The following is a 68,698-nucleotide window of genomic DNA, read 5'->3' on the forward strand; positions in this document are numbered from 1 at the left end:
TGGGGCACAAGGTGCCCCCAGGGACCAGCCCTGGGGGATGCTTGTGATCCTGTACCTCCCATTTCTCTGCTCTGCCTGCTGCTTGTGATGCTCTTCAAGAACACTGAGGCTCACTGTGCTGAAACCCTTTCTCTCTCAGAGAGAAACAAACGTGGCACACACCGGGGAGCAGAATTACCGGTGTGTCTGGGGAGCAGGGAGCTGGAACCAGACAGGCTCTGACAGCTGCTTTCAGCTCTGGGAGAGACCAAGCAGCGTGTCAGCCACGCACAGCTCGTCCTGCACAGCATCAGCCCCTCTTTGCCTGGCTGCTTTTGGCATGATCAGCCTGCCCAGGTACCAGGAGCTGCCTGGCTTTACCTGTCCTGGCTGTGAATTGCATTCGGGGCGAGTGCTGGGGTGGCAGCCATGGGCTGGTTCCTTGTGGGATGAGTGGTGGGGATGTGCCAGTCCTGGCAGTGGGACTGGGAAGCAGCATGTGTTTCCAGGCTGAGTCATGCTGAGGATTGTGTCTTGTTCCTTGTTACGAGTCCAGTTGCAATATTCACTTGGCAGAATCAGCTCATCCTCCCTCTCTCCCCAATTGTGTGTCTGTCTGTCCGTCCCTCCCACCTTCTTCATGTAGCAGCAGAGTAGCACTTGAAGGGAAAAACAGAAAAGTAAAATCTCTACCTGGAAGCTCTGCAGGGCTGTAAGGTCAGGACAGCAAACCAGTGCTTGCTATGCAAAGCACGGAGCCAGCGTGCTGGGCAGGCAGGTACTCACTGAGCTGCAGCTGCCAGGGCTGGCTTTGCACTGGGAGGGGGACTTGCATCCATGGGAGGGGGGAAATGGTGCCACCAGGGCCAGAAAGAGGTGGCAGGCAAATGGGAGATGGAGACACACAGCTCCTGAGTGGGGCTTGCAGTCCTCTCTGCCAGAGAGAGGAGGGAGCTGCAGAGGGGGACAGAGCACCTGCACTGCTCTGTCCCCCCTTGCTGAGCTGTCTCTGCTCAGCTGCTCTGTGTCTAGGTTATTTTAGCTTTGATTCAGCTCTGAAATTGCCTTGGCTGAAACTCTGTCTCTATTGTTTTCAGTCTGCAGAAGCATCATTGAACGTGTCAAAAAGATAAATTGGAGAAAAAGAGAGGAAGGGGAAAAAAAAAAGAGGAGTGCAGTGCAGTTGGTGAGGAGAGCCATGCTGGTTGTGGGCTCTCAGAGCAGCTGGCTGCTCCAAGCCCACGCTCCCTTTCCAGAGGTAGCTCCTTGCAGCCCTGTCCCCTTCTCTGCAGGACTGAGACACCCTTCCAGACATCCTCCTTTACCTCCTGCCAGAGGGCTTTTCCCCATTGGCAAAGCTCATTTAGGCTCATTTAGGCTTAGCATCTGTCCTCCCTGAGCCTTGTCTGTGATCATTGTGAGCACAGTCTCTGCCCTGGCTGGGGCTGACACTGAGTCCAGCCTGGTGGATCAGCCAGAGCACCATAGCAGGGCTCTGGAGATGAACAGAAAAGAAGTAGGATGGGCAGCAAGAGGGGTGTGGGCAGGGGCTTGGAGCAGACCTGTGTATGTCCCCAGGGGTTTCTCTCCCTGGTGGCCTTGTGCACACCTTGGGGTTCAGCACCAAAACACCTGGTCCAGGGTGCATGGAGCTGGGGAAGATCTGTGCAGCATTGACCAGTCTGACGGGTCAGTTTGGGCTCCAGCCCAGGAGTTCAGGGGGTCCCTGTCCCAAAGGTTTGAAGAGTTTTCTGCATCCCTGGCAGGATCAAGCCTGAGGTTTAAGGTCTGGGTATCATTTGGTTCTGGAGGACATGGTGCTGTGGCATTGAACAGCATGGGGTGCTGTGTAACACCTTCATAATTGCTAATTACCTCTGGGAGGAGGAGGAGGCACCTGGGAAAGGAGCTGGCAGTGAGTTATGGGAGGATGCAGAAGTGGTTGCTGCTGCTGCTGAGGACGCTGGGGCAAATGAATAACCTGTTAAATAAAATGTCAGCCAGGAATGGATAGGAACTGGCATTGCTTTTCCGCTTGCACTTTACAAAATGAATCTCCCTGTGCGTGGTTGATTTGGTTATTCGAAGTAGTCCGTGGTGGAGGGGCTCTCCTGCTGAACTCACTGACACCAGGGGCTAAATTGTGTAAATTCTGTTATCCAAATGCTCCTCTGAATGGCTGCTGTGATCTAAGGACATAATCCATTGCCAGAGGAGAGGACTTTTCAGAGCCTAATTCCCTTTGTTTCTGGAAACAATGAGAATGTGAGAAATGAAGCTGAGAAATTGCCATTGAGCTCCAAGCTGCAGTCCAGTGCTGGGAAAGGTGAAACCACTCCCTGCCCCAGTTGCCTTTCACACCTGAAATGGGGAAGATCGATCTGTGTGAAAACTCCAGGAGGCAAATACTGAGTGGGTTCCATTAGATAAGGCTGGTTTCAAATGGAAACTGATTTGCATGGGCTGATTAAGCTCATTACTACAGCAGAAACTCAGAAAATCATCAGATCCCCGTGCAGCAGGAGTGCTGAGGTCTGCTGCGATGACGCTCGGTGTGCCAGCACTGCTGTGCCTCCTGCAGCATCTCCTGGGAGTGCACACAGGACATGGCCAGGGGCCACTCTGCTTCCAGCACGAGCCTGAGCTGGCAGACTTGTGTCACCAACATTTTTAAATGATTTGGCCTTGTTTAGAGACCTGTTGGGGTGTTTCTCATCATTGCAGGCACTTTCAGAGCGCCGTGGTGAGCACAGTGCTGCTGCCCCACAGGGCAGGGGTGTGGGCAAAGCAGAGCTCTGGGCACCCACACAGCACCTGGGGATGAGCACCTTGCTCTGGCTGGTGCTCTGGTGCCATTGCTACCCCAGGGACCAGAGGGATGTACTGGCAGCCCCTTCTGCCACAGCCAGGGTGAGTGTGACCTGCTGGCAGAGTGGGGGGCTGTGTGCCAGTGGGGGACCAACATGGATTGTTCCTTGGGCTTTCCCCTGAGGACAGTGACAGTGTGTGCATGCATACCACAGGGACCCAGGTGCTTGTGTCCTGTGGAGGGCCACATGTGTGTGCATCCCACAGGGACCTTGGGCCATGCAAGGCAGATCATGCTGTGCCAGGAGCAGCTCTGTGTCCCTGTGTCTCTTTCAAACTGAGAGGAGATTTAGATTAGATACTAGGAAATAATTCTTCTCTGTGTGGGTGGGGAGGCTCTGGTATGGGCTGCACAGAGAAGCTGTGGCAAGGCCAGGCTGGATGCTGGTCTTCTGGAAGGTGCTGCTGCCCATGGCAGGAGGTTGGAACTGGATGAGCTTTGAGGTCCCTTCCAACCCAGGCCATTCTGGGGTTCTATTCCTGCAGCATTTCCCCAGGTACCACAAACAGGTGCTGCCTTCCAATGTTGCTGCTTCTTCTGAGCAACACTTGTATACCCACGTGTTGAAAACAGAGTCCACGTGGGCAGGTGTGCCTCTAAATATATATATACATCTGGGAGATACACTGCACTCATGAGCACAGACTCTGCAGTTTGCAGAGTCCCCTCCTCGCCCTGCACCCCCAGGGGCACCCTGGCACAGGCAGCAGAGCTGGGAGCTGATTATGAAGAGATTATAAAGAGGTATAAACTAAGCCTCTCTGCTAAAAAGGCCAGGAGCCCCAGGCTGGAAGCGTCACACGCAAAGGCTCCTCTGCTCCTGTGCATTCTCTCTTTTTAATGTTTTTGCCTTTATCTTGCATCAGCTCAAGAGCTTTACTAAGCCCTGGAGCACAGAGAGGGATGCTAGGAAAGGCAGGGTGGAGGGGGACTCTGTGAGGCTGTGTTTGTCACCTCCCATGAGCAGGTGACAGTACTGGGGGCGTGGGACAGTCCCTGCTGCCCCACAGGTGAGCTTGTGGGCCAGTTCTGTCCCAGCCTGGGGGACCATCTCACCAATACTGAACTACCAGAAATGCTCCAGTGTTTGCCAGCTCTGTGCCAAGGTGAGCTCTCACCCTGGATGGGCTGGCAGGGCAGGGCTGTGGGTGGCTGGAGCTGCTGGGTGAGCTTTGAGTCCAGCTCAGGCTCCCTCTGCACCCAGGAGCTGTCACACAGCCTGGGCTGGGGCCGGTGTTATCTCTCCTGCTGTCCTGCCTCCCCTGGCATTCCTGCCCCCAGGTCCCTGCTCTGTGCTCTGCTGGATGGAGATAGGAGTCCAAGTCATCCACTGAGGAAATTGCTCACTGTAAATCCACAGTCCTGGGGTTCCTGAAGGCCCAGAGGAAAGTGCTTGATTGGATTTTCAAGCCTCTCTGCCAGCTGTGGGAGAGGAGGGCTGACAGCCTCCTTGAATCTTCCTCACTGATGCCTGGGAGGGGATGCAGGCTGTGCCTGCTCGCTAATGGAATGTAAAGGATGTGTAAATCTCCTGCCTTATTTAACTCCCCCCTGAACTTTATATGCAGCCATAAATTTCTCCTCCTGCAAACCTGCTGGAGCAAGGTGGTGCCCACGCAGGTGTGGGGGGAGCCATTCTCCTGCTGTGGAGAGCAGCTGCTGTGCCATGCAGCAGCCAGACCTTGTCCTGAGGGGCTCTCACAGGAAAGGCTCAGTTTGGGTTCGAGCTGCCCATGCCAGCATGAGAGGTACAGGAGCACCTGGGGCTGGTGTAATCCCTCTCCTCCCCGAGGGGCCAAGGGTGTTTGCATTCAGTACCACCAGAAAGCAAAGTTAATAAAATACAAAGATCTCCTGAGTTAAAACTGCAGCAGTAACGGACAGGCTGAGAGTAGCCAGGCTGTGGTGGAGAACTGGTATCACTCCAAACCCTCATCATGCAGCTGAGCATCACACAAATAATAGAGAAAAACACTGCAAATTCTATTCTATTGCTCCTTTTCTCTGATTAATCCTCTTATGTGTTCATCTCATTTTATACCAGTGTTGACTGCCTGTTTATTGTATTTCTGTAGTCCTCACAAAAGACACGAATCCCTCAGAGTCTTGCCTGGCTGAGGGAGGGGGGGCTCCTGCCTGCTGGCACCAGTGGATACCACAGAGGAGAGGACCAAGGTAACATCCCATGGTCACCACAGCAGGTGGTGGCAGAGGAGGAGCTGGAAACCAATTTCTCCCTGGCCCTAGATTAGTGCCCAGCTGCTTGGGCATCCCCAAATGTAAAGAAAGATACCCTAAAAAAAATTGTTCCACAGTGTGGCTTTGCAGCCTGTGCTCAGGGCATGTTCTCAATGCACTAGAGAGGAGACAGGCTTTCCTCCTCACACCCCCCTCTCAGTGCAGGCAGATTTGTTAGAGTCCTGCCTGTCTCAGTCCCTCTTCTGCAGCCCAGGCTCTCCAGCTCTGCTCAGTTTTTCCAGCAGCCCCGTGGTCCTCTGCCTGCTGCTGGCTGAGTCAGGAGCACGAGCCTTCTGGGCCTGATCCTATTGCTAAAGGATTGTGCTTTGATCTTCTTCTCAAGCTGGGGAGAACAAAAATCCCTTAAACGGCCAAAAATCATAGGAAAGATTGAAAGAGAAATTTTTACCTGAATGGTAGCCCCTGGTTCAAACAATTTGGTGGAGAAGGATGGTGTTTGTAATAGCTTAAAACAATTTGGAGGACAATGATGTTTGTAATGTGGTGGAAGCTTGCACAAATGAGGGAACCCACTGTCTTTGGGGGGCATTTAGACAGGTTCCACAGCACCCCAGCCTGTCCCAGATTTGTGCAGGCATGGCCAGGCTGTGTGAGGGAGCAACCTGGAGGTTGTCATCATCTCACACTCAGCATCCTTCACTCCTGCAAGTGCTGAGTGCTTGCCCTGACCCTGAGGGCCTCATGAAGGATCCATGGCACACTGGGGCACGTGCAGCTGGGGTCCCACCTCTGGCACACTGTGCCCCTTTGGCAGCCCATGCCCATGCACTGTGCAGCAGGGTGGGCTCAGGTCCTCTCTCCGGCTGCACATTGATCAGACAGCTCTTGGTGTAAATTCTCCCATGATCTGGCAACCTACAGCACAGAAACTGTGGAGGCCTCTGGCTTTAGTGTTGGGAAATTGCTTTTCAAACCCAGTGGAATTTCCAGCCTCCCCAGCATCCTGTGGCAGGGAGCTCCTGGGATTAGTTGGCTTCTGCATGGCAAAGTGCTGCCTTTTCCACATGTCAAACCTCCTTCCACAGGTGCCTTCCAGTCCTCATGCAGTGCCAGCTCCCTGCCCAGTGTCAGGCTGCTTTCTGGGACCATCATGGGCCTCTTCTCCTTTTTCCCAGGTCTTACTGGGGAAGGCAGTATCTGTGTGTTTGCCTGTGGAAGGTGCAATACAGGCTAAGTTTCAGATTCTCAGTGCTGCATCTGTGTCTCACAGGGCTTGTTTCAGGACAGCCTCTCCCTGTGCAGAAGCAGTTTTTTCTGGTGACCTGAGCGTGGCTGGAGGTTGTGGTGACACACAGGGTCTTTGTTAGCCATGCTTGTACTCTATTATTTTGTAATTGGTATCGTTACTTTAAGGATTTTTGGACCCCTCTTGCCCCCAGCACCTTGTTGAGCTGGCTCCACTCCTTTGCCAGGGGCAATAAGTCCATCTCTGCCACCCCCAAAATATAACAGGTCCTAGTATTTCCAACTAGCCCCAACCCACCTGGCCCCTCTGCCTGTGTTTATCTCTAGGTGAGGTGTCAGGACCATTTAAAAAGCTGCAGGCTGAGCAGCAGAAGGCTGCAGCTGCTGCCCAGAGCCAGGCTGCGGCTGCTGCTCTGTTATTTACAGCTGCCTTTGGCTGCTCATGAGCTTCTCCAGCAGCTCTGCTGGACCCTGCTCACTGTCTGCACTGAAAGCCAGGAGTATTTGTGCCCTCAGACGGGTGCCAGGGTACCAGCAGCATACCCAGCTTGCCTGCCAGCTCAGGACAGAGCCAGCACCAGTGGCAGAGCTAACCCCTTTGGGGAGCTCTGCTGATTTTAAACTGCTTCCCAATATTGACAGCAAATCCAAGCTGGAGCACAGAGGGTCAAGCTGTATGGCAGAGCCTTATGCAGGCTGCATTCTCCAGGCTGGGTCCATGAAGGACCTCGCCCATCAAGGGCAGGGTTACTCTGCTGCCCTTGTGTTGGTCCCAGCCAGGCTGGCACCCCTCAGTGCAGCTCTCCTTGCTTCATTCAGCTGTGAAACACTGCCAGAGCAGGGGCAGCATTACCAGCCTGTCAGGGTCTATGTGGCTGAGCAGCTCCTCAGTGCTCTGGAAGAACAGCATCTGTTTGCCCGTGCTGGGGGTGTCTGACACCTAAATGTGGGCTAAATGGCATTTTCCAAGGTGCCCAGCTGGCTGCTGGGCACAGATGCAGGACTGGTGTAGCAGAGATGCACATTGTGGTGGATTCCATGCCAGGCAGTTTTGCCTGCTCTGCTTTGTCCTGCTGTTGGTCCCCACAGCCCTGGCAGCCCCAGGGCTCCCTCTGAGATGGAGACTGGGCTGTGAGGCTGGAGCTGCCATATGTTCCCCATAAAAACACTTCTTGGCCGGTTCCTGGCGTTTCCTGCCGCTGCCACACGTGCTCAGGATCCCACATGCCTCACAAGCCGTTCACCAACTGCAGCCTGGCAGATGGAGGAGCCGGGCACGGCTTTGCAGGAGGAGAGGCAGGAATCCACAGGCTCTCTTTGTTCTTGGGCTGTTCACAGCAGCAGAGGAAGGGGGAGGAGAGCTGGCACCCACCCCTGCAATGTGCCCCTCTGCAGAAGGGACAAGAAAGACCTCCCCATAGGCACTCCCCACCCCAGAGCTGAGCTGTGAGCCCTTCCTGGGCTGCACAGTGCTCTCACCTGGTGCCACTTGTTTAAAGGCAGTTGGAAATGGTGTGAGTGTCCTGGGTAGATGGAGACCATCATTCCTCCCAGGCAGGTGGTACTGGTTTGTTTTGGTGGCAGATGGCCAGTCAGCATTAAGAGCAAAGGCAGAAAATCAGTCCTCAGAGGGAGCAGAGATTTATTGCGGTAGGAAATTAAAAATGTTTGTGTCAGCTTTTGGAGTAACTCTTGTTCTGCCTTTGTCTGTTTGGGGGGGATGAGGGCTCTGTGCCCAGCCCTGCTCCATGGCAGGGAGGTCTGAAGGTGCTCAGGAAGCTGAAGGCACATCCCATGGTGATGGGTGTATCATGATGGGCAATGACTGGAGAGAGCTGATGTCTCTCTTACGTTGAGTGGCAGAGTGTGACCAGATCAGAGTCAGCTCTGAGCACAGCAGATGAGTGCCCCAGCCTCAGGAGTGGGATATCTTCATGCCAGGTCAGTCGAGGTACTCCCACAGGGGTGTGTCTGTGGTAGGCTCCTGCTGCTGCTGGGCACAGTGAGGTTTCTCCTGATAAATCTTTTTACTTTGTGCTGAACTGTTTTCCAATGACATTGTGCCGTGGTGGTCCTGAGGACAGAAGGGGATGCAGAGCAGACTGTTGGGCTAGGGGTGGTCAGCAGGCAGGTGAGGACATGGCAGGGTGGGACATGGACATAAACAGCCATGTGCTCCCTGCAGTGGGATGGGGTCAGTGCTGGTCTGTGCCCTTCAAGGTGGTGGTGGGTGTTCCCCAAGCAGTGTGGCCCCAGGGTGAGGCTTGGTTTGGGTGCCGCTGATGGCACCAGAGCTGCTGAGCTCCAGGGATTGCTTCATATCCTCAGTTCCCTGCTGCAAGAGCGAGGCCGTGAGCTTTGCACCCAGTGCAGCTCTCTGCCCAGAAATTAAAAGAAGGAACACAAAAAAAACAGGCTCCTTGGGTACAGCAAATTAAGGAGAGAGCTACCTTACCCATTGCTGCTGCTGGTTTTCTCTGACCTCTGCTGTGGTCCAGGATGAGCACACGTTAATCCCCAAGCCTGGCACGGGAGCGCTGCCGCAGGGAGGACGTTCAGAGGCACAGCCTGGAGAAGGCATGTTGTACCTGCTGCTGAGCATATTACTGCTTCTCCAGCAGTGGATAAGTCCTGCTTATGAGGACACTCGTCCTCTTTTATTTAATTTCCTGGTAATGCTTCTGCAGCGTCCGAGTCTTATCAGGAGAGGAGCAGCTTAAGAGGCCGGTAAAGGAGTTTTATTGTCAGTATCCATCTCTTTATTTCTCTCTTCCCTTTGACGCTGCGTGGCAGGCTGGTTGTGGCTGAAGTGAGGTGTGCTTTCCTTTCCTTTTGTCTGTTAAAGCTGCAAAGATTTCCCGGCTGACCAATTCTGATGGTAATTTGGGGAGATGCTGCTGTCCCCATCCCCAGGCTGTCACCGGCTGTGGTTCTGTGGGGTGTGGTGGGGGTGACCCTGACCCCCCATTGCACACAGAAGGACACATCTGGGGCCACATCTGGGACTCACTTTGCTGTGACTTGGTGAGCAAACCCCTGCCTCTGTTTCCCCTGAGCTCCGAGGCATCGCAGTGCTTGGGATGCTGCTGCTCATCCTGTGTTCATCTGATGGAGGGGCTGGGATTGTGGGCAGCATGGGTGGGATCAGAGTGTCCCTTGGGAAGCCAGCAGCTCGGTGACTGCTGTTGTGGCAGCCAGCTCCATCCCTGGCATTCTCCCTGGCCATGCCAGGCGTGTGGAGACGCAGTGCTGTATTCAGTCGCCTTTTCAGCCGCACACAATGGCCCCGGATAATGTTTGTTTGAGAAAATTGGCTGAATCGCGTGATTCTTTTTCTTGTGGTTGTTACTGTTGTTCTTTTGAATGCTCATGGGAGTAGCAGAGCAGCTAATGAGGCAGCACAGAGACAGTCACTGGGGAGATGGTCTGGCCTGTTCTTCCCTGCAGCTGCACTCTCCTGGTGATGGAGCTGGCTCTGCTCCTGCAGGGAGCACTGATGGGTGCGGCACTTCCCGTGCCCAGACCCTGCTGCTCCTCACCCCTTCCTTTCCCCAGGCCTCACTGTTTTCTCCTCCAGCCATGTGGGAGGGGAAAGCCACCAGCACCCAGCCAGCTGGCACGGGGAATGGGTCATCCGGCTGTGGTGGCATCCCATCACCCTGGGCTGACTCACCTGGTGCTCAGAGCTCTCATGGCAGACATGGCATCCTCCCTTACAGGGTTTTGGGTGGCATCAGGCTCGGCACAGGGCTGTCTTTCCTGGCAGTGATATCCTCAAGCCCCAGGCACTGTGTGCTGGTGTGGAGCTGCCAGGACCTGCTGTCCCCTCCAGCCCCACGTGCTGTCCCTCTTGGCTCTGCAGCAGGTGGGAGTGGGCAGGGGTGTCAGAAATGCAGACAGATAGCATTAGATGGATGATGCATCAAATCCTAAACTGATAAGAGATGGGACAATTGGTGTGTTGTTAAAAGGCCAGGAAGGATCTCTTTTAAATAGACTAAATAGTCTGGACAGGAACAAGCAATGAGCAGCACAGAAACAACAGCACGTTCAGCACTTTGTTTTTCTGGCTGGGCTGTGCGTGTTGCCGTCTGTGCTGGGCTCTGTGTCCATCCCGTGGTGCTGGGATTGCTCCTCCATAGCAGGCTCACAGCCTGGAGCCATGCTGCCATTGCTCTGGGATGCCAGGGGCAGCTTTGATGTGACCTTGCCCTGGGCTGGATCTTCCCCTCTTCTGGTTGTCTCCCCTCTGAGAAGTCCCTGGGCTGATGGTGGAGATTTGGTTGTAGCAGCACAGCTGAGCCTGCCTTAATCCCAGCTTTTAGATTGGCTAAACTTGTTTTCACTTATCTCTGATATTGTTGAGCTGTGTTACCCAACATGAATAACCCTTGAGTTTGCTCTTAAAGCTCTGCAGAATGGCAGAGAGAGCTCTCTCTGGCTGTCTCCCCTGACCCTCATGGCAGTGCCATCCCTCAGGGAATGGCCAGAGCCACACCACCAGCAGTTAACCCTTCACAGATCTGCCATCTTGTGAAGGGCAGTGCTGGGGCAGGGATGGTGAGGTGCTGGGACAGGATGGTGTGTGGCATCTCCACGGGTGTGCCCCTGCCTGAGCTGCTGGTGCTGTGGCAGGGACAGAACAGCACTGCTGTGCTGGGAGGACAGGGCTGTGGCTGTCCCAGGAAGGTTTGAGAGTGCTGGGAGCCCTGCAGGTGCACTGTGGCTGCCCTGCAGGCCTGGGTGTGACAGGCAGGGCTGTGTGGTGGGGTTACAGCCTGTCCCTGTGTTATAAGTACATATTATATTATTGGCTTTTCGCAAATATTAAAATGAATGCTATGTGTGTAATGTTGGGAAAGTTTGCTGAAGGAATATAGTTTCTTTTAGTGCTATTAACAAAACTTAGAAATAGTAGTGTGATAGATATGGGGTTTTTTGGACTGTAATATGGTGATGTAAAAAAGCTTTTGTTCATGTAACTAACTCAGATAATGGTAAAACGATAATCAGAAAATCCTTCACATTCTTGGATTATCCTATCTGGATGAACACAGGGCTGACAACACCAGAACTCCAGGGAAAGGATTTATTGATATCCGTTATCAGGGAGTGCACTGACAAGAAGGATCCACAAGGAAAAAAAGTTTAAAAAGTAAAAAAATGTTGGTTTACAGGTTGGTTGAATAATGCTCTATGAATATGCAACATGTTGATGCATTTAACTAAGTGTTTTCTGAGTTAAGGTGTGCTCTTGGCAGAATGCCAAGCACTCGGCCATTGTAACCTTTTGCTTCATTGTCTCTTACTGCCTTTTATTAAACTCTTTCAAATGTGCCGGGAGCCTGAGCCTGTTTCCCCGCTGTGCTTGCAGCGCAGCCATGTGATGCCGGAGGGGCGCGGTGGCGATGATATGGAATGTGGGCAGCTGCCTGCGGCCACGCTCCGACAGGTGACGCTCCAGCGCCACCCCCTCCTCGGATTCGGCTTCGTGGCCGGCAGCGAGAGGCCGGTGGTGGTGCGGTCAGTGGCAGCAGGTAGGGTGTGGGCAGTGCTCCTGGACTCAGCCAGGAAACGCAGCGGCGCTTCCCCCTGCTGGGACCCCGCCCTGGGCTCTCCTGTCCCCTCTGCTGGGCCTGCAGGCTGCCCTCCACAGCCACACACAATGCTTTGGGGATGCTTGGGACCCTCTGCTTCCCCTCCACCCCGCAGCTCCGGGATGCCTGGGTTGGCCCTGACCCTCTCTCCTGGCAGGCGGCCCCTCTGAGGATAAACTCCTGCCAGGAGACCAGATCTTGGCCATCAACGATGAGGATGTGAGTGAAGCCCCCAGAGAGAGATTCATCGAGCTTGTCAGGTGAGGACAACACTTGTGCCTCATCTCCTCTGGGGAAGGGCTCATGCCAGGCTGCTGTTCCCCTAACAAAGCCTTGGGCTGTCAGTGCACACCCAGTCACTGCTGGGGTGGGGAATTCTCAGCCTGAGCAGGGGGAGTGCCTTGGAGCAAATGCCATAGTCGTTCCCAGCTGGCCAAGAAGTGGGAAAGTATCCACAGCCATGTTGTCAAGGAGCCCACAAAGGTCCCAGCCATCACTGGGCTGGGAAGGGTGGGATGTGCTCTCAGTTGCCCATGTTGTGGTCCATCATCATAAGGTCCCATCCATCTTCATTTCTCCTTTCTGTCACAGGAAAGCCAAGGACTTCATCATCCTCACGGTCCTGCACACCCACCAGGTGAGACTGGCAGGGCCATGGCCTGCTCCAGGGGAGCTGGGACAGGGGTGAAAAGCCCTTTTGAAGTCTGAGGTGGGGTCCCTGGAGACCCTGGGAGACCACTCAGGAGTCTCAGCTGATTTGTTGGACCATGTCCCACCACCCCAAGACTCTTCCAAGCTGTCAGGTCTGAGAACTGCCACAGCCCCTTGGGGTGTCAGTGGGTATGCAGCCATCTCCCCATCCTTGTCACCAGGAGGGAGGGAGGAAAAATATTCCCAAACCCTGCTGAGGACATCAGGTGTGTCTGATGGAGTAACCCATGGTGCCAGAGGTGGCAGGGAGGGGTCGCTGCTGGCTCAGGAGTCCCTGGGGAGCTGGGAGGGCTGGAGATGCTGCTGGCACCATGGCATGGTGCACTGGGGCAGAGTGAGCTGTCACACCAGAGGCACCATTTGTGCTTCACCGAGTCTTTGATGTTGGGAAAGAAGTGTGAGAACTCCCCAGTGTTCCTCTCCTCTCTGGGAAGGAGATGCCCCCACCCAGCGCTGCTCTGTCAGGAGCAGGGGCATGTGCCACACTCCAAAAAAGCTCCTGGCTGGAGCCACCAGCCAGGACAGGCAGCTCAGCTGGTGCTGGCACCATCAGACACATCAGAGCTGTGCTCTGTGGCACAGCTGTCTCTGTGCTGGGGTGTGTGCAGGCACTGCCACCAGAACATCCTGCAGGGATGCTTGGGGTCCTGCCATCTCCCTGGGGCTGCAAACCCACATCCAAAGGGGTTCATCTCTCTCATCCAGCTGGTGCCAGTGCCCCCAAACAAGATCTGGCTGATGTCTGCTGGAGCTCAAGGGGTGCCAGGCACAGGTGCTCAGTGGGGTGCAGCCTCCCTGCCACACTGATGTGTGCTGGTGTGACTTCAGGGGCTGCTGTTCATTGTTCTGTCCCTGTCTGCAGTGCTGTGGAACCACAGCCAAGGGGATTTGCTTTCCACCCTTCCTATTTCATGGTTTGCTGCCCACTCCCCATCATCACACTGGCTCCAGAGGTGTTTCCTCTGGGCCCCATGTCTGCCCTTCCCCACACCGTGGCTCCAAGGGCAGGCAGGTGATTTACCCAGTGCTCTCTTTCCAGTCTCCCAAATCTGCTTTCATCAGTGCAGCCAAGAAGGCGAAGCTGAGGTCCAACCCTGCCAAAGTCCGATTTTCAGAGCAGGTGACGGTCGGCGAGACAGACCCAGTAAGTCCTGCCCTGCCTTCCTCTGTGGTTCCCCAGGACTCTGAGGTGTCCCCAGGGCCATGGGGTGTGGGGTGGTTGAGGGCCACAGGGCTCCTCTGCCCTGGTTTGGGCTCTGCAGGTGAGAGCAGCTCTCTGGCCTGGATAGCCCCACAGGACAGGTGCCCTTGGGCACAGTCAATGTGTTGGGTCACTGCTGGGGGGACTTTCTGTGATCCTCCCCTGTCCCTCTGAAGGAGCCCCAAAAACTGGCCTTAGTCTCAACTGAGTCCCCCTGAGCACCCAGGGGAGGCATCCAGGCAATGCTCTAAGGAAGATCTGTGCCTTCCAGCCTGATCCCAAAGGCTTTGGATTGCCTGTATGTGGGGCAGGGTGACCAGGGCACTGCTGAATGGCTGTGGAAGCTGAAGAGTTCCAGCCCAGTGCTTTTATCTCTAAATTGCAGGAAGGTTTTATTAACAACAAAACAAAACTGGAGAGGAAAAAATAAAAACCCTGTAAAGCGCTTCTAGCACGTTCTATTTTTAAGCAAAATCAATTAGGTAATTATCTGATTGAAATGCTTCTCACCAAATAAAATCACCTTCTCCCAGCTTCCTGCAGAGGGGAGGTGCAGGGTTGGGAGGGGATAGGTGTGGGGTAAGGGTCAGGAAAGGGGGATCAGCTCTGAGCCACACCAGCCATGCCTCCCCTCTGGGACACCAGCTGGGGAGCAGGACAAGCTGCCCAGGCATGGGCACTGGGATGTGCTGGGCAGAGCAAGATGCTCTGTTCCCACTGCAGCTGCTGGGAGCTGAGGAGGTGAATCTGTCAGGCAGCTCTGAATTGCCTCAGCTCTGTGCTTCTTGATGGCTCAACAGAACGCTGTGTTTTCAGGGGAAATGTGCCTCTTAGCACAAAAGCCCAGAGCAGCAGAGGATGCCACGAGCGCTCCATCACTGACACTCTCTCTCTCCTCACCCTCCCTCTGTGCCCCCCACCCTCCTTGCCTCCCCCCTTGCTGGTCCCACATGCCAGGACATGTTGAAGAAAGAAGCTCTTCTCCTCATTCCCAACGTGCTGAAGGTTTTCCTGGAGAACGGGCAGATCAAATCCTTCACGTTCGATGGCCGAACCACGGTGAAGGTGAGCCCCTCTGCTCTCCCCACAGCACTGTGACACTCTCTCCTCCCACCTGCCCAATCCATTTTTCCTCTCCTGCTTCCCATGCACGAACCCCGCAGCAGCTCTGGGCTGGCTGCGAGCTGCTCTGCCGTGATGGATGGCCCGTCTGCCTCCCCAGGCAGCAGCTTTGCAGCTGGCAGGGATGGGGGTTTGCTGGCTCTCTGCCTCTCCTGCTTCTCTCCTTGCTGTCAGCCTGCCCTCCAGCCTGGGTGGAGTCCCCCTGCCAGAGCCCATCTCCCTCAGCAGCACCACGGTGTCACCCTTAGTGCTCTGCCTGCTGCTCACCTCCCCCTGCAAGGTGCCATCCTGGGGACCCTCAGCCTCATCCTGGCATAGCTCCAGTTGCCAGGGACAAGTGGGCTCTCAGTGAGGTCCCACTTCCCCCTGGGGAAGTGCCAGTGCCTTACACCCAAACCTGTCCCTGGCATTTGCAGGACGTGATGGTGACCCTGCAGGACCGCCTGTCGCTGAGACACATCGAGCACTTTGCCCTGGTCCTGGAGTATTCCGGCTCAGAGCAGAGCCACCGCTTCCTGCTGCTCCAGGACAAGCAGCCACTGGCCCATGTAAGCTGCTGGGTGTTGGGATGGCTGAGATAAGGGACTGGGCACAGAGAGCCTCCTCTTCCCCCAGTGTAGGGCTTGTGCTGTGCCTCTGGCATGGTCCTGCAGGCTCAGGGGTGAAAAGAGTGGCCAGAGAGGGAGACAGTCAGTATCCATCCCACACTGACAGCACCATGGAGCTGCTCTGTGCTCCAGCCTGGGCAGATGCAGACAGCACTCATGAGCATCCTTGGCTGGGAGAGCCAATGAGCTGGCACTGCACAGAACCAGAGACAAAATGGGGATCATGGAGCAAACATCAGCCGGAGTGGTATAAACCCTACAGCACCAGGCAAAGCTGTCACACCAAGGAAGGCTGGGATGTTGCTGGGATAAAGGTGGTGCATGGAGGAGAGAAATCAAATATCAGGGCATCTTGTGCCCTGCAGCCAGTGGTTCCTGGGCTCACTGCTCCCCTCTGCTGCTGCCACAGGTTGTGCAAAGAACACACTACCACGGCATGAGATGCCTCTTCCGTGTGAGCTTCTTCCCCAAGGACCCAGTGGAGCTGCTGCGCCGGGACCCTGCAGCTTTTGAGTACCTGTACATCCAGGTAGGGACTGGGGGCTGCTGGTGCTCGTGGCCCACACCTCTGCCAAGGCTGGGCCTGTGGTGCACCCCTCAGGTGGCAGTGCCTTGTCTCTGGGGCTGTCTCAGGACACCTTTTCTCCCTCCACAGAGCCGCAACGATGTGATCAGAGAGCGCTTCGGCACAGACCCCAAGCCAGAGATGCTGCTGGGGCTGGCTGCCCTCCACATCTACATCACTGTCTCAGCCACCCGTCCCAGCCAGAAGGTCTCCCTCAAGAATGTGGAGTGAGTCCTCCTCCCTGTCTTTCACACAGCCCTGCTTTGTTGTCGTTTCCCTGTGTCACAGCAACATTTTGGGTGTGGAACATGAGATGCTCTGAGAGCCCCCTGAGCTGGGTGGTGGCTCAGGGGCTTGGCAGCAGTGACAGCCAGCCCCTGATGCCACCATGGGGCTGTGTAGGACCCCCTCACACTGACATCCACCTGCATGCAGCAGCCAGGGCTGGGGACATTTGCTGTAAGCCCAGGATCACTTCCATGGGAATCTGGGCTCATTTTCCACCTGCACCTAAGGCAAGGAGAAGGCTCTGTGGCTGTGCAGTCTCAGCCTGTCACCAAGCTGTGCAGCACTGGCTCAGCCTTCCTGTGGCTCCTGGGGGACCTAAACCCATACCCAGCCCATCTGTGCAGGCTGGCTTTGCCCAGTCTGGACAGGGAGGAAGGAGGGAGAGGTCACCCCGAGAGGACCCCAAAAGAGGTTTGGGAATTGGAGCTTGCATCCCCCTAAGCTTACATTAGGTGAGTAGGAGCTGGGGTCTGCTGCAGAGTGTGGCACTGCTGTTCCCCAGCCTGATGCTGGTAGCTGTGTCACCAGCCTGGGGTCCCATCCCCTTGGGGACCCAAACTGGGGGCTGCTGCTGCTCTGGCTGTGGCACCAAGGAAATGCTGGTGTGGCTCCAGCACCCTCTGATGGCAAGAGAATGCTCTGGGACAGTTTTCTGTCCCTCTCTGCCTTCTGGCAGTGTCTCCACCCTGGCAGCTCATGCAGGCTTCCCTCCCCACAGGAAGGAGTGGGGCCTGGAGCCCTTCCTGCCCCCCTCGCTCCTGCAGCTCATCAAAGAGAAGAGCCTCAGGAAATCCCTCTCGCAGCAGCTCAAAGCCCACCAGCACCAGCCTGGTGGCACCAAGGTGAGCTCAGCCCACACAGGCCCAGTTCAGGGCTGGTGGGGTGGCAGCCTGCCCTCCACTCCAGCCTGCTGTCCCCAGCTGCTTGGGACTCTTATTATTAAATCCCCTGAATGGGAGATAAATCCCAGACAGCCTGGTGGACACTCTCACTCCTGAATCCACTTTCAAGAGCTGATGTGGATTGCAGGGAGTGCAGCGAGGATCAGGGGTGAGATCAGCTGAAGCTTGGCTGGAGTGGCACACATCAGCTCGTTGTTATCTCTGCTTCTGGGCTTGGAAAGCTCTGGAGGCTGCTCCTGAGCCACCCCTTGGTCCCTGCAGCCTTCACAGCTCCCCAGGGAGGGAGGGAGGAAGGGCTGTACATCTCAGGGGGTTATACATCCAGCACTGGGGCTCCTTCCTGCTCTGAGTTGCTCCCAGCAGCTGCCCAGGGTGTCAGGGGAGTGGAGACTCCCCTAAACCACAGCTCAGACTCTCTGCCAGCAGCAGAGCTACCTGCCAGCTTGCTGTGCACCCCTGCCTGAGAGCCCCAGGTCTGCCCCAGCCTCCTGCATCTCTTCCCCCTGTGCTCATCCCCTCTGTGATGTTTTGTCAGGTCTCCACAGCCCAGGCAAAGCTGCAGTACCTGAGGATCCTGAACGAGCTGCCCACCTTCGCTGGGGTTCTCTTCAACACAGTGGGACTGGTAGGTAATCCAGGCTGGGCTGGGGGGTGCCTGCTCCTGACTGTGTGCTAGGGGGAGCCAGGGGCACATGGAAATCACAGAAACCACTTCCTCAGTCTCTTGCTCTGACCTGCTGAGCTACAAGCCCACCTAGAAAAGCTTTTGGAGCCTCTGCTATCAGGTTGGATTGTCAGGTCTGCAGGGTCAGGATCTGCTTTGCTTTTTGCCAGCCTGTGGGGCAGTGAGATAACCTGCTCAGTGAAGTTGGAGTAGTTTCAGGCATGTGTTTGTAGCTCAGTCGTGCCCTGGCACATCCTGCCATCCATCCTGGAGGAGGGCAGCTCCTGGCAAAGGCCACTGTGTTTCCTGCTTGCCCACACAGCCCTGGCTGGGCTGCTGCCTCTCACAGGTGCCCATCATGATCACTGCCACAGTGATCCTTCACCTCCACTGCTCACACAAACCACCTCAGCAGGGGGAAAGCCACCAGCCCAAACAGGACCCACAAAGGCTCCCCACTGCCTGGCTCACCCTTCATCCCTCTCACCCCACTCCCACCCACAGGTTCCCATGTAGGTGTCACCTCTCTGCCACCCTTCTCTTCACCCCTACTTGTGGTCTCAGCACTTCCTGTGCTTTGCCTCCTGGGTTCCATCTCTGGCAGCCTTTGGGTTGCTCTGCCCCTCACCTCACAGCTCATAGGGCTGTCTACAAGAAATCAGTGCAGGCACAACCTCGTGGTGCCTGGTTGGTGCCATGGCAGAGCAGTCAGAGCCTGCTCCTGACACTGCCTGAATAGACAGCTTTCTTTTTTTATCTCTGACACCAAAGCAATGCCTCTGAGCCAGCCTGTGTGTTGAAATGTGTTGAAGTGGTAAAAAATATTCCCTTATTATCTTCTGCAATGGTCTGCCCAGCTCCTCTTCCCCTCCATGCCTGGCTTGAAGCATCCTTTTAGACCAGAGCAAGAAACATCTCGATTTCCAGTCGAGGCTTTGGTCTTTCTTCTTTTCTGAAATACATTCACTCCCTCCCTTGCTTCCTTCTCTTGTAGGCAATGTCAGATCAGACAGATTTGTAACACACTTACTTTAGTGTAGTGACACCAGTGAGCCTGAATATTTCACGTGGACAGTCAGTTCAGAGCTTTACTTTTAAATAACCTTGGCATCCTGCACTCCACTGCCAGCCCTGCAGTGGGGCTCAGGGAGGCAGGTTGATGCAGCAGCCTTACCTGCTGCCCTGCAAAAGCCATCCTGGACCTGACCAAGCTGCCAGCCTTGAGGCTTGGCTACATGGAGAGAGCCAGGTGCAGCCTGTGGACCCCAGGATGTGTTTGTTCAGCCCTGGCTGTGTCTCTCTCTCCATGTGCCCCAGGATGAGAAGCAGCCAGCCACCACCCTGCTGGTGGGACCCCGGCACGGCATCAGCCACGTCATTGACCTGAAGACCAACCTCACCACGGTGCTGTCAGAGTTCAGCAAGGTCAGCAAGATCCAGCTGTTCAGGGAGAACCAGGGCGTGGCCCGGGTGGAGACCAGCATCCTGGATGCCAAGGTAGGCATGGGTGCTGTGGAGGCAGAGGGGTGGCCATGAGTCTGGGGATTTGGGGCCAGCCTTTGAGGGGATTCACATCACTGCTGTGTGCTGGAGAATCTGCTTGGGGATTCCTAGAGACTCCAAAACCCCTTTCACACCAGGGTCTGCAGCATCTCCCCTGTTGCTCTGACTCCTTGTGCCACATAGGCAGGGACTGCTGCTGAGGGCCACAGGGCAGGCATGAGGCATTCTGGCCATGACCCAAACACCCATCTAATGGTTCAGGCAGGGTCCCTGGGGCAGATGGAGGGGAGGGGACACAGGCCAGGAAGGTAGCAGGACCCTTTGGAGGCAGGACAGCACCTCACCTCTTTTTAGGGCTGGAGAGGAGCAGTGCACAGCCATACCTGGGCTGGGTGCAGCTACTGGAAGGGACTGGGAGGTTTTGTGCATTAGTAGCACTTGTGGGGTTTGTCAAGCCAGGCAGGATTGTTGAATAATGTGGCAGTGATGGGAAGGAGGTGCCAGGCTCAGTATGATCACAGATGACTGTGTGTCCCTAGCCCAGTAGCTACCCCCATTTATCCTCCCCTTCAGCCCCCAGAGCACCCCTTGGCATTCCTTCCTGACCCTCCTGTGTTATCATCCCCATCTCCTGCTGGTTGTGTAGTGCAGTGCTGGTTCTGATAGTCAATCCCTGTGGTCAGGTCCTGCCATGGGTCCCAAACCCTCCATGAAAAGTGTCAACAGCACAGTAAGGTCTTTATTTACTTCTTTGGTGCCCAGTGCAGCAGCCACAAGATCTGAAGGAGATCTTCCCTTGGCCTTTGCTCAGGTTTCTAACAAGCTGGGCCATGTCCCTGACAGACTCAAAGGCAGACAGCTGTTTGTGTCTCCAGAGCATCCTTGGTGTCACTGCCTCCCTGCCCCATGGAAGGACAGCTGAGAGGCAGAGTTCTATCAGATAAATGCCAAGCCTCATTTCCTCCTCTCCTCCCACTCTGAATTCAACAGGACTCTAATTCAAGAGTTAGAATTGAGTTTGGAGTTAATTAGTCAGGAGCAGTACTTGGCAGAGGCTGTGTGGCACAGTGGGGCCAAGTGCTGCTGCACAGGTGTATCTGCACAAGCCTCTGAGCTTGGGTCAGCTTTCCTGCCCCTGCATTCCTCCCTTTTCCCCCCAAGACTGATGAAGCTGAGCTGCTTTGCTTTGTCTCTGTTTCATCTCCTGCAAGGTCTCAAAGGCTCAGCCCTGTCTACAGTCCTTTCTTTGCACTGTTTCAGTCTCACAGTTGTAATCATGGTGGATTTGTTTAGGATTCTCCTGCTGCCTCCTGTTCTGGTGGATTTTAGCACTTTCTCCCACCTGGCTCATTAATTCCTCCAAGTCTGTTTTCCTGCTGCTGCTGTGCCTGGTCCAGTAGCTCTGCTAACCTGCAGTAAAGCCCCAGTAGTCTCTACCAGAGCTGTGTTAATCCTCATCCCCTCTGCTTCAGCTCTCCCCTCCACAGCCTCATCGACAAAGCCCTTTTTTTGCATTCCTAATTCAGCGGGTATTTGGTCAACTGTAACATTTTTAACATTCCCTCTTCTGCATCCCACCGAGGTCAGTTGTTGTGCAGTTAAAGCCTTGGTGTCCTGCTGTGCCTGTCCTGACGCTTCAAAGCCCTCACCCTCCCCTGCTGCAGCCTGGGCAAGTGGAAGCCCTCCTTGCCCAGCCCCTCCAGCTGCCTGGGCTGTGCAGGAATCCATCAATTTACTCCTCACAGAGCAGGAATAACCAGGGGATATTGCCTGCACCAGGAGTAACCCTGCTGGTTCCTCCTGCTGCCCACGCCCCTTGGATTTGTGTGTATAAAATCACCATATTAATGCATTGATGACAGGCCGTTCATGACCTGTTACTTTTGTGGCTCACTGGGAGTGCTCTGAGCATGGCTGTCCCCATTGCCACCTAGCTCCATGGCACTGACCTCCTGGGGTGCTGCTGTGCTCTCTCTGGTGTGGATGAGAGCACTGTCCCCCCCAGCACAGACTGGCCACAGGAGGGACAGATGCTCTGGAGGCTTAGGTGATGCTGGCATCCATCTGCTCTGAATTAGGTGGCAATTCCCACGCAGATCCTGCTATGCTGCTCCCCACAGCCATTCCCCGCTGCAGAAATCCACCCTGTACCTCCACCAGCCCTTTCCTGCTGCAGAAATCCACTCTGTACCTCCACCAGCCCTTGCCTGCTGCAGAAATCCACCCTGTACCTCCACCAGCCCTTTCCTGCTGCAGAAATCCACTCTGTACCTCCACCAGCCCTTTCCTGCTGCAGAAATCCACCCTGTACCTCCACCAGCCCTTTCCTGCTGCAGAAATCCACTCTGTACCTCTACCAGCACTTTCCTGCTGCAGGAGCAGAGTTTCTCCTGTGACCCTGCTATCCAGCCCCACAAAGGCTGGAGAAAAGCCAGCTCACTGGAATACCAGCTCACATACTTCCTGTGAGCACGTCCACATGCACGATGGCTTTATCTCCATGAGAAATTCCAGGCAGCTGCCTTTGGCCACCAAAAGCCCCTCTGCCTGCCTGGAGTGGAGCAAGCAGCCCATTTATGGATCTCAGCAGGCTCAACAGCACCATGCCAGGGCAGAGGCTGCTGTTATCTGTCTTCATTTAGCCATTATCCAAAGGGCTGGGTTTAAAGGCAGAATGTCTGCTCCAGAATGAGGCATATGCTAATCCTACGCAGGACAGCGATGGATGAGGCAGGCTAAGAAAAGCAGGCAAAAAGATCATTACCTCACAGTGCTGATCTGCTCCCTACAATTATTCTATTGCACTGAACGTGTCACTGGCTAAAGCCCTGGGTTGCAAATCAATCCATTTCTGCTGCAAGCTGCAAACCATTAGAGGGCTCAAAGTAGTGTCCTGACTGCTCTGGGGACCTGTCAAATCCATGTCACCCTTGGGAGGCTGTCAGAGCTCCATGGATGGCAGTGTAGGAGGGGATGTCCCCCTGGGCTGTTTCACCCTGGTGCCTGGCACTGCTGCTGTCATGGGATGCTGGTGCTGGGGCAGCTCCCAGCCTGAATCTGTAGGAGGTGCTCACTGAGTTACTGTGGAAACACAGATGGTCAATGATGGTTTAGGGTTTTGTGCAGAAAGATCATCTTGAATTTCTCAGTGTAGTTAAAATGATGGGTTAAAGAAGGGGTCAGGTCATGGAGCAGCCTTCAGCTGGGAGGTCTGAACACCCTGACCAAACCAGCCAGCACAGTCCAGGCATCCTTATCTGCTGCTGACCTGCAACCACAGCCCAGACTCACTTGCCAGGAAGGAGCTGGGGGAGATTTTCAGGTAAAAAACAGGCTTGAGGAGATCATAAACCATTTGCATTTATTTCTGACGGAAAAGAAATACTGTTTGTCTTATGAATTATTCACGAGGTAGTTAATTGGTTTGTTTTGGAGCTTTTCCATCCTGGGCTTCAATTTCTGTTTAAAACAGCCCATTTGGGATACAAACCCAGGGCTGGTACCTTGCTTTGCCTTCTTTAGCTTTTTGCCACTATGGCAAGAGGGGGGCAAATGCTGACAGAACCCCTCAGAGAGGAGCTGCACAGACAGAAGAACAAAAACCTCCAGGCTTCTGCTGCTGGTTCCAAGGGTTTTTGTTCCTTGCAAGGTCTGTGAGAGCTGCAGGGAGGACAGGAGCAGGTTTTGTCTCAACAATCAGGGAGGGAGTGAGCAGTTTTGCTTGGCAGTGCTGAGAAGTTCCCAGCCTGTGGCTGGGGACAGGACTGCACATCCCCAGCTGCACTGCAGTGCTGCAGGTGGTCATTTGCAGGTTCCAGTGGTCATTCTCACCTGGCAAAGCCTCCTTTCTGCTGGGGCTCTTGCTTCTCCATTCTTCCTCATGTTTGGGCACTGATTCTGGAGCTCATATGTTTGCTGGGGGCAGGAAGGTGGCACAAGGCTTCTCCTGTGATCTTTTTGCATTAAGTGCATCTTGCCAGGTTAGGGGACTCTGCATCTCCCAGGGGCTTCCCCCTCCTGCTGGGACCAGCATTTGAGCCAGCTCAGAATCAAGCTTCAGGCATGCATCTCCCTCTTGGTGCAGCACTGCAAAGTCCTCCTGTACCTCCCAGTATCCCAGGAAGGACAATGCCAGCATCTCCTGCCTGGCACCTGGACAAGCCTGGCAGCCTGGGTGGGGCACAGGGAGGTGGCTGCTGCTCCCCCAGGTTCCCCCAGGATCCCCAGAGCAGGAGGTGTGGGGGGAGCTGCCCAGCTCCAGGCTCCCCTGGCTGTGCAGCTCCACAGCTCCCACAGGAGCTGAGGGTTTATTCTTACTGAAAATGGCTTTTCCAATGGAGCATTTCTCCTTTCTGATTTACACAGCTGCACACCGCTGGGCTTTTTGTTATTAACAGTCTTGACATTGGGAAAAAGGCTGCTGAAGCACTCTGAATGTGAATGAAAGCTGCTTGGGGGACAGCTGGAGCAGCTGAGCCTGGCCAAGCACCTGCAGCTGAGCAGAGGAGCTGTCCCAGGCTGTGCCTTGTCCCTGTGCTGTGCTGGGCTCTGGGGCAGAAGCCCTGTCCCTGTGCTCAGTTTTAGGGCAGGAGCCCTGTCCCTGTCCCTGCCCTGTGCTGGATTTTGGGGCAGGAGCCCTGTCCCTGTCCCTGTCCCTGTCCCTGTCCTGCTCTGGGGCAGGAGCCTGCAGCCCTGGCTGCTGGCCAGGCTCAATTCAATCAAAGGCTTGGGGGGTAATTGCCTTTGCTCTCCCAGCAGGGCCTGCAGCCAGCCAGTGCTTAAGCTGAGATCAAGACTTGAGAGAGGAAAACAAAGGAAAAATTAATTCAGAAAGGTCCCTGGCCACTGCTGTGCCTGGAATCTGGGTACTGGTGTTGGTGTTCCAGGGCGTGCTTCCAGCCTGCCATGGAAAAAAGGAACATGTGCACAGCTGGGGCTCAGCCCTGTCCTCTCCCCTGGAAGGATCCAAGAGCCCCTTCCTCTGACAGGTGATGGGATGGTGACCCCTGAGCTTCCCTGCTGGAGCCAGCCCCAAGCCTGGCTGTGCTCCCTGAGCTGGGGCAGGATGTGCTGTGCTGCTGAGGCCATGCCTGATGTGTATTTGCCAAACTCCAGCCTGAGCACAGTGGGGAGCCCCATCAAAGTCACAGGGCAGGCGAGGCTGACATTCCTCCACACTGCCCCTGAGGTTCCTCCTACAGGAAGAGAGAGGCTTGGGAGTGACAATGGGCCCAAGGCTCTGGTTCCTTACACTGAATTAATCTTCATTTGCATTAAACCATTCTGAAACGCTGTCATCTCGTGGGAGAGGGAGAGGGATTGAGATTTCCTTTGGCTCAGCCTGGGTGGGAGGGGCAGACACAGATCCCTGCTGGGAATGGGATGCAAAGTAAAGGAATGGGATGGGAAGCAAAGGAATGGGATGTGAAGCAAAGGAATGGGATGGGAAGCAGAGGAATGGGATGTGAAGCAAAGGAATGGGATGGGAAGCAGAGGAATGGGATGGGAAGCAAAGGAATGGGATGTAAAGCAAAGGAATGGGATGTAAAGCAAAGGAATGGGATGTAAAGCAAAGCACTGGGATGCAAAACGAAGCACTTCCCAGCTCCAGCACCACCCAGAGCACTGCCTGCAGGCAGCCAGGACAGGAGCCAGCCAGAAACAAGAGAGGCAGACAACATGTGGAGAGAATGAGTTTCCAAGCCTGCAAAGCCAAATTTGATTTGTTCATAAGAAAAAAAAAAAAAAAAAAAAAGAACAAACAAACAACACAAAAAAACCCCCAAAAAAGTCCCAAACCCAACCAAAAAATGCAGCCCTCTAAGGAAGGGGAGACCTGCAGGTCTAACCAAGGCAGTGCCCTTATTGATCAACAAGTGGGAAATAGTGGTCCTAGTCACAAGCAACCTGATACTGATAGAGCTGAGTTAATACTGCTTAAGAGGAAAGAAGGAAAGGTCAATGTAGAAGTGAAAAATTGACTGCTGCCTCACTAGGCCCAGGTACCTGTATTATTAAATAAAAACTTGGCAGTGCACCTCAAGTAAACCAAGGAACATAAATTATGTAAATTCATCTCCCATCTTTCTGCATTAAAGGAATTAGAGTGAGACCCAAAGTGCATGATAAAGGGGGGAGATTAAAAGGAAATGCATATAATCTTAGAGGTTATAGTATGAATAGATTGGGTCATAAATTAATTTCAGTATGAGGACTGTTAAAATCATCTAGCATAACCCTGGCCAGAAAATTTCCTACAGACCTTTGAGCAAGAAAGTAACCTCCAGAAGGACACTGAGATCTTATTTAAAAGCAGGGCATAATAGAAAAATCACTTTATCATTAGTAAGCTAATGCAAAAGTCATTTCTCCTATCCAGTATAAATGTATTTTGTTTTACTTCACAGAGAGATTGGTTGCCAAGCAGGAGACTTTGAATGAAAAGGTGTCCTTTCCTCATGAGACCTAGAAAATCTAGGAAACCATTATGAGTGAAAGATCAAACCATCAATAGTTTCAGACTGGTATTACACATTTAGATGTAGCAAGAGCATCCTTGTGAACATTTGCTTCTTTCCATGTTGGCACATTACAGGTCAGAGATGAACCTTTACCTGGGCATCCCACTGGGAACCTGATGTTTGGCCAGTTTTTAGAGCAGTGGGGTTATTCCAGTAAGTTTGCTTCTGCATAGAACTTAGAGTTTTCATCTTAAAGCTGTTGCTGTCCTAACAAAACACAGGCATTTCCCAAGGAAGCAGAGCCCTGAGGAGCTGTAGCAGCAAGGATGTGCTGTGAGAATGAGGAAGAGGATGGGCTGGTGGGCATGAGACAGGCCAGAGGTGCGTGGTGGGAGGGCAGCCAGGGGTTATCCAGGTTGATAACTTGTTCCCCATCAGTGCTCAACATCATCTCCTGACTAGCAGCTGGGAAAGAGGGTTCTGCACCTTGTGGCCACAGCCAGAGGAACAGCACTGCTTCTGCCCCTGCTGCATCCCTCCCTGCCTTCCAGCAGCTCACAGAAGTCTCTGCCCTAGCCCACCACTGGGTTTAGAAAACTTAGATTCTTGCTCTTCCAGGTTCTGCCTTTTTGTTGGGTTTGGTTGAGATTGAGCAGTGAGTTGAAAGAACTGCAGGGAGATACACAGGGATGTCACAATAAGCACCAGCCCCATGGGCACAGGCCAGTCCTGACCTCAGGCACCAGCCCTCACTGCCTCCTGCAGGGTGTTTCTAAGGGAAAGGAGGTGAATCCCATGTGCCAGAAGCTGTGGGTGTCACAAGGAAACCCAAAGCACAGACTGCAGTTCTTCAGAGTTGTTCTGATTTAGAGCAGCTCCCCACAAAGCTGCCCTGAATGGGCCACCTAAAACCCTCAGCACACGAGTTGGAAATGTTCTGTGCACCTGTTCACAAAGTCAATATTTGCTCAGCTTGCCCGTGCCTGGCTGTCTCCACATGATCTCGTTTGCCTTGCCCACATGGAGCAGGGTGACCAAGGTTGCCAGTGCCTAAAAATAACCCCTCCATTAGCTGCCACCCCAATATCTCCTCTGTGGAATCGTTTCCCAGTGGAACAGGGCTGCAGCAATCATGGTGCTTCTTTGCCTCTTCACTCCATAAATCACTTTGAGATTTCAGGGGGATGTGGCAGCAGGGTAGGCATCTCAAAGGCAGCTGAGCTGCTGCAATCTCAGCAAAACTACCCAGTGGAGTGGAAGAGACAGACTGAGTCTTGTAACCCCATGTGGGAAAGGCTCAGATCCTGTGCCAGAACTCTGTTAGTGAGCAGCAGAGAAGCCACCAAGGCCAAGGGAGATGCACAGGCTGACTGCAGCAGCTTTGCTCACAGTCAGTGTTGCTGTAAACAGCTCATAATCCATGATCAGGACACAGACCCGTGGCACTCCCCAGGCCAGGGGGAGATCACACATCCACAGCAGGGGTGGATGGCTCCGAGCTGCACCTGAAGTGATTTAATCCCTAATAACAACATTTAAATGCTTGATAATTGGAGAATGCTCACACAGCTTCTCTGTTAGTATATCAGAGTAATCTCTTCTAAGCTGTAATGTTAATCAGGTTTAAGATTCCTCCTGTTCAGAGCAGAGTGCCACAGTTAACCCCAGCATGCCATGCATTTATTGCTGCAGGCCAGTCTGTAGGCTGGACTTGCTTGGAGACTTGATTGGGAGCTCACAGGACCCTGGTGTTGCATTTGTAGTCCAGAAATATGATTCAGGGTTGTTGTATCTCAGTACTTCACCCTTCAAGAGGACTGATCCAGGGGCTGCCTCCTGCCAGCAAGAACCTGCAGTCCATCTCTGGGTGGGTGGGAGCATCCTGAGGCAGAGGTAGCTGAGCAGAGATGGAAGAGGGTCTCAGAGATGCTGCCCTGGGGGCTGCAGGTGAGCTCTGACAGGGAGGCAGTGAAGGTTCACAGCCCTGTGCCACTCTACCTTGCTGGGATTCACACATGGTGGAAACTATCCCCTGGTTTGCCTTTTGGAAGGGGATTCTCAGCCCACCTTGGCCTCTTTAGTTTAAACTCCTGGCAGTAGGTGTTTATCAGCCATTGCCTCCCTCCCTTGCTGCTGGCACTCCAAACCCTGCAGAACAGAGCAAGGAAAATGCACAAATGTGTCCTCATTCAACAGATGGCTGGAAAAACCCAGGAGGGCTTAGCCCTGTGAAGAAGCCACTTGTTTTAAGGATGCTTCATACACAGAACACATGGTTTCCTTTCATCACTTATGTCAAGAGTGGAGCTGGGCTAAGAGGTGTCACCCCCCTCACCACTGCATGCCTGCCTCCTTTGAGCTAAGTTGAGAATCTCTTCACTCCTCTCTCTCTCTGGTTTGATACTTCCCCTTTGATCTGTGTCATCTCAGGTTTATTTTCCAGGATTCAGAAAGAGCCTTGTCAAGCAGGCAGGGGCAGAGCTTCTCAGCAGAGGATATTCACTTGTCAGGCTACTTCTCTTCCACATCAAGTTACTTCTTTTCCTTTATCTTCCTGCACAGCAGCCAAAGAGGGAACTTCTTTACCCTGGCCCTGGGAGAGATCTGCCCCTGCCAGGGGATGGCATGGCTTGGGGATCACATGCAGCTCTGCCCAGGGCTGATGGCTTCACACCCAAGTTTGTTGCACTTTGTGGTCCAGAGCATGACACTCTGGCCTAAGATGGGTCTTCCTTTGCCAGAATTGGTTTGGTGGCTTACAGCATCAAATATTAAGCAGAGCAAAAAACTGGCCAGTGGGTACCAGGAACCTCTTGTGGTTATAAAAGAAGAAAACCAAAATAGCTTTAATGCTTTTCACACTGTGTAGGCTTAAGTGTTTTTTAAAACAGCCTTGATGTTCCCTGAATGTGGTAAATTAATTCTTCTGAGTCCTGGAGGGCTCTCAGTGTGCAAGAGGCTGAGTGTGGCAGGACAGGCAGCCTGAGACAGCAGCAGTTCAGCATCCCCAGTTGGCTCAGACATCCCCTGTACTGGGAACAAATGTCCTTTAGGTAGAGGTGCTTTGTGCAAGGGGGAGGTGAGGGCAGGAGCTGCCTTTGCCATAACTATTGAAGGCACTTGTCAGTTTATTCCATCTCATGGGTCTGTCTTGAGCAGTGCTGGGGGCTCAGATGGAGCATGGACCTCTCAAGTGAGCTGTGCTGACACAGTCTGCTCTGCCCAGCAGTGCACAGGACCTCACTGGCTGGGTCAGAGTGAATCCCACCCCAGCAGCTTCCCTGGGTCAGCTAATCTTCTCCTTGGGACAGTCTGGGAACTGGGAGTTGCACTGTCTGCTGCTAGATTGTGCTGTGAGGTTATGTGTGTCACACAGATCATGTCTGAGTTTTATCTCTCTTTAAAGCGAAGATCTTTTTTAGCATGCAAATAAATGCTCTCCTAAAAGGGAAGGCGCCATCTGCTCCTAAGCACAAATTTAATTTTCCAAAGGGTTAGGTTTAAATAAGATCCACAGTCTCAGAATGGTAGCTGGGGGAACCTGTAATGGGGTTTGGCCCCTTTGGCATCGTGCTGGAAGCAGATATTTTAATTTATGGGAGGGAGACACGGTGCCTGCAATGAAAGAGGGGTTCTGGCAGCTGGAGACCTCTCAAACTCCCTGTACTCCTCCCAGGGGCCTGATGGTTGAACAGGTGCTTGCAGGTGGGCTCAGAGCACTGACATGGAGACCAAGGATCAGAAGGACATTGTTGTGTGTCCCTTATCCTGGGGCAGTCAGCAAGCAGGAATCACAGCTGCATCCAGACACTTTTCTGAGCACAGCCATTTGCTGGGTGAGCTGAGCAAGCCTGTGCACCTGGCTGGGTTTTCATGTGGCAGTGCTGGGAGCACCAGCAGCTCTCCAGTTCCACCAGTGCAGCCCCAGCACAGCTCTGTGGAGCTCTGCCCCATCAGCTGAGCCCTCCTGCACTTTGCTCTCTTCCTTCCAGCCGCTGGTGCTGCTGATGGAGTGGCCTGAAGCCACCAACTTTGCCTGCCTCATCGCGGGCTACTGCCGTCTCCTGGTGGACTCCAAGAAGATGATCCTGTCCAGGGCCCCCAGCCAGCCACCCCCTCCTCAGATTATCAAGGCAGGTACGTTTCAGCCTCTGCTTTCTGTGCCAGCCCCTTCCCCAGCTTCCCTCCCTCCCTCTGCTCTGCACTCTGCAGCATGAGGAAGCTGAAGGCTTTCTCTGGCATCTCCCCTCTCCTCCCATTCACCTTGAGAACCAGCAGGCTCCCTCTTTAACCAGAGAGCAAGGAGCAGGGAGACAGGTCCTCATTTTGGGTCAGCCAAAATGACTTGTGGTATCAGCTCAGGCCCTAAACACTCACCAGGAATGGTCATGGCAGCTCCTGGAGCAGCTCCAGGAGCTGCTGTTTGACCTGCAAAGCTGCCAGCCCCATGCTGGGCCCTCACAGAACAGCTGTGCACTGCTGCAGGGGTGCAGCACACATTCCCTGGCTGGCATCCTGCTCTGGAGACCCACCTGAGTGTGTGAGCTCAAGGCACTGCATTCCTGCTGCCTCCAGCCTGGGGGTCTGAGCCTCACAGGTAGCCCTGCTCTGCTGATTTCTTAAACCAGGAAGGCAACTTTGCTGTCCCAGCTCTTCAGGGAGCAGGAGGCTCCCTGGAGGTTCTGGACACAGCAGGAGCTTCCATTCCAACAGGCACCAGTGCTGTCCCTTGAGGATGGATTACAGGTGTGAGTCACCCTCTGAAAAGAGCAATGATTCTCAAGAGTGATTTCAAACAAGAACCAACCATACATGCTGCTGTTCCATACAGGTGTTCTCATCCAATAAATTTTGTATAGGGAAATATAAAATACGGGTTCAGTGAGAAGAGATGGGCAAAATACCAACCCAGCTGCCTGTGGAAGGTCACTCCCAGACCTCCCAGGTGACACTGCAGCTCCAGAGAGCTGAGACAAGTCCTCAGCTCAGCTGCCAGTGTCAAAACTCCCTTCTCAAGATGGGCCTGGCTTGGGGAGGTGGGAGGAGTGCAGAGAGCTCACCGGTTTCTTGGGAAAGCACTTGGTGCCTTTGAGGAAGGCACCTGAACGTGGATTTGGCACATGTGGGAAGACACACTCACAAGAGGGATCAGGAAAACACCTGCAGCAACCTCAGTGAATCCAGAAAAGGCCTGGCAGGTGATTTTGGTGTAAGTATAAGCAGCTTTTTTTCCTTTCTTCCCCTATGCCTCTGACTGACAGCTGTCACTGTGCTCTGCCTTGGTTGCCCTATGGAAATTGTGTTTAATGCATTTAATCACAATTTGTTGTGAGCAGAGGGTGTTTGCAACTGAACTGGTTTTAGTGTCACCAGAGTGGTCCTTCCCTGGTTTATGCCACCCTAACCTGGGCTACAGGGACACGTGGGGACTCAGAGAAGTGCAGAGCATCCCACACCCAAGGGTTTGGAAGGAGGCTGGCAGCACCCATGGTTCCTGCCCTCTTAGGGGATGTCTCAGCATGTGCAAGTGGTGTTTTTCCACACTCTAGCTACTGTGACAATAGCCAGAATTTTTTCCTGGGTCATGGTCCAATCCTCCACCAGAAAGGGTTGCAGATCTTGCTCTGTTCTTGACAGTGTCAAGGAACCAATGTAACTCTTCAGGGGCAGTGTGAGTGTGAGAGGGAGTCACAGTGTGGGAAGGACAGCGATGGATCTGTGCCAGCCCCTCGCTGGATGGCCTGGTCTGCCCTCCTGGGTGCAGTGAAAACCTCTGTGACCAGTGGAGTGGAGCAGTTTCCTTGCAGACCCAGTGCACTCAGCCCAGTCCTTGAGAAGGAGTGAATTTAGAGAGTGTTGGGGAAACAGTCTGCTGACAGTTCTGGTCTCCACAGGGCTGCAGGCTGAGCTGTCAGAGCTGGGAGGATCACAGGGAGCAGCGACTGCTGATCATTAGCACATCCTTGCAGGAGAAAGCCCCACTGGGATGAATTAAGTTAGCCCAGACTTCCCAAGCTGCAGGCAGACTGTGCCAGAATCTTAAATATAAAATCAAGCCTTAGCCCATGCTTTTACCTAGAAGAGGAGCACATCCATCTTCCCTGAGGCCCATTAGAGCCTCCTGCTGAACAGCAGACATTTTTAGAAATGCGCACGCTGTCCGAATGTTGTCACTTAGATCCATCTCTCTGCATCTCCCTGCAGAGCCATATGCCAGAGCCTTGCCCTCCATTGTGCCATGCTGGAGCTACACAGGTGATTCACCTCCCTGTCCCTCCTTCTCCCCCCTCTCACCATCAGATATCAGCAGCTAAGCAGCTCTCTGCCCTTAGTTGCTCTCTCAACTCCTTGTCAGGAAGTTTTCTCCTCCCTGAGCATGCAGCAGCTGGATTTTGGATTGTAGGGTTTTGGCTCCATTCAGCAGCAGGCTTTGGCTTGGCATGGGCAGCCAGCAAACCTCTGCCACCCTGCTACAGCCCACACATCCCCAGCACTGACAGCCCTGTGCTCCCTCACACAGCTGTCATTTCTGAGCTCTGCCATGGCCAGGCATTAAAGGGATTTTGTTTATATTGGGATTTTAGCATTGCAGGTGATGAACAGTATAATACAAACATGTGTTTGGGGAGACAAATTGTCCAATTTGTTGAGCTAATGAATTTAATTAGGATTTGTTTGATTTAATTTATCCTTGGTAAGGCAGAACCTGCATCCCCCGGCAGGCGCTCTCAGCACAGCTGCACAATCCAACCTGCAATGCAGGCAGATGCCCCTCCTGAGGGATGCACCACTGGCCAGAAATTCAAGCAGTATTTCAGCCACTTTCCCTGCACAGGGGAACAAGGGGAGGCTGTCACTGAGAGATATTTAACAGCAAGAGCAAGGGGCTCTGTTATAGCCAGCCTGATCCGAGAGCTGTCAGCCAGGTAGAAATAACACATGGATCATGGGCAGTGAGGGACAAGGGGATGGGTGGTGTCTGTCACTTGAACACAGCCAAACTACAGTGGATGTGTCCCCAAAAGGCAATAATACTCCCCTAGTGAACACTGCTTGGTGTGGCCAACATTACCCAAAAATGGCAACAATTCCTTCTTGCCATATAACACTGAGCTGTAGCAGGCTGAGGCTGGAGGTCCTTGGAGCAGCCAGGTTGCTCCTGCTGCCCTCTGGATACAGCTGGATATCAGTGATGCAGCACCCACATCCCTGTGTTTCCCTGCTCTGGGCTGACCAGCTCTCCTCTGGGCTCAGCTCTGCCCCAGCAGAAGGATCAAGATCAGGGACCTGTACTGGGAGCAGGAGTTCCATGTCTTCATCAAGGACACAGTAGATTGAGAGCACCCTCAGCAAGTTTGCAGAGGACACCAGCTGAGTTGTTCAGTTGAAATGCCTGAGGGACAGAGTGACATCCACAGGGACCTGGACAAGCTTGAGCAGTTGCCCATGAGAATCCCATGAGGTTCAACAAGGCCAAGTACAAGGTGCTGCACCTGGGGCAGGGCAATCCCACTATTGATCCAGGATCAGGGATGAACAAATGGAGAGCAGCCCTACAGAGAATGACTTGGGGATGTGGGGGAGGAGAGGCTGGACATGACCCACCCATGTGCACTCACAGCCCAGAGAGCCAAGTGTGTCCTGGGCTGCAGCAAAAGCCCTGTGGGCAGCAGAGGAGGGAGGGGATTCTGCCCCTCTGCTCCACTCTGGTCAGACCCAGCTGCAGTGCTGCCTCCAGCTCTGGGGTCCCCAGCACAGGAAGGACATGGACCTGTTGGAGCAGAGGAAGAGAACACATCTCCTAGGTGAGAGAGTTGGAGGTTTTAGTCTTGAGAAGGCTCCAGGGAGGCTTTTTAATATGGCTTTAATAGTAGCTACAGGACAAGGGGCAGTGGTTTAAATTGAAAGAGAGTAGATTCAGATTAGATACAAGGAGCAAGCAAGGGTTTTATAATGAGGTGGTGAGGTGTAGGCACAGGTTCCCATCCCTGGAAACATTCAAGGTTTCCTTGAATGTTGGACATGGCTCTAAGCAACCTGATCTAGTTGAAGGTGTCCCTGCTTATTGCAGGGGAATTGGACCAGATCCCCTTTAACTGTCCCTTCCAACTCCTTCTGTGGTGCAGGACATTTCTTCTATCCTGGTTCCTGGCAGACAGGCCAGCAGGTTTTCCAAAGCACCAGCCAGGTAGCCTGGCTGTGCTGCAGGGAATGTGGGTGTCCCAGTGCAGTGCTGAGGGCTGGAGGGCAGAGAGCACACAGCTGCTTCTCCAGGGTGAGCAGGAGCTGCCCCACGCTGTTCTCCCTTCATCCTGGTGCTGCTGCTAATGTGCCTGTTGTGGTTTTGGTTTAGATTACATCAACTCACACAACTTCCAGCGGCCTGCCACAGCAGGGCACGTGGGAAAGAAGGAGAATGGGCTGGTGGGTGGCTCTGCCACTGTCCCCGGAGCAGCCGGGGCTTCTGCCACCAGGGCTTCGGACTCGGAGCTCATCCGCTTCTGCTACCTGCACATGCGAGAGCAGAGGAAGGAAAAAGAGAGCGGGACGGATATCAATGAAAACCTGATTTTTTTTGAGGAAACTCGTCCCAGGACCAAATCTGACCCCACTTCCAAAAGCTCTGGCCAAGGCTACAACGGGGCAGCTAAGGAGTACGACCCGGCCGGCCTGGAGCAGGACGGGCACGGCAGCAGGGCCAGGGCGCACACCATAGACACCCACCTGCGCAGCGACGCCTCCCACTCCTACTGCCAGTCCTGCCAGGCCAGGATCAAGAGCAGGCTGGCCTCGGGCACGGCGGGCAAGCCTGGCACCCGTGACAACATGGTGGACTTGATGTCGCTTCCCCCGCCCGGGAACGACGAGGAAGAGGACGAGACGACGTCGCTGCTGCCCGCCATCGCCGCCCCCCCTCCCGGCTTCCGAGACAACAGCTCGGACGAGGACGACCCGAAGCGCCGGGCGGCGCAGAGCCAGGAGCAGGGCCGGCAGCTCTGCGGGCTCCTGTACGACGAGATCCCGGTCACGCTCATCGACAGCGTGCAGCCGCGCACCGTCCGCGACCACGCCCAGGAGCTGGACGATGCCCTGGTGTCCACCCTGCAGGCGCTGGAAGCCCTGGCTGCTTCGGAGGATTGTCCACACCCCCCACCACAGCAGACAGCAGGTATTTTAGTGGCTGTGACTCCCTTTTTTCCCCATAGCCTTTCTTTCCTACTGTACATCCCTCCCTGTGGTCTCCTCCCATCCTATAAGTGACTGTGAAGCAGCTTCTAGTAAAAGCTGAGTTGTGGCAGCAGGCTGTAGCAGGAGCAGCCAAGTTGCTGCTCAGAAGATTTCTAAGAAGCTGAGGTGGGACTCCTCTCCCTGGCAGTGGCTGAAGGAGTCTCTGGGTTATCCCATATTTGCCAGGTGCCACGGTGCTGGGGCGAGTCACTAACAAACCAGTACTGTGAGCATGAGTTCCTCCCCACTGTAACCCCACTCAGCTGGAGCCTTTGGCCATCAGTCTTTGCAGGTTCCCACCCAGGTTCTGCAGTGTGTGAGCCCTTCACAAGGCAAACCTGCTGCCAGATGGGTGACTCTGGGATCAGCCTGCTGGCAGCACAGTCCTTTGTCCCTCTTCCCACCTTGGTTGCCCTGCTCACTATAGCAGAGTACCTGTTGCCCAATGTTCCTTCTTGTGCCAAACACATCCCTATAGCTCTCCTACCACCAACAATGGAAAGCTTCACAGGATGTTTTCCTGGGCCAGAAGCTCTTGCTGAATGGAGCTATCAAGCCAGCTCAATGCTGACAAGTCATCTCCCTTAGAAGCCTTATCTCTTAGTTGTGAGAAGTCACAGAAGTTTCTCCAATGTGCCCTGCATTCCTGGGAGCCTCCTGCTGAAAGGAGTTTCCCTCTCCTCCACACAGCACTGTGGTGTGAGGGTTGTTGTGGGGTTTTCTTTGTGTCCCTCCTCAGGTCTTATTGTCCTGGCTGCCATCACTCCTGAGTCATCCTTGGACTCTGGCCACGAAACGAACTCCTCAGAGCTGACCGATGTCTCGGAGATGGTCTCTGCTATGAAGCAGCATCAGAACGCAGCCTACTTCCTCACCCAGCACATCAACAAAGAAAACCTCCTGGCCAGGAAGGACTTGCCTTTCCGAATCCAGAGCTGTGCTGCCCAGGCTGTCCTCACCTCCCCCTACCCCCTGAGCCGCCAGGACCCGAGCCCTTCACTGAAGCCAGCCTTCTCTGCCCAAAGTCCCAGCCTTACCAACTGCAAGAGCAAGCAGGAGCAGCAGCACGGGGAGCGGGGCTGCACCTCGGCTGCCCAGCCAGGGCTGACCCCCCAGCTTAGTGAGCAGAGCAAGGGGGCTTCAGTGCCAAGCTCTGAGTGCAAAGGTCACACAAAAGCTGCCTTTGAGGTATCTCTGCATGCCACAGCAGCCCCGAGCAGGGAGCAGGCACAGGATGTACAAGAGAAGATGTCCAAAGAGGTGCAGCCGAGCTCCAAGCTCCTCCTGGATCACAAAAGCAGTGTAACTCCAGCCATGGTTTCAGCTGCTCTGCAGCAGGTGGCAAATGCAAAAGCCTCAGCTCCCCAAGTGGTATCAGCCTTAAAAGAAGACCAGAACATGAACGGTACCAGCAGCTGTGCACCAGCCAGCAGCAAGTCTTTGACACTTAAAGGAGGTCCACAAACTGCAGAGACATTCTGCAACTGTCAGCAGCAGCAGCAGCTCTCTCCGCAGCAGCACTGTGAAGTTTCTCCAAGTCCTAAGGAGGCTCCTGGCAGTCAGGCTGAAGCTTTCCACCTTGCCTCAGCAGGTGAGGAAATGATGTCCAGTAAGACTTTTGCCTCTAAAAGCTACCAGCAAAAAGTGAGCAGAGATGCTTCAGGAAAAGCTGCAGGCGGAGAGACAGGTCAGAAGGCAGGTGGGGAAGCCACAAGCCTCGTCTTGCAGAAACACACAGCTCCTTCAAACCAAGGACAGAAAATACAACAGGATAGCTCAGCCAAAATCTTAAAAGCTGAGAGCAGCAACGTGCACTCTCCATCGCCTGGTAGCACTTTCAGGAGCACCAGTGAGGAAGCCAAAGGGCCAATCCAGCTGATGCCCAGATCCGAGAGCCTGCAGATTAGCACTGTGCCTTCCAAAAAAGTAGAAAAAGTCCTGGAGGTAACCCAACAAGATGCTGATGTCCCAGCTAAACCCAAAGCCCCCAAAGCTCCCTTCAGGCTTAGGAACCTGTTCTCTGCAACATTTCCCACGCGGCTGAAGAAGGAGACGGACGAGCGGCAGGCCCAGCTGCAGAAGGTGAAGCAGTATGAGCTGGAATTCCTTGAAGAGCTGCTCAAGCCAAAGAGCAAAGGTGACCTCCCACCACAGGAGTATCTGCACCCACCTGCCCCTGGGCGCTGCAGCTGCCAGCTGAGGAGCAGTCCTGTGCAGAAAGTGCCAGGGATGTCCAGGGAGCAGAGGCGTAGCTGTGACTGCAAGCGGATTTGCAGGGGAATGAGGCCACCCCCCAACCAGCTGGTGGTCCCAGAGCTGGAGAGGCGAGGCAGGGATAAAGCTGCAGATGACCAGAAGCAGGTAGAAGCCATTAGGCTGACAAGCATGAGCAGCCCTTCCAAAGGCAAACGGATCCGATCCACAAGTTTAGAGTCCAGAGACAACCGGTCAGATCCAGAGAATGACATGTCCTGTTTGGCAACATGCACCTCCCGAGGGGAGTGCATGGGGGCACCCCAGTACAGGAAGCTCCTGCGTCGCTACAGTGTCAGTGAAATAGATAAGACTGATAGGACATCCTTGTCCTCTGATGTCTACCAGAACATCTACACAGCCAAGCAGAAAGGCCCCCAGAAAGAGCCTGAGCCCAGCATCCTCTGTCCCGTTCTGAAGAGCAAAATCCAGGAAGCCTCTGGCGTGTCTGACCCCTCCTACGTCCAGATAGCACAGGACAAAAAGAACCAGAAGGGCCCAGCAGTGTTCTCTGTCCAGGAGGAGATGTATCCAAGTCCTGCTGAGCTGCGGGATGAAGACATGGAGGATGAGAAGTGCTGCTCCATCCGGTACTGCTTCTACTACAGGAAATGCGATGGTGCAGACGATGGGAGCGAGAAGGATGAGCTGTCCTACTCCATCCCCATGCAGATACTCCCGGGAATGAAGCTGGACAATCAGATGGTCCCAGTCATGAGCAGGACTCTTCAGGTCCTAGACGCAACAGCCTGCAGCAGTCCCAACGAGAGCCAGACCCAGGAAATAGATTTAAGGACCTCCAGTTTTGAGGGGAGCTTGGCAAAGATCAACACCCTTCGAGGCCACGCCTACAGCTTTCCCAACGGGTTCCTGCAGGTGCAGCTGGACACCAACGAGCTGCTGACCATCCTGCGGCAGTGCGTGCTGAGCCCTGAGGTGCGGGACTGCAAACCCTACGTCTCCCAGCTGGCTGAGTACAAGCAGGAGCTGGCCCTCAAGTTCAAGGAGCTGCGGGCGTCGTGCCGCCGCGTGGCCGCCGTCGACAAGAGCCCCAGCCACATGCTCTCGGCCATCACGAGCAGCTTCCAGGTGCTGAGCAGCCTCATCGAGACCTTCGTGAGGCTGGTGTACGTCGTGCGCTCCGAGTCCCAGCGCCAGGAGCTGCTGGCCAAGGTGGAGGAGGTGGTGAGGAACTACACCTTCCTCCTGAAGGCGGCCGAGGAGTCCACGGCCAGAACGCTGAGCCACCAGCAGGCCGTGGAGCAGCTCGCCCGCCAGTCAGCCACGGTGGCCACGGTGGTCAGCACCCTCACACGCTCCCTAAAGACGCTGATCAACAAGTAAAGCCAGCTGTGGAGACCGACAGGCCGGTGTGTGCCAGGCCGTGCCCTCAAATCTCCCAGGTCTGGTGAGGATGCCGTGTCTGCAGGCCCAGCTCACCGGGGTTTGCCATAGCCAGGACACTCTCTGATCTCTGCAGAGCGGATGGCTGTGTTGCTGATGGCTTGGAAGGGTGAATCCGTGCCCTGCCACAATCTGTGCCATTTCAGCTGGTCAGTGGGGCTCAAGCAGCTTCTCTGCTTGTTCTCCCATGCTGGCTGGTTGGTGACAGTACTTGGGAGGGACAGGCACCCCATCTCCTCACCAGTTTGGTTCCATGGGGTTCTGGGCTTCTCTGCAAAGACCTTTGTCCCAGTTTGTGGTGGGCCAGTGAGTTATCAGGAGCTGAGCTGGGATCTGCTGGCTCCACTTGGGCAGTCTGGAGCCAAACCAGTATCTTGCCACGTAAACAAAGCTTCTGCCTCCAGGATCTTCCTGGCCACAAACACAACATAATTAGCAGCAGAAGGGATCTCTGGGGTGCAAGTCCCTGCTGGTGTGCTAGGGCTTGGGAAGTAGTCCTGGCATGGGCAGGTTGCCATAATCCTGGGGTAGAGCTAGGGCACCCTGCTGGGCTCTACTCTCACAGCTTAGGCCCCAGTGCTCTAGTCCTGGGCACTCCAGTCCTGAGTGCCAAAGGCAAGGGCTGCATGCCTGCAGGTGGGGAGGACCCAGGGAGCTACAGCCCTGTCAGTTTTGAGAAGGTCATGGAGCAGAGGATCTGCCACCACATGGCACATCCAGGACAAGGGGATCAGGCCCAGCCAGCACAGGGGACAGGCAGGTGCTGCTTCACCAGCCTGCTCTCCTTCTATGGCAGGGTCACTGTGGGTGGAGGAAAGGCTGTGCATGATGTCTGCCTGGATTTTAGTAAAGCCTTTGACACTGTGTTCCTCAGCACCCTCCTGGAGAAATGGATGGATGGAGGGGCCCCAGAGAGTGGAGGGGAATGGAGTTAAATCCAGTGGTGTTCCCCAGGGCTCAGTGCTGGGGCCTGTTCTGTTTAGTATCTTTTGAGGACACCCTCAGTCAGTCTGCAGATGACACCAGTTTGGGTGGGAGTGTTGTCTGCTTGAGGGCAGGAAGGCTCTGCAGAGGGATCTGGACATTGTGTGAGGGTCAGCCAGGTCCTGCCCTGGGGTCACAACAACCCCTGCAGCTCCAGGCTGGGGCAGAGGGGCTGGAAAGTGCCTGGAGGGAAAGGCCCTGGGGGTGCTGGTGAACAGCAGCTGAACATGAGCCAGGTGTGCCCAGGTAGGCAAGAGGACACTGGCACCTGGCCTGTCCCACCCATGGAGTGACAGCAGGACCAGGACAGTGACATCCCCCTGACTGGGCACTGGTGAGGCCACTCCTCAAATCCTGTGTCCAGCTCTGGGCCCCTCACAACAAGAAAGAGGCTGAGGGGCTGGAGCATGTCCAGAGAAGGGAACAGAGCTGGGAAGGGTCTGGAGCACAAGGCAGATGGGGAGCAGCTGAGGGAGCTGGGGGAGCTCAGCCTGGAGAAAAGGAGGCTCAGGGGGCACCTTCTGGCTCTGCACAGCTCCTGACAGGAGGCAGCAGCCAGGTGGGGATCGGTCTCTTCCCCCAGGTAGCAAGTGACAGGATGAGAGGAAAAGGCTGGGGGAGGTTTAGATTGGATGTGAGAAAGATTTCTTCACTGATGGTAGTCAGGTTCTGGAACAGGCTGCCTAGGGAAGTGGTGGAGTCACCATCCCTGGAGGTGTTTAAAAGACATTAAGTTGTGGCATTTGGGGACATGATTTAGTGGTGGAATGGTTGGACTCAATAATCTTAGAGATCTTTTCCAACCAGAACATTTCGGTGTTCCTCTTCTGGATGGTTGAATCCATGCTAGAGATCCTGCAGGGAGCCCAGATTGATTGATCTTTGACCACTGCAAGCCAGAAGGTGGGCTAGCAGCTGAGGGGAGACCACTGTCACACCATTCTCCAGAGGTCAGGTTCATGCCCCCAAGGCTCAGCCCAAACCCTCTCCTGCTTCTTTTCACTGTGACCATCAGAGAGGAGCCCCAGATCAGCTTTGACTGTGAGCCAGGCAGGGGCTGTCCTCCTTGCCAGGGTGTTGAGGTTCTTTTTCTGTCTTCACCTGATTGCCATAAGAAGCATTATTTAGTTCTGTGAGGTGGTTATTTACTTGGAGTTAGGTTTTTTTGATTGTTTTGGCGTTTTTGTTTTCACTTCTAGGTGAATGGTAAAATGGTTCCTAGTTGTGTTCCTTCCCACCCCAAGGCTCCCCTCTCCTCCTCCCAGTCTGGTAATAGACATAATCACTGAGACAGCCTTAACTGGTGTTTCCCTACTGTCCAAAACAGAGCAAGGAGAGAAATGCAAGGTCACACATTGCATTGCCCTCACACCCTGCTCCCGGTGCCTGTCCCATCACCCCCTCTGGGCAGAGGTCACAGCTTTGGGCAGTTGTCCAGCCCAGCCAGCTCGCCCTGGCCCTGGGGATGATCAGGGATCTCCGTGCGAGCAGTCGCTTCCCATCTCTGTTATTTTTGATAAATATGCACATTCAAAATGTCTTGTTCTTCCATAGGAGCTATGGAAATGCACAAATGTGCTTTTAACATGAGCATCTTTGGAGTGCAATAACCTCCCCTGGCCCATGGCTCTCCTGGACTGGGGCTGTGGCTGTCAGCAAGGCATGGAGGATCCTGCTGTGGGGACAGCCTCCTGATTTCAAGAACCATGTAGCAAATATCCAGCTGAAGAGCCAACTGGGACTTCAGTCCATGGTGGGCAAGGCCTGTTACAGTGCTGAAGGCTGACAGGGAGATGTGTTTTCCTTTTCCCTGGGAATTACCTGGTATGAAACTGAGTTTCTTCAAAGCTCCCCATTATGCCTATATCATTCCTCCATAAATCTCTCAGTCTAATACAGAGGAAAATTTTTTTATTGTCTGTATATAGTATATATAAATGAAAAAATATATAAGTTATATCTATACACAAATTTATGTCTTGTTTTACAAACAAGAAAGATTAAATATATTAATCTTAATATCCAAACTAGCATTTGTGTCTTTTTTTAAGAACTTTGTGGAAACATGGCTATTCTTAGGTGTACAAGACACTGTTGGTAAGCAACATCTATTTTTGTTGCTGTAGAAATGCAGGGATCTCAGACAGGTTTGAAATTAACTGTTTGACTTGCCAAGGTCACTTTTGTTTTGTTAGTGGCTGTTTTGGTTTAATTTTCTCCCACAAGGGGAAGGCAGCAGCAGTCACCCCTTCAGTGCTGGCACTGTGGCTGGGCTGGGACACCCTCCTGCCCTAAAGCTGGGGAGATTTAACAAACCCCTGCTCTGATCCCTTCCAGGTGAGCCAAGGTGAGCACCCACTGACCAGCTCCAGCCTGTGTTTTCACCCAAGCCTCTGCCTGGGAAGAGGTGACAGTGTGGCCCTGCCATCAGTGTCCTGTGGGACTATTCTGGTGTGTCTGCAGGGGAAAGCCCAGCAAAGCAGAATGCCAGACCTGGGGAGAATTCTGAGCCAGGCAAACAATTTCCTAGCTACAGATGCTATCCAATGAACACGGTTTTGCCTGGCACCATGAGCTGCTCTCCGTTTATCAGGGAGGAAGGCATTGATGTGTGTTCCCTCTGTACACCCCAGAGCCTCCAGGAATTATAAAAGCCAAGTCTAATAAGGATCCAACACTAAAAAACCCCTAGAGGAACTGGGTCATTCTCTATATGGGGGTAGAATGTGTTGTCTGAAGCAAAGGCAGCAGCACTAGAGACTCACACATTCTCTGTGCCTCCAGGCTCGTTATTTTAATCTGCATCACACCATTTCCCATGGTGAACTAACGATGACACTGAATGGGACAAAACCCACCTATTTATAAAGCAGGATATGGATCAAAAAACATGGAAAAGCCAAGAGGTTTTCTAACAACCCCCAGAGCCTGGAAATGTTACTGACAGCAGCAGTTTAATCAGAGATTGCAGACTCGGTGCTTGGTACCATCTAGAGGACAAGAAGCTCACTGTCAGAATGTGGTTATTTGGGCTGGGATATTGCCCAGGAGCAGCCAGATGTCCCTGTGTGAACAGAGGGGCTGGACTGGTACATACCCCGAGGATGATGCTGTGCACCTCTCTTAGGTGCAGTCCCTGCACTTGTTTGGGACTTTTAAATACTCTCAAAGGAAATGATCCAGGTAAAACGTTCTTGTTAAGGGTTCTGAATCACAGCTGTTTCCAAAAAATGCATCTTAGTAACACAGCACAGAGAATTAAAGGTGGGTTTTTCCCCCAAATCTGGTTCCCATTTCACTGCCCATCTAGTTTATCTCCCTGCAGACTGCCTGGTTCTCATTTAGCACCAATGGTTCTTCACCTCAAAGCCACTGTGCCCCAGGAAGTCAAAACAAGTTCAAATACTGTGTGATGAACCAATTTTTCTGCATCCCTTCCCATCAGAGCAATCTGCCTGAGAGTGGCAGATTTGTTTGCTGCCCTTCAGCATCTTCTCAGAGCAAAGCCAGCAGTACCTGCCCTTCTCACATTGCCTTCACCCTGTGTCTCACTGTAGCCTCACAGCAGTGCAGATTTCCTCCAGGACCTTCCCAGCTCCAGGAGCATGGCCCAGCCACAGCATGCCCTCCTGGCCATCTGATGTCCCTGCACCCCCAAAGTCTGCTCCTCCCTTAGTCTCCTCTAATCTATATCTACTGTCCAGGAGTTCTCACCAAGGCTCTATCAGTGACCATGGATAGAAAAGGAACAAAGCTTGTGCCACTGCTTTGGTTTTGGTTGGGGCAGAGTTACTTTCCTTCACAGCAGCTGCTGTGGGGCTGGGTTTAGTTTTGTGCTGGAAACAGGGTTGAACACCCAGGGATGTCTGAGTTATCACTGAGCAGGGATTACACCCAGCCAGGACCTTTCCTGCTCCTCACCCTCACCAGTGAGGAGCTGGGGGCACAGCCAGGATCCCAGTGACCCCAGGGATATCCCAGAGCATGTGGCATCACCCTCAGCACATAAAGCTGGGGGAGAAGGAGGAAGGGAAGACATTCTGAGTTTGTCTTCCTAAGTCACTTTTACATGTCATGGAGCCCTGCCTTCCTGGAACACCTGCCTGCCATGGGAGGCAGTGGATGAATTCCCTGTTCAGCTTTGTTTGCTTGTGCAGCTTTGGCTTTATCTGTTCAGCTGTGTGGTATGCTTTGCCAGCTGGGGTTAAACCTCACTACCTGACTGTCAGGGGTTAAAGTGTCAAAGGCAGAGGCTGGAAAATCAGCAGGCCTCAAGCAGCAGTCCCAAGATAGGTTTTGTGTCTCCGTGGACTTTGCTGGTCATTGTCAACTGGAGACAACAACTGGGCACCATGGCTGGGAGCACTTTGAACTCTAATCCCCATGGCCGAGCAGTCACATTCTCCTGTCGGGATTTCCATCCTCTCCAAGGTCTTGGCACCACTACACAGGACTTGCAGGAGCCCCAGATACAACAGCAGAGCCAGCTGAATAGCTGGGACCCACTACTGCTTTCATCATGCCCAAGGGAGCTGACAGTCAAATGGAAGTGAATAATGCTTAAATTTTATCCTCATTTAAAGCACAGTGTCTGGATTCCTGTGTGAAATATCCTAACAAATTCCTCACATGGGCCCCACAATGGGGCTGGGCAGGACACCTATGGTTTTCTGTGGACATGGGAGAAGTCTGCCAGGGAACACAGTAATCTCAGCCTATTTACAGCACCCAGACATACCCAATGTACACAAAAACAGTCTGTACACTTGGTGGGAAGTTTTTCCAAATGTTTTTGTCATGTTATACAATTCCATGTCAGGGCACGAGCAGACACCTCATCCCACTGCAGCTGCTGCACAAGATCCCAGGCCAGCTGAGATGGTGCCCCTTGCACACACAGAATGGATGGAGGGGAGTTCCTGCAGCTGGAATATTCAAGTTATTAAAAAGCAAACACACCATGCCCAAAGTGGCAGAAATTTCAGTGCTGCCCCTCTAAGCTTTGTTGCCCGTGCCAGGGGCTGGTGAGAAGATGAAAGGGCTGGGAACAGGTCGACACTTTACAATGCTTTACTAAATCCCACTTTAAAAAAGCACCTTGGAAATACTCCTAAATCTAATGAAAATTCAAGTCTTCCTAAGGCAAGACGGTTCATTCCTCATACTTTTACCTGGGCTCCTTAGAAAAACGCTGAGTGGAAAGATCAGGAACACAAAGGGAACCAGTTAGGATCCTTTAAAAACGATCTCTAAGTCTGTATTGGTTCCAGTGGTGACTTGACAACACTATTTATTTCCGAAAATGTTCTCCTTTTCCTGACAAATGGTGCGCTTTTCCTTAGTGGGTGTGGTCCAGCGATGTCCTGTGTAACTTTGGAAATAGTTACAGTGCTAAGCGTGAGCATCTTTCCTAAACTTTCCCCCTCTCCGCCAGCCTCTCCCTCTGCCCTCATATGTTTCTCATCCCTTCTTGGCATCAGCTTTCAGCCTCCCTCCCCTTTTTAGCCTCTACTTTTCAGCCTTCCAACCTTTTTGGCATTAATTTTTTTTTTCTCAGCCTCTCCTATCCATCCTCCCACCCTTTCTCTATCTCTACTTTTCTTTACTTTTTTTGACCTCCAGCTTTCCCCGGCTCCTACTTCCAGCCACCAAGGCAAAAGGGCAGAGCCCGGTGTTATTTCCATCAAGTGCCATTCATTAACAGAACCGGCTGTGACAAGGCAACAGAAAGAAAGAACCCTCAGTCTCAGGATTTTTGCATGAAAATGTGCTCTTGATTAGTGGGTGGTGGTAATTGAGTGGCAATTGTATGCAGGAAAGTGCTAAGAGGGGGGACTAGGGCTACTTGTCTTGATTGATTGATTTCGCCATGAAATTTAAAGCTGTTAATGTGCTGCTTAAAACTTCCTGGAAAATTCATTCTCAGCTTGTGACAAAGGTATTTCTGATTAATTGCACCTCCTTCGAATCAGGTAAGTAAAAAAAAAAAAAAAAATTTGGCTGTTTGCGTGTTTTCAGGTTCTCCTAAGTTGGACTGTAATTTAATTCACGATTTACAGACCTTGATGGAACACAGCACCTCAGGCTATGAACTTGTCCTTCCTGCTTGTCCAGGCCAGCTTGTGCTTGTGTACTGTAAACCACAGGAAAATGAAATAAAATCCTTTAGATTGAAAGTAAATAATTCAATTTATTGCATTTCGCTTTCAGAATGAGGCACACCAGCTGCAATGAGGTGCTTTAATTCTGAATAAGGGCATCCACGCAAGAGCTGAGACACTCCTATGCACTTTGAGATCTGTGATTTTCCTGAGCATCCTTTGACAGAAAACCTTGACTCCCAAGCCAGTGTGAGTTTGGTTTTCAAGGGATGCAACCACATCTGTCCTTTCATCCCAAGAACCAGATAAACTCACTCTTCAAAGCCGCTCCTCCTTGTCGCTGCGTGGAAAGTTAACTGCTCCGAGACAAGCTGTGGCTGAGGAACCTCCTGAGCGAGCTTTTGGCTTTGTTTAACTTAGACTTTGCTGCATTAACAGCTTCTCCTTAAGCAAATCCCTGAGGTTATCCAAGAGCTTTGTGAGTCGTTAGTGGAGGTGGACTTTTGTCCTCAGGAACAAAGCGCTGGCTAATCTACAAAGGCACGGTGGAGGCTGAAATACTGAGGGAAGCTGGTGGGTGTGAAAACACACCTGGCCACCAGCTCAGAACGGGCAAAAAAAAAAAAAAATTATTTTACACATAATAGGTTGCCAGTTCCTGATTTTAGAATTAAGGATTTAATTCTTTTTTTTTTGGTCAGGTTTTTCACTCCTCCAAATGGCATCTCTGTGATGCCAGGAAGAACCTGATAGGAAGCCACTTCCAAAGTCCTGTGCAAGCAAGCCCAGACAGGCATCATTTGCATGTTTAAATATACCCTCTGCTGCCTTCAGCCTCAGCATCCCAGTGCCTGGCTCACAAATAAACTGAGGGGAGCCTGGGATGTTGGGGCACAGAAAACTCTCATTCTGTATTCAAAAACAGGGGAGAGAAAATGAAATTTAAAACAAGAGTGAAGCAAATACTTCATAGCCAGACCAAAGTCCAGGAGTCAGTCAGCTGCAATGATGTGGATTTGGGGCAAGAATGTGTCTGCTGGAAATTTGGGAGGTATCCACAAATCCCATCACTTGAACCATCAGTAGCCACTCACCAGTGAAGTTTTCTTCACTGCTAAGATTAATTTTGTTTGTTAAGAAGAGCAACAAATTAGAAGGGTTGCATTCTTTCTTCCTCATTCCCTGGATTTGTTGTCTGTCACAGCATCTCAAAACTGCTACAGCTGCACCAGAGAATAATCAAAATCACCAGTATTAATATTCCAGTTCCATCAATGCAAAGCATGGGAATTGATACCTATTTTAATGCAGAGGAATTCCGAATTTAATGATTCTGTATGAAGTGTTATAGAAAACTTCCTCAAAGCCTGGCTCTGTAGTCATTAATTGACGGGTCTTTGGGAATAATGACAGCAGCATTTGGGGCCAGGAGACTTTTAAAAAAATAAAGAAAACATGGCCAGCCTCACCCCTCCTTGATTGTGGATGATTTCTTCTGGCTGAATTCTCAAGGACTTGAAGCAAATCAATGTCAAATTCACTGCAGAAGTTCCTTGTCTCTCAGAAATTCAGATAAGGTGAGTAGGAATTACACAATTTCATGAACATTCTGAAGAAGCTGTCTCTGGCTTGTTGGTTTTTGTTTGTTTTTTGTGTTTTTGGGTTTTTTTTGTCTATTTTTATATGTGTGTAGATCTTCCTTCTTCACTTTGTGGGGAAAATAACAAGCACAGACAGAGAGAAGAGTCACTGGACTGGTGTCATCATTACCCTGGACTTGCTGGTTGCTGTGTCTGACAGAAACAAAAATGTGAGCAATTATCAATTCCTGCATTTTCTGTGATGAACCACAGGGCCTTTTATTTTGAAGGGGTTTATAATAATGTATACAAGCTAAAATTTGAGCATCATTTCCTCCAAAGTAGTGAAAGGAAATTTGAGATAAGTCTTAGAAAAAGGACAGGACTATATTGGCTTATTAACAACCAGAGACTGGATCAGAAATTTAGAATGAGAATAAACCACTATAAAAATCACACTGGTGGGATTTTTAGGGGGGTCTTGTGCAGGGCCAGGAGTCAGGACTTTGTGATTCCCTCCTAGCCCAGGATATTCTCTGATTCTGTGATATCCAGGTTTAAAGGTTAACAATTCAGGTTTAAAGGTTAAAAACCGTTAAGCACAATGTTTAATATCACTAAAGATAAATTAATGTGCATAATGGAGTCACAAAATAATTCATAGAAGATTGATTTGTTATTATAGTTACATATATAATTATATATAAGACAGATATACACATATATATGCATCTATATACATGTATCAATATATCGTTTGGCATGGAATTGGGTACAATATCCCGACTATAAACATAAAACCCCCTCATGAATTAATCAGCGTGTTAAAATAGCCCCACGCGGCTCGCAGCCCGGATCCCAAATGCAAACACCCCTTGAAGGGCAGGGCCGGGTGCGGGCACGGCGGTGCCGCAGTGGGCCCGCTGCCACCCGCTGCCACCCGGTGTAACGGTACCGCCTCACACGCGGCCCGCCGGGTGACGCCAGCTCCGCGCAGCGCCGCGCAGGGCGCCGCGGGACGGAGGCGGCGGGCGCGGGCACGGCGCCATGCTGAGGTAACGGGCGCTGCGGCGGCGGGGGGCCCCGCGGGCGGCGGGGGCGGCGGTGAGAGGCGGGCGGGGGCGCGGGCGCGGCGCCGGGAGGCGGCAGTGGGGCCATCGCCCCCTCAGTCCCCTCAGCGCGGTGGGCGCCATCATGGCCGCCGGGGGGCGGCTGCTCGCGCCGCGGCCACGTGGGGCAGGGCCGGCCGCGCGCACCGCTGGCCCCCCCCTCTGGCCAATCGTAGCCCAGGCCGCCGCACAGCGACCAATCGCAGGTCGGCTCGTGTCCCACGCCCCGCCCCCATCGGGGCCGCGCGCACCTCCCTCCGCCCTCATGGCGAAGGGGGTGCGCCAAGCCACGCCCACCAGTGCCGCTCCTGTGAGCGGGACCCCGCCCCTGCGGCGGCACAGCCAATGGGAAGTGATTGGGGCGTGTCCTCGGGGCGGAGAGGTTATAAAGGGTCGACGCGGCAGGCGGGAAGGGGTAAGATGGCGGCGTAGAGGGGACTGGTGTGACCTGCACCCACTGTGCCGCGTCCTCGCAGGAGGCGGGCGGGTTCCCGCGCGGCAGCCGCGGCCGCTGCGTGGCGGAGCGACGAGGAGGAGGAGAAAAAGGGCGCCGCTGCCGCAGCCGCCGCCATGCCCAACATCAAGATCTTCAGCGGGAGCTCGCACCAGGACTTGTCCCAGAAGATCGCCGACCGCCTGGGCCTGGAGCTGGGCAAGGTGGTCACCAAGAAGTTCAGCAACCAGGAGACATGGTGAGGTGGGGCGGGGCGCGGCCGCACTACAGCTCCCGGCAGGCCGCGCGGCGCTGCGATGCTGGGTACCGCGCGGCCTCCGCGCGGGGGGCGATGGGGGTTGTAGTTCGGGGGGCGTGCGGTCGGGCCCGGCTCGCTCCGGGACATCCCCTGTGCGCTCCCGCCGGGCCGCCGCTGCCCCGGAACCCTGGGGTGCATCGGCCGCGTCTCCCCGGGCAGAGGCGGCTCTCGGTGCGGGCCGCGGTTCGCCCCGGAGCCATGTGCGGCCCGGGCCGTGCCTCACGGCGCCGGCCCCGCGCGGGTTCCGCCGCCGCGGTGGGGCTGCCCCCGCAGCCGGGCCCGCGGGGCTCCTGGGCCTGGAGGATCTGTGTGACCTGGCCGCTGGGGCAAGTGCTGGAGCAGTGGAATTCGCCACCCGGACCTTGCCCCCTCCACCCCAATGCCGCGAGCTGATGGGACGGCACCTCTTGAAGTTACACTAACACTGATTGGGCTGTTTCATGCTTAAATCTAAACCCTGATGACTTGAGGTTCGATAATTTTGTGTTTAGCGTGTAGCTGGTACCTTTAAACTTCTCTGAGGGGTTTCGGAGTCTTAGAAAGTATTGATAGAATTCTCATGGAAAGAGAAGAGGTTCACACCTCCGTGCATCCCACGGTGCATTTGTAGTCAGGCAAATGTTTCCCTCAAGCTTTGAAGCCTAACATTCGCCTTGTTTTAATTATCTATGCTTTAAAAAAATCTTGATGCCATCCTACGTAAAGTTAAAAAGGAGGCTTAAAGTTGTTCAGAGCTTTTTAAGCTTGCTTTAGAGAATACACTAACCGTGTATACACCAGAGTATAATACGAAGAGCCTTGGTTGCTCCAACCCCCTCCTTCTGGAAACAGTATTTTTTTTCCCACAAAAGTCCAGGAAGTACATGCAATGTACAATATTATGTTTCTCTTGCATGGGTATTGATTGTAAAACCTCAGAGGTAGTACAAAGAGTTGTAGAGGAGTTATAAAAGGCTCTGTTTGATTTACAGCCCTTGCACTGTTCTCATTGTTCTCTTATCCATCTAGTTGGCTGGCCAGCAGGTAATGTGGCTTGAAGACTTAATTTACCCCAATAAACTGACAGCATGCACTTCACCAAAAGAGCAAGACACTTATAACACAATAATAGACATTTTTGTACCATAAATACCTTAAATCGCCCTGATGTTGGAGTGTCTGATTATCAGCACTTAGATGATAATCTTCCCCAGCAGAGAGTTCTCATTGACTGAAACTCTCCATGAGAGATGGATGCATCCTGTAAGTCAGTGGGCATTAAAGATGACAGCAGCTTACTGATGGATATTGAGCAGTAAGGCTATAAATAGATAACAGTCATAAAAAAAATTTGAAGAAGAGATCAGAAAGGTCAGAGAAGGAAATATTAGAATTAGAACTCTACCCTGAGGGGCTCTGTGAGTGAAGTGGTTTCTTTCCCACTCTTTCTGGTGCAGGTGTCTCCATATGTGCACTGGAGCTGGCATTTTGCTGCTGGCAAACAGAACCTTTGGCTTGTATTCAGACCCTTCATCAGCAGGGATTAGTGTGCACTGCATCCAGGAGAAAATTAACCCCAAAAGCCTTTCCAGGGTGAAATGCTGGAGCCACTGAATGGCTGTTCTGACTTTCAGTCTGATAATTGGCTGCAGTGTTGCTTTGGTAGCAGTTTGACCTCACTCTGTCTGGTGGCTGGCCATGGTCCTTGCTCCTGTGTGCACTGCTGCTTTTAGAGGTGGCTGTGCTGGTGATTCCAGGGGAACAAGGCCTGCTCTGGGATGTTTACATGCTCAGCTTGTGTTGAGATCAAGAGTACAGGCTGAGTGCTTTTAGCTTACTGACTGGACCATTACATCTGATCAGTGAGCGCTGTAAAATAGCCACTGAGCAAATAAACAGCAGTGTTCCTGCTCAACAGCCTTGATTATACGGCACTGTCACCCACAGACCCTTGGGAATGCAGTGCTTTGGTTGCTGTGCAGGCACAGGTAATGGCTGTGCTTTAATTTGTGTTTAGCTACAACTCTCTTCTCATCTGTTCACAGCGTGGAAATAGGCGAGAGTGTTCGTGGGGAGGATGTCTACATTGTGCAGAGTGGCTGTGGGGAAATCAATGACAATCTGATGGAGCTCCTCATCATGATAAATGCCTGTAAGATTGCCTCAGCCAGCAGAGTCACAGCTGTCATCCCCTGCTTCCCTTACGCCCGGCAGGACAAAAAGGACAAGGTAAGGGATGTGCTAAAGGTTTCTGCAGGGAAGTTGAATGCACATCTTGAAACTCCTGACTGCAGGAGAGGATTTAAATGAAATTTTGTTGCCTCCTTTGAATATCCAACCTGTCTTCATTTCATTAAACTTCAGGACATTGGACTGCAAAATGATCTTTTCATGAAGATCTAGTTCTTCTTGAAAATACACTAAAATCTTATCACTAGCTGATGAAAAGATGCAATGTTAATGAGTGCTCCTTTTAGTAACTGCTTGTGAATCACTGCCTGGAAGCAGAAGGCTGACATCTTGATGAAGGAGTTGAACTTGTCTTATACTGTCTCTTTTTTTCCTGTACCAGAGTCGAGCTCCAATCTCTGCCAAGTTGGTTGCAAACATGCTGTCTGTGGCAGGTGCAGATCATATAATCACCATGGACCTGCATGCATCTCAGATTCAGGTAGGAGCAAAAATCAGGAAAGGACTTAACCAGTTCCATCTGAGCCTCTTGGCTGCTTTGGAGGCTGTCCAGGCATCTGCTTTTTTGAGATACAGCAATGATCATGACTTGGAAATTTGGGGCTGGATGGTGGGTGTATAACAGGTTAACCTGTAAATGAAAGTATAGTTGTTCTTTGTCAGACTGAGTGGATTGAGTTTTGTGGAAATGAACTAGTAAATGATCACTGCAGCTTTGTTGCCACACAGTGATACTGTTTATTCTTCACTAGACCTTGGAGGAATGTGAGATGGAGAGTGTCCTTAAATTCTGAGCAGAGCTTTCTGATACTTAGTGTGCTGTGTTGGAGAAGTGAGCAGTTTGTTCTGCCCTCAGGTGTCCTGGCACAGCTTCATCTGTGGGTTTAGTTGACCAGGACAGTGATCTGATAGCTTGCCTCTGGCAAGGTGGACAATCCAACTTGTATCCATTCAGTGCCACCCTCCCACACAAGCTGGTCTTTTTTCTCTCCCAAGCTGGTAGTGAATTGAAAATCATTCATAGGCTTTGTTGGCTTATGAACAAAATATCTCACAGAGCAACTGAAGTCTTGACCTGTGCTGTGTAAGAAACTGGCAAGAATATTTGCCAGGGTAAGGAGGGGCTGCAAGCTCAATTTGATTTTGGTTCTCTCCAACTTGAGCAAGTGCTCAAGACCAAGAAACCAACTCAGTGCAACTGAGAGGGGTGTGGCAGAGGGAAGGATGTCTGTTGTATTGCTGCAAAGGGTAAGGTACCTACTGCCTGCTGATGTAAGTGGGCTAACTGTTGCTTTAACAGCTGGAAGTGCAGTCATTCACTCTTCAGTATGATTTTTCCAGAAATACTGTCTCAGATGAAAAAATGCTGTGGGGGCAGAGCTGAGAAGGCTCACAGAAAGAGCATGAGATAACTGAGCCCAGGGGTGTCCCCCTCTTCCTTAAGGGCTTGGAATTGGTGTGCTATAGGACTGACCTTGCACCAGCAGCAGGGATGAGATTTAATGGGATCATTTGTGCATATTTGCTTCCAGCATCTGGCTGGTTTCAGCCTGGTTCTTGTAGCTGCTGTGTTGCTGAGCACAGAGGGAATGATGGTGAGAAGGGTCTGTTGCCTCTGTACCTTGAAGCATTCCTCAGGAGTAGCTGCCCCTCACTCTCCTGCCTGTTACTGCAGGATTAACTTTTGGCATTTAGTGACATGTGAGATTTGGAGAATTCTGCAGGGTCACTGTAAATTCATGGAACCAGCTGCATTAGTTCAAAGACAGATGTTACTCAAGCCTGTTTTGTAGATGTAACCAGTTTGGGTAATGAGCTTTAAAGACTGACTGTAAACAGGCAGCCAGCTGCTCTGGAAATGAGTGCATTTGCTGCAGCCTATCTGCAGCCCCCAGGACAGAACTAGTTTGATTTTGTGGAGGTGTTAGATGTAAAGTGTTATTTATGCTGCTGAACTATTTCTGGCTCTGAAGACTTTCTTACATTACTATCCTGTGTATCCCAAAGACTACTGTCCTTACATCAAGGGAAGTAAAAAGGAAAGCTGAAAGCTGTGGAAAGGTGATGACTGAATGCCTGATGATACAGAAGGCTTCTTACAACTGTTTCTGGAATGGGACTTTCAGCTACATCTATTCTTGTTGTCTTCCCTGCAGGGTTTTTTTGATATCCCTGTTGATAATTTATATGCTGAGCCTGCTGTACTGAAATGGATCAAAGAGAATATTCCAGAGTGGAAGAACTGCACCATTGTTTCACCAGATGCTGGTGGAGCCAAGAGGTGAGCTGTCAGACAGGTATCTTGAGATGCTGCTTCTGTGTCTGCTTCAATTCCTAAGAATACTTGTGACTCTATTTTTAAAACATGTTCCTTCTGTCAGTCTGCCTTTTCTCAGACAGTCTAGGACAGCTGGTGAAGAGTGGTCAGATATTCTTCCTAGGGAGTGTTTAGAAGGTTTCTTGGGCTACATGGAGGATTAAATAGCTTCTAGAATCACAGCTGCATAGGTAGGAATTGCACAACAGCTACATCCCTTGGACTAAACCAATTTGTACAAGGGTATTTATGCCAATTGAAGAGGAAATAGTGTAGCTTACATCCCTATGCCAAGGCAAGCCTACTGCTGATGTTTAATAATACATTTTTATCCAGGCTGCTTTATTTGCAGAATTAGTCTGTTGAGGGATTTTCTTACTTTATTACCCTGCATTTGAATATCTAGCTGTGATTTAGGCCTGCTGCCACTCTTCATCTTCCCTGAGAACGAGGAAGATAGATGGTTCCTTTCCAAAAAGCAGCAGCATATGCTATAGCACATTTCTGTTTTTTTGGCAATCTCCAGTCTCCCTGCAGACAAACATGCCAGTTTGTGGGCAGCTCATAATGTTCTCAGGTGCTTTTTAGGAGAAACTAGGCTGTTCCTTGATGCTTCTGTCTGAGGGCTACATATGAACAGTAGAGGGACACAGATGTATTCTTCAATCCAGGGCTGTCACACCAAAATGTTGGTTTGTGCTGATCTGATTCACGTGCCTCAGAATATTTTCAGTGATGTGTTACAGACAGCCAAGAGACACTGACACTGTAGGTCAGTCACTGGATGTCTTGTAGCTCTGATGTGGTCCATGGATTGGGAAAGACCTTCTGTATATTCAGCTATTTCTGTAGCTTGTTGCATAACTCAGTATATGAAGTGCCAAACCAGCCAGATGTAATCTGACTCATGAAAAAAATCTGCTCAAAAGCCTCTTATACTGAAACCTGTCGATCTTGACTGGTGCAGTATTTTAAGGAGATAACCAAAGCCAAATACTTCAATTTAGTTTAGCAATCTGTGTAGGACTGCTAGGGTGATAAGTCTGATCTAGTGGGGCTAAGAGTCTACTTACCTCAAGTGTAGAGTTTCTGGGGGCATGTGTGCTTTACTCCTTCCACTCTTGATGGTTTTAAACTGTTATCAGTACCAATATATGAAGTTAAGGTCCCTCTAGTGAGGTTGTTCTGCAGCCACTTTAATGGAAATAAATGTGAGGTGGTGTATTTGAATTTCCTGGATGTGCAATAGTGCCACAATCTGTGCCAGTGCTTGAGTGCTAATAAGAGTGACAGTAGAGCCCTGTCATAGCACAGCTTAAGCCTTTCCAGTGTAGTGTTACAAAGATGACAACTTTCCAAGTGTTTGGATCACTTCAATTTTGCTGACCTTGCCGGTTAAGGTTTGTTTTCAGCTTAAATGCAAATTAGTTTACAGTGGTCATGATGAAAGATGAGATCACTTTGCTGTCACTGAGCGAGATTAGATCAGAGGTTGCAGTTTAGCTGCTTGAAGGGAAACCAAAGTGGCTGAGTGCCTTCTGTTAATTGCCTGGGAGCAGTAGCAGATGTGGTGACAGCTCCTCTTAGTGTTTGATACTGAAAGCTTTGATTGAAGCTGCTGTGTGGAGCTAAGCGTTGTCTGGGACCTGTCTCTCCCCAGAGTGACCTCCATTGCAGACCGGTTGAACGTGGACTTTGCCCTCATTCACAAGGAGCGCAAGAAGGCCAACGAGGTGGATCGCATGGTGCTGGTGGGGGACGTCAAGGACAGAGTGGCCATCCTGGTGGATGACATGGCAGACACGTGTGGCACCATCTGCCACGCTGCAGACAAGTGAGTGGGGCTGCCTGCTGCCTTCCTAACCCAGGAGCCTGCTCCTAGTGAGCACTGTGTAATGGCTTCAGCAGATTTATTTGCATGACAAGTTTCACAAGCTCTCATTGCAGTTTCTTGATTATTCGTGTCATACATAATAAGGAGGAAAACTCAGTTCTCACAGTGGGTGGGAATAAGTAGAAGACCATAGTGTCTATTTTTTTTCCCCTGTGTCCATCAGTGACCATACCAGGTAGAATTAAGTATTGTCTGGTCCATCAGCTGATTTTGTATTAGAAATAAGCTTTTCAAACTTTGATATCATTCATGCCTTTTACACTAGAAACACCAACATATGCGAGACTGTTAACTGTTAAATACAGTATTAAATATTAGCACAGTATTTCATACTGTATTAAATACAGTATTAAAGTATTAACACAGTATTAAATATCTGCTGCCTTGTGTAAGCAAAAATTACAGAAGGTGATTTGTATGATCTGTTCCAAATATTCCAGAGCTAAGAACAATGGGGTTTTTTCAGTGTGTGCTTTGCCTGTGGTGGATTTCATAGTACTCATAAAACTTTTTTTTTTTTCCCAAGTCAATAGAGAGGGGAATCAAAGGTACCCTGTTCCCTTAGCACATGGTGCTGTCTCCTATCATGCTTACCATGTGCTCTGCATAATATCAGCTTAATACTTGCTGAGAATTAATCATCCTTCTCCTTTACCCCCCTTGCAGGCTTGTGTCAGCTGGAGCCACCAAAGTTTATGCCATCTTAACTCATGGGATCTTTTCTGGGCCAGCAATTTCTCGGATCAACAATGCCTGTTTTGAGGCAGTTGTAGTTACAAACACAATACCCCAGGAGGACAAGATGAAGCAGTGCCCTAAAATCCAGGTGAACATCTATTTTCTGTCACTCCTTTTCTGTTCACCTTTTGGAGGTGAAAACCCCACAATACTGTGTAGTGCTGACAGTGTTGGTACTGCCATCAGTGTTGTCTAGTTCTCTTGGCTCTGTTGCTGTGGGGTAACAGACATGCCACACTGATAGAAAGGAGCTTCTGTTCTAGCTCATCTCAAATAGTTCATTAAAGGATCTTTTTTTCAGGGCTTGTTTACCTAGATCAGGTGTCTGATTTAATGGGGCCATGATGTAGGCAAGTACTTGGATGTGTGCCCTTTGGAGGAGTGATGTGCTGATGATGTGCAATGGTGAAACAGAGGTAGACAGGAACTTCTGATGTTGGTGCTGACAGCTTTGTTGTGTATCTGTCACTTTATACCCAGCCTTTTCCATCCATATGAAAACTAAAAGCTGATAATGAGCCCCAGGATTTGCTGTTCAGCCAGTTCTCAATCCACTCATCCAGTGTACACTTGTTGAGTTTGCCTGTGAGGATTTCATGACAGACAGTGTCAGAATGAAGTGCTCCATCCCCTTTCCAGGGATGCATGTGAGGCTGATTTACAGCAATTCCTGGGTTGTCTTTGCTTTCTTCCAGTCCTCAAGCACCTCTGTTGAGCTCCAGGACTTTTCAAAGCTGATCATGAGTGCCTGGCTGTGATGTCTGCCAGCTCTCTCAGTACTCATGAATGTGTCCCATCAGGGCCCATGGACTTGTGGATATCAAGTCTGTCCAAGTGTCCTCTAACCCAGTCCTCCCTAAGGAAAGTCTTCCTTCCAACATTCCCTTACCCTGGTCTCCAGCTTGTCAAAGACTGATGCAGAAAAGGTGCTCAGTAACTGCCTTTTCTGCATCCTCTGTTACCAGGGTCCTCCTTCCCTTTAGTAACAGGCTCACATTATTCTTAGGTTTTTCCAAATACGTCAATGACAAAAGGGAAACATTCTTGTTGTCTCTGAGGTCGTTTGCCAGATTTAATTCCCGATGGGCCTTGGCTTTACTGCACCATTATCTAGGACACAAGCATTTGGAGAATATTTACCAATACTGTGGTGTAAGTGTAGAAGCTTCCCCACTAGTGGGCTGCTGGTGAAAGAGAAGCTGAACTGGTTGAAGTTGCAGTCAATTTTAAGCTGCTTTTGGAAATATGTTGTAAGCTGATTGCAAGCTGCTGTTGGGTTGCATTTCTTTCACCATGAACTTCTGAATGATACTCCTGCAACATCTAAAGCATTTCTGGTGCTTCACCTTGTTTCCGTGCTCCACACTGCAGCTGGTATAGGCAAAATATTAAACTGGCAACCTCTGTGTAGTAGCTGTAGCCAGATTGCAGTGGAGCAGTTTTTCAGGCTCTCCTTTAATACCTCACATTTACACACTGATGTCTGATGTTGAGGAACACAGAGCTAAAGGATTTGTCACAAGTCTCAGGCTTTACTCTGCAGCTTGTTGATTTTTTTCTTCCCTTCAGAAACAAACTATCCAGCAGATAAAAGATATTAAATATGGTTTTCACTTGATTTCTTAAATGCACCATGAATATGGTGATTCCTACTAGACTAAATATACTGAAATGCTTTAGCTCTGGGGATTCAGAGCTGGAATTTGGCTGAGACTCAACTTTTCTTTCTGGTACCTGCCTGACCCCACCAGATGGAGCCAGCACAGCGCCTGGGAGCTGAGCTGCAGCACAGCAGCTTTATCTCTCAGACTGCTGGCAGCAGTAGTAAAGCCTCTTGGCTCAGGGGAGGTGATTTCATCTTGATTTAGACTGCCTAACTTCTCTGCACAAAGTGAATAAGAGAGTCCTGTGGTAAACAGACTGAGCCTAGGGAATCTGAGCAAAGCAAGGCAACAGTAGACTGTAACTCTGACAGACCAACTAGAATATTTGTAGTAGGGTATCTTCAGGCTTGTATGTAATTAAATCCTAATCCTGTGTATAAGTAATTTGTCTGCATCTGGCATGTTATAGATGTGGGTGATGAGTTTATTCTTTAGGCTCTCCCTGACTTCCCAGCTGTTCTTTTAGGCTTGTGCCTTTTTCCAGTGGTGCTGATGCATCTTTCTTCCCTTCCAGGTGATCGACATCTCAATGATCCTTGCGGAGGCCATCAGGAGGACTCATAATGGGGAATCTGTTTCCTACCTATTCAGCCATGTCCCTTTATAACAACAGTTGTCAGCTGCTGCTTGTATGGCTTTTTTTTTAAAAACCAAAAGTTGTTCAGCTTGTTGTAAAGTTCAGTAGAAGACTCTGCTTGTTCCAGTGCAGTTCTCCACAGCTCCTGCTTAAGTCAGGCTTACTGGCTCTGTTCCCAACACTGGGAGGCTGGAGGGGGAAAGCTCATCTCTGTAACAGCCAACTCCACCAGCATCCCTGTGCATGGAGCTGATCAGTAGCACTGACTCAATTCTGTAGGTCTGTGGAGAGCAGGACTGACACATGGCTAATTGCCACAATTATTTTGGGGGGGGGAGGGAGAGGGTTTGTCTGTGGGCAGGGTTAGATGATCTGGCATGCACACCCTAAATTGTTTGGGAAGTAGAGCTCCCTAGGACATGTTGATCTGGATCTACAACAAGAGCCCAAGAGACTGCTGGCTGTCTTACCACTCTGTAGCTGACAGAGCCCTTGTAGAGTGCTGGGGAAGGCTTGTGTCTTGGCCAAGCTTGACCCTTGGTGAAGCCCTGGGAGACACCTAGGAGGTGGTTCTGCTACAGCTTCCTCCCATGAAAGGAGATCAGTGTAGCTTGCAAACTTGAATTCCTCTTACTTGTTGATGAAATTAAATGCCCTTTAGTGCGCTACACAGCACAGTCGGGGTGAGAGCAGAGTCTGTGCAGTGCAGTGTTAGCTTAGTGGGGAAGGTGCATCCTGCACAAGAGAACTTGTGGTTGTGTGCTTTGGTTTCTAGTGCAGGCTGAAACCAGCTTCTCAATTTCACAGCTTACTGTTAGCCTTGCTAGCTAACTAGAGGACTACTGTCATGTACTGCAGCTGCACCTTGACCTGCTGCGCAACCCCCTGACCCTTTTTTTACCAGTACAGTGGTAAACAGAGCCTCTTTAACAGCAGCAGGGTTGTTGCATCTAGCAAGTGCCTGCTCAGACACTGGGGTGGCCTGAAACACAACAGCTTTGTGTCCAGCTGGCTCAGCCTCTCGTTCATTGCCTATTACAGTCCTGTTATCCTGGAAGTTACTGACACATTGTCCTGCTCACTGTCTGCCTTTCCTTGAAAGCATTGCTTCTTGCAAAATACCTTAAGCCAAGGAGCACTGCAGGTTACAGAACAAAAAAACCTGAAAGAACCCTTGGAGTGAGTCCAGTGCTTCTCAAGAGTGTTCATGGCAATGGGTTGAAGAGGCTGGTGATACATAATACAGGGAAAATTGCAGATTTAACACCAACCTGACAGGCCACAAAGTGCCTGAAAGAAAAATACCAAAAGTAGAGCTGGCTGAGGCTCTTGGATATAGTAAGTATCATCTGAAACTTGAATACTTAGAAAATGTACCAGACAATCGTAAGGTAAACTGCTAAGTCTCTCTTGAACTCTTACGGTTTATAGACCAAACTGTTTTATTTTGATTTTGTTTTGGGTTTTTGTTTTGCTGTTTGTTTTTTGGTTGTTTTTTTTTTTTTTTTTTTTTTAAGAAGCACTCCTCTTTTATTTGTTTTTGAGCTGGAGGAAGGGAAAAAGGGAAAAGAAGGAACTTGAAATTACTTTCTAGAGTAACCAGCATGGCTTTGAGAGGCTGGGGGCTGAGGTATAAGTGGAACTAACTGGAAGACGTGGTTAAAATCTAGGGAAGTACTTCTTTAGTTGTGCCTTTTACTGAAGACTTCTCTCCCTTCCTAAACTCCTGTCCTGTGGCAACTTTAACACTTCTATTAGTGTAGAGCTTTTCTTTTTGTATAAGAATTGGTGTTTGTCTGGAAACCGTGCATCTCTTGCTTCTTTGCTTTGCATTCTGCACTGAGCTCTCCTGAGTCTGTGATCCCACCTCCTGTATGGGAGCCCCTGCTGCCATCCTGCTGCTGCTCTGAGAGCCAAAAGCCAGGAAATCAGAGCAACGCTGGGAGGAATTTCAGCAGCATTTGTGTTTAAAGTTAAGACCTGATGAAGGAATTAAACTTTTATTTAAAAACCACGGCCTCTGCCTGTAAGTGCTTCTAAATATCTTAAGTGCCATGAATCTTCTGAGTTGGATCATTTTAAGGGCAGGCCAGCTCTGAGGTTCAGCTTGGCTCTGCTTATATTGCATGGAAGGAAAAGCATGAGAACAAGCACTGAGCAATTGCTTTTGTCCACATTTGATTTCCTGGGCTTAATTGTTAGAGGTGGTAGTGCAGCTTCTCTACTGTTCAATTATGTATCTGAGCAGATTTGTTCACATAATGTTCAGGTGGGGGAAGCTTGAATATTTTAACAAGTACAAATGAAGAATTTGTAAGTGTCTCGCACAAAGCTGATGATCAGAGTAAGATTATGTCCTGAGGAGCACTTGTTCTAACTAAAGCCTGATCCTTTCTTATAATGTGTTGCAGATGGGAAATATAAATGAAGTCAGAAGGATGAGATGGCAGGTCTAGAGAAAGGTCCTTGGCATTACAAATAGATTTCCAGGCCTAGACTGAAAATGACCATGGCCTCAGGCAGCATTTGCTGAGGATCACAATTGTCCATCTGTTAAAATGTCTTGCAGTAGTGGCCAGTGAATAAGTGAAAAAAATGTTGGGTTATTTTTCCTCAAGTAGCAGGGTGGGTGCTGTGGGTCTTGTCAGGGTTATGTAGCAGATTTCACCTTCCTTTGATAAAAAAACAGAACAGGGCTTTACAGCCATTTGTACACAGGAGAACATTGCCATTAGTGAATATATAATGTTTTCTTAGTTACTTTAATAAAACCAGGGTTTTGAGTTAGGAGAGGGCATAGACTTAATATGCTGTATGACATTGTAGCTCCTAAGGATAGGAGATACCTCCTTGGAACAGATCTCCTACCCACGTCAAGTTACTCTGCTCTGAAACCTTCAGATAAGAAGGGATGGTGTCTTCACCAAAGTCTGAAGATGAGCTGTGGGGTGTCTTAGGCTTTCCTCACAGCTGCCTGAGTTACTACCATACAAAACAAGTTATTTCGCAGGAGAAAATCTCAAGCGAGTCATTTTCTGTGCTCCTGCAGTTGGAGGTCTGGAGGAGCAGGACAGATTCCAGCAGCTCACTCTGCCACAGGGACAGCTGGAGTGTGGCTGCAGGCGTGAGGATGCTGGTATTGGTGCTGGCAGCCATCTCATGCCTGTCTGCTGCCTGCTGTTAATTCACAGGAACAAGGAACACATCAATCACGAGTCCTGTATCAGCCCTGCTCACCTGCCTGGGTACCCGAAACTAATGCACAGGGTGGGAGCTGAGCTTACCAGGTGTGCCTTGCAGGTAACAGGATGTTTAAAGCACAGTAAGACACATCTCAAAATAATTTGCTGGCACATCCCTCCTGCTTTATTGATGTAAGGGGGTCTCCTGGAGTCGGTGCTTCTGTGATCTAGAGAAAGCAGCACCTTGTCTTGCTGCTGTTGGGCAAAGGGTGTTAGCAAGCCCTTCTGTAAAATGCAGCAACTTCCAGAGGAGGAATGAGCCCTCCTGTAAGACACAACAGCCCCAGCATGCTGCTGCCTTCCTGGGCTCTCCTCTTGCCCTGATGGATGTGAAGGGTTGTGGCAGGAGGCTGGGATAAAAACGGGAGAAAGTGGAGTCACCCTGTGGAGTGGCTCAGCCTGGCAGCTGTCATGGTGGTGCCCTGCAGGCAGATGGGTCAGGAGGCTGAGAAAAAAACTGATCAGAGAAAACTTCCTGCCTCCTTCCTGTACAGGAGAATAAGGCATTCCTGGAAATGGCTATTGGAGAGGCTGTATCAGCCCTGGCAGCCTTGTTCTGTGCGAGATTTAAAACCCATCTAAAATGGCTGGCAGTCAGTCTGTGCTATTTCAGGTCAGGGCTGTTTCTGCTTTCTCCGTATCTGTTGATGTCTCAGTTCTTTTGTTATGAATTATTGAAAGCAGAAATGCCAAAAGACGTAAGAAAGAAGCTGGTTGTGCAGTTATGGGAGGCTTTGCTAATTTGTCAGGGGGAAAAGCTCTTGCTGGGATATAAGCTCCTTTCTTGTTCTTTGTGCAAGATGGGTTTTAGCAGCTCCCCAGCAGCAGCCCCACCTCTCCCCTGCTGGCAGTGCACAGGGTTGGCTTTAAGGCTGCTCTGGCCGTGGTTTGCACGAGTGTGGTGCTGGCTGTGTGGCTTGAGGAAGGGGGAGCTTCCCTTCCCCTGCCTGCGTGGCCACCGTGGTGGCTTTGTGCCCAGACAAAGACCCGGGGTTACACAGTGCTGCAGCGTCAGAAGCAACACATTGCTCAGGGGCTGTGCCTTGCCAGTGGCGGGTGCAGCTGCTCCGCTGAGGGGCTGGAGGATGTCGAGCAGCTTTTTGGGTGCAGCTGCTGCCGGCAAGGGGCTGTGCACAGGCAGGGTGGGGATCAGGTTCTTTCGCACTCGCTGCCTGCCAGGGACAAAAGCTACGTCAGACTGCAGCATCCACAAAGGAGAAGCATGTGGAGAACAGGCAAGCAAAGGGGGAAGCTGAGGGGAAGGTGAGCACAACCAGAGAGTAAGCACATGGGAAAACACTTGTCTATGTGCGTGAAGACAAAAAGGATTTCCTGTGTTCATTTTGAAACTGAATGGATGTTTTGTTTCTCGCTGGCTGTGCAGGAACGATGAGCCTTTTCTCACTGGGGCTGGGCTGTGTGATGCAGGCTCTGCAGGGTGGGTTTGAAGGATGCTCATGAAGGCAGCCCTGCCTGGGCTTGCAGCTCCTGGCTCTGTGGCACTGTCCAAACCTGGCACCACCAAATCAGAGCTGCTCTGGGAGCAGCCTGGCCTGGAGCTTTGCCTGCAGCCTCTCCTTCCCTCCCTCCCCAGACACAGGAACAGGAGGCTGTTTACCATCCAGATTCCTCTTGGAGGAGCAACCTGGCCTTAGATCTTGGCCTTTGCCTTTTCAGCATTTGCCAACTCTTGGTGCTTCTTGAATTCAGAGCCCATTTTCTGGCTGGAGCAAGGAGGTGCCTCAGGGCTTGCGGCAAAGGGCCACCTCCGGCCGTGACCTGCTGTCGCTGGATAGCACCAGTCCCTCCTGCCAAGACGGCAGTCGTCTTGCTAAAGAACACAAAGCAAGTGTTCCCTCCGGATTGCTGGGGATTTTCTCTGCAAAATCTCCAATAAGCCCTGAGCAAAACCCCAGAGGCTGGCAGGCCAGGAGGAGGTGAAGGTGAGAGCTGCTGCAGCACAGCTACTACCCCATGGTTCCTGTTCACCATGGCACCAAGATCTCTGCAGAAAGGTTTTGGCAAGCCTCATCTGCAGTCAGGATATTTTTTTCTTTTGCCTCCTCCTCTTCCCCTCATTCCCTTCAGCACCTACAGGACCCTCTGGCCCTCTATCTCCTCCCTATCCTGGTGGCCAGCATGCAAGTGCCCCCAGACTGCCATTATCCTTCCTGCTGGGATCAGATGGGCTGCCTGCACTGCCCCATGGCTGTTTCCCACCAAAGGTGTTTCTTCCACTTGCACACTAGCCCGTCTGCACAGTCTGGGCTGCTCCCCAGGCTTGCTGCAGCCAGGCAAGAGCCTGTGAGTATGGTCAGCCTCTTGTCCACCCGTGCTGCTGCTTTAGTGACCAGATCTCCGCAGGAAGTGCTATGGCCAAAGACAGTGTAGACATGAGCTGTTCAGTGGCCAAGCATCTCTCACAGGTGTGAGAAGAGGGTGCTGGGTTTAACCCAAGGCTCGCTTAATTCAAGTTCTGCTTCAGCAGTGGGAGCATCCCTAGACACACAGCTGCCTCAGTTGCTGTGGGGCACCTGCTTCTGGACGGGGGTTGAGACTGGGACAGTGGCTTTGGAGCCATCCGCTCTCATGGAGACCAGCCTGCTGCCCCTCACAGCTGGCACCCAGCTGCGTGTGCGCGCAGAAGCGGCAGCGGGAGCCGTGCCCGCATGTGTGGGAGCAGGAGCTGTGTGTGAGGGGCTGTGTGGCGCCTGGCCGGCTGTGCTGTGAGGGGGTGTGTGTGTGGCCCGAGCCCCCGACCCCGCTCACCCTCACGCGGCCGCTCCCCCTCCCCGCCCGTCTCCCTCACGCCCCTCACGCGCGGCCCCGCTCGCGCCCCCGCCGCGCGGCACGGCGGGAACGGCCGCCCCCTGGCGGGCCACGCGCTCCCCGGCGGGCGGGCAGCCAATGGGCGCGCGGGCTGGGCGGCGGCCGCGGTATAAAAGGCTCCGCCCCGCGCGGCGCGCGCTCCAGACTTACCTGGACGTGCAAGGAGCGGGACCGGTATCGCTACCGGCACCGACCGCGCATCGCAGCTACCGCACATCGCACCGTACAGCGCCGCAGGTACGGGCTGGGCCGCGGAGGGGGGCCCCGCATCGCGGCTGCGAGGAGGGACTCGCTGAGGCGCCCCGGGGCGGGGGCTGAGGGCGCGGCGGGTCCCGGGGGGACATGGCTGCCCGCTGAGGGGAGGGCTCCCGGCTGTGCGGGCACCGGGGGCCGCCCCGCTCGGCTGCCCGGGCCCGGGGCGCGGCGCGGTGCTCGGGGCGGCGGCGCGCCCCGCCCTGCGCTATTGTCCGCGGCGGGGGCCGGGGGGGGCCGGGGCCGCCTTTGTCTTCCCGTCCTTCGGCTGACTGCGGCGGGGGTCTCGCAGGCAAAATGTGCGACAAACCAGACCTCTCGGAGGTGGAGAAATTCGACAAGAAGAAGCTGAAGAAAACCAACACGGAGGAGAAGAACACGCTGCCCTCCAAGGAGAGTGAGTGCGGGGCCGGGGCTGGCGGGGCGGGCGGCAGCGCGGTGCCCTCGGTCCGGTCTCCTCCGCGGGTCGGGGCTCCGGCCCGGGGAGAGCCACGGGCACAGGTGTGTGCAGCCCGGGGCAGCGGGCATGGGCGCTCCAGAGGGCTGTTGCGCCAGACTGATCCCTCCGGGCATCACTTTGCTGCAGACAGGTGCCCGACTTGCTGCCACGCACACGTGTGGCTTGTCGTCTTCTAACTTCTAAGCACAAAACTGGCCACCAGGGCCTGAATGAATCCTCTGAAACCTTCTCCAGTTCGTGCTTCCACAAGAAAAAAGCACTAGAGACTAATGGGCCTCTATTCTCTTGCAGCTATTGAACAGGAGAAGGAATGTGTGAAGTCTTCCTAGAGAGAGATGGCCTGGCAGGAAGAGCAACTACTCAATTCTTTTGCTTTGAAATGAATCATGTGGGTTTTTTTAAATTTACATCACATACATGTATAGAGAACAGCTGTATCACCTAACACACTGTCCCACTTTGCTGGCAGCTTTGGCGGGTGGAGGGACCAAGCGTGGTCCTCAGTCCATCAGTAGCCTGACCTGATGCCATCTCTGCTGCTCAGCTGCCTCCTGTGACAGCACTGATCTTGCTCTGATGCAGTGGGAAGATGAGCAAGGGCCATGGAGGCTTCTGGGCATGGACCCCTTCTGCCTGGGGGAATGGGGAACCTTTCTGGCCTCACCTCTGGCCTGGGTCTGTCTTGCATATTCTTCACTGACAGTGTTCTGTAGCCTCACTCACAGTTTTTTGTCTTCCTTGGGGGGAAAATGAGAAGTTTATTATAAAATAAAAAATTGTAATGATCTGCCTATGGCTCGTGGCTTCTTCCCTGACAAAGGTTCTGGCATGGCTTGCCCTGGAGGGTGGGGAGGTGTGTGCCTGGTGCTGCAGCACTGCTGGTTGTTCGGTGTTGCTCAGAGGGTGATATGGGATGGTTCCCTGCAGGGTGAATCCAGCTTGGTGTTTGTTTGGGGATTGGTTCCTGGGGGAACTGGGATCATTGCTGTCGTGGTCCTGGCCACTGTGCTCCACCAGCACTGTGGTTTCTTGGTGCATCTAAGAGCAGAGGCTAACCTGGGTCTTGCTGAAGGCTGAGCCTCCTGCCTTGGAAAACTTGGTGTTCCCTGCCTAAAACCTTGTGGAGCTGGGCTGGTGCCTTGTCAGCGTGGCAGGAGATGCTGCCCTGGTCCTGCTGGTGTGGTGGCCAGGCCAGCTCTGCCCACCCAGTTCTTGGAGCATAGTTCTCCTATCACTGCATGGCACTGCCCGTCTGTTCCCCTTGAGCCAACCTCCACCCCTGCCCTTGACTGAAGGAGGGTTTTGCAGCCCTGTAAGGATGGGTTTGAATGCAGTAAATCCCTTGGGTGCTCTCTGGGCTGATCCCAGCCCTGCCTTGCAGGGGTGGAGATCCCAGGGTGAGCTCTGACAGTGCCTCCAGGTTTATGCTGAGGCTTCCTGGCTACTGCCAGGTCTTCCTCACCTCCACCTGGCCTGCAGGGTCACTGAGCACCCCAGGCCACTCATGAAGGAGGTGGAGGCAGACTAGCCAAAACTTGCCAACTAACAGTTTTGGTCAATGATCCTAATGAGCCTGGTCAGCTGGGGACAAACACGGGGCTGTTGTGCCTGCCTGGACATGGTGCCTATCTGCCTGCTGCCTCCACCCACGCTGCCTGCCAAGGACTGCAAATAATACTGCCTGTGTGGTTGCCACTGCCTCCACCCATTAAAAAGCAGAATTGAAAGAGCTGCAGGTAAGAGTTTGGTGTTTGTATGCTGTCAGAGCAGTGTGTGGGGTTTTCCATGGGGTGAGGGCACTGGGGAGCAATGCAGAGGCCCAGCTGGGGCTGCTGCTGGGTTGGGCTGAGTACTGGGAAGCCCAGCACATGCCAGGGTGGCTGTGTCCCCTCAGGACCATGATGTCAGAACCCTGTCCTGGACATGGGAATCTTTTCCCAGGGCCAACAGCAAGGGTGATTTGTCAGGGTGACAGTGTTCCTGTTCAGGGATGGTTGCAGGAGCAGGCAGGTAAAGCCACTCTGAACCCTTTGCTCACCCCTGAGAGTCAGAGGCTGAGTTGAATCAAGTAAAGCTTTTGGGACTGAAGCACAAAGTGGAAGTGCTGCTCTCCCCTCCTCAGTGCTCCTTTTGGGATAGAGAGGTCTCAGTGGCTGCTCAGAGCACCTTGGCTGCTCCTGACACCACCCCAGTGCCTCTCCCTGCTACGTGCTGCAACGGGCCCCTCTGCAGGCATGGAAAAGCACCAGGGCACTTATCTCTCCCTGAGTCACATGGGCGTCTGCAAGGCCACAGCAGGAGTGTCCCCTCCCTGGCACTGCTGTGCTTACAATAACTTCCCCCTCACCCTGTGCTGTGCACACAGGCAGCAGAGCCTGCCAGGGGTGCTGAGTACCCCAATCCAGCCAGGGCTGTGGGTTGTTCCACGTGGCAGGGTGGCTGGTGCCAGAAGCTGGTGGTGCTCCAGCACTGACCCTGAGTCTATGGAAGCAGCCCATGGGATCCCCATGCATCCTGGGGAGCCATAGAGGTGTTGATGCATCTGGGTTTGGGTTGCTTTTTCACTGCATCCAACCCGGGCATGTAGCAATACAGATTAAGACATGGGGTTAAATGCTGGCACAGCCAGGTCTGTGCCCCAAGGAAGTCACCCCAGGAGCTGGCAGTCCCAGCACGGACCCAGGGACATCAGCTGGAGGTGGGAGCAGCTCCCCAGCAAGCACATCTCCATGTGTTTTATGGCCAACGTCCTGTGCTTACCTAAAATGAGGGCAGTCCAGGCACTTCTCCCAACCACACCCCTGCCAGAATGGTGCAGAGGAAGTACCAGAACACATTGCCTAAGTGCCCTATCTAGAGGTCTAAATGCCCTATCCTCTAGACTGTGGGGAAAGAGTTACCTATTTTGCTAACCAGGGTCCAAAATGTCCCTGTTGTCAACAGAGTGTGAGCCAGTAAGGGAAAACCATTACAGAAAAGCCTTTTGTATCAGCACTTTTCCTGCCTATCCCAGACCTTCACCTTTTCACCCTGGCACACATGGGCCCACAATGATGTGGGAGGCCAGGACACCTGCCAGACTGATGTCTCCTAGAAATGTGTTGGCTTGAGCAGCATGAACTGCCCCAGCAGGCACCTGTGCACAGAGGATGCCATCCCAGGAGCTGAGCCTTCCTGGCAGGGCTCTATGACCCTTCCCTTGCTGGGCACCAGGTGAGTTACTTGTGTCAG

General features: G+C 52.3%; 3 protein-coding genes and 1 long non-coding RNA gene across 4 annotated transcripts; all 4 read left to right on the forward strand.

Annotated features, from left to right (window-relative positions):
• The first annotated feature begins 12,083 nt into the window (after positions 1–12,083).
• On the forward strand, positions 12,084–13,737 carry LOC130253112 (uncharacterized). The gene is made up of 3 exons (XR_008840518.1): positions 12,084–12,149; positions 12,481–12,526; positions 13,640–13,737. It is a non-coding gene; the product is annotated as an uncharacterized LOC130253112 (long non-coding RNA).
• A 1,021-nt stretch (positions 13,738–14,758) lies between these two features.
• FRMPD3 (FERM and PDZ domain containing 3) lies at positions 14,759–41,801 on the forward strand. The gene is made up of 10 exons (XM_056491413.1): positions 14,759–14,866; positions 15,340–15,471; positions 15,941–16,060; positions 16,187–16,323; positions 17,103–17,226; positions 17,822–17,911; positions 19,268–19,447; positions 29,907–30,051; positions 34,268–35,083; positions 35,882–41,801. Exons 1-10 carry the CDS (start codon positions 14,762–14,764, stop codon positions 38,737–38,739), a joined length of 4,707 nt encoding a protein of 1,568 aa, XP_056347388.1. The 5' UTR covers positions 14,759–14,761; the 3' UTR covers positions 38,740–41,801.
• Positions 41,802–48,877: 7,076 nt separating this feature from the next.
• Positions 48,878–60,698, forward strand: PRPS1 (phosphoribosyl pyrophosphate synthetase 1). Its single transcript, XM_056491395.1, has 7 exons — positions 48,878–49,265; positions 51,350–51,533; positions 51,877–51,975; positions 53,651–53,775; positions 55,472–55,645; positions 56,372–56,531; positions 58,622–60,698. The coding sequence occupies exons 1-7, from the start codon at positions 49,144–49,146 to the stop codon at positions 58,712–58,714; spliced, it is 957 nt and encodes a 318-aa protein (XP_056347370.1). The 5' UTR covers positions 48,878–49,143; the 3' UTR covers positions 58,715–60,698.
• Positions 60,699–64,882: 4,184 nt separating this feature from the next.
• On the forward strand, positions 64,883–66,255 carry LOC130253109 (thymosin beta-15A homolog). The gene is made up of 3 exons (XM_056491412.1): positions 64,883–64,992; positions 65,300–65,404; positions 65,759–66,255. The coding sequence occupies exons 2-3, from the start codon at positions 65,305–65,307 to the stop codon at positions 65,794–65,796; spliced, it is 138 nt and encodes a 45-aa protein (XP_056347387.1). The 5' UTR covers positions 64,883–64,992; positions 65,300–65,304; the 3' UTR covers positions 65,797–66,255.
• The last annotated feature ends 2,443 nt before the right edge of the window (positions 66,256–68,698 follow it).

This window comes from Oenanthe melanoleuca, chromosome 4A, assembly GCF_029582105.1.
Source record: "Oenanthe melanoleuca isolate GR-GAL-2019-014 chromosome 4A, OMel1.0, whole genome shotgun sequence".
NCBI lineage: Eukaryota > Metazoa > Chordata > Aves > Passeriformes > Muscicapidae > Oenanthe > Oenanthe melanoleuca.

Coding starts and splice junctions, on each gene's coding strand:
- FRMPD3 (XM_056491413.1), top strand. CDS start 14,762: ATGTTGAAGAAAGAAGCTCTTCTCCTCATTCCCAACGTGCTGAAGGTT. Junction 15,472..15,940: donor ACAAGCAGCCACTGGCCCAT/GTAAGCTGCTGG, acceptor CTGCTGCCACAG/GTTGTGCAAAGAACACACTA. Junction 35,084..35,881: donor CCCACCACAGCAGACAGCAG/GTATTTTAGTGG, acceptor GTCCCTCCTCAG/GTCTTATTGTCCTGGCTGCC.
- LOC130253109 (XM_056491412.1), top strand. CDS start 65,305: ATGTGCGACAAACCAGACCTCTCGGAGGTGGAGAAATTCGACAAGAAG. Junction 65,405..65,758: donor CACGCTGCCCTCCAAGGAGA/GTGAGTGCGGGG, acceptor ATTCTCTTGCAG/CTATTGAACAGGAGAAGGAA.
- PRPS1 (XM_056491395.1), top strand. CDS start 49,144: ATGCCCAACATCAAGATCTTCAGCGGGAGCTCGCACCAGGACTTGTCC. Junction 51,534..51,876: donor GGCAGGACAAAAAGGACAAG/GTAAGGGATGTG, acceptor TTCCTGTACCAG/AGTCGAGCTCCAATCTCTGC. Junction 53,776..55,471: donor GATGCTGGTGGAGCCAAGAG/GTGAGCTGTCAG, acceptor GTCTCTCCCCAG/AGTGACCTCCATTGCAGACC.